General features: G+C 43.1%; 10 protein-coding genes, 1 long non-coding RNA gene and 1 other non-coding gene across 17 annotated transcripts; 8 read left to right on the top strand and 4 right to left on the bottom strand.

Annotated features, from left to right (window-relative positions):
* On the top strand, nucleotides 11,723–14,112 carry LOC8068221 (catalase isozyme 3). Its single transcript, XM_021460018.1, has 3 exons — nucleotides 11,723–11,855; nucleotides 12,076–13,482; nucleotides 13,598–14,112. The coding sequence occupies exons 1-3, from the start codon at nucleotides 11,841–11,843 to the stop codon at nucleotides 13,655–13,657; spliced, it is 1,482 nt and encodes a 493-aa protein (XP_021315693.1). The 5' UTR covers nucleotides 11,723–11,840; the 3' UTR covers nucleotides 13,658–14,112.
* Nucleotides 16,750–17,495, top strand: LOC8085198. The gene has a single exon (XM_021459377.1). It carries the CDS (start codon nucleotides 16,837–16,839, stop codon nucleotides 17,128–17,130), a length of 294 nt encoding a protein of 97 aa, XP_021315052.1. The 5' UTR covers nucleotides 16,750–16,836; the 3' UTR covers nucleotides 17,131–17,495.
* LOC8068220 lies at nucleotides 18,483–24,640 on the bottom strand. Its single transcript, XM_002451336.2, has 15 exons — nucleotides 24,265–24,640; nucleotides 22,740–23,484; nucleotides 22,589–22,657; nucleotides 22,390–22,513; nucleotides 21,753–21,864; nucleotides 21,505–21,603; nucleotides 21,115–21,414; nucleotides 20,931–21,038; nucleotides 20,560–20,631; nucleotides 20,405–20,491; nucleotides 20,078–20,149; nucleotides 19,892–19,981; nucleotides 19,300–19,407; nucleotides 19,157–19,225; nucleotides 18,483–18,988 (listed from the first exon to the last, which is right to left on the bottom strand). Exons 1-15 carry the CDS (start codon nucleotides 24,517–24,519, stop codon nucleotides 18,914–18,916), a joined length of 2,385 nt encoding a protein of 794 aa, XP_002451381.2. The 5' UTR covers nucleotides 24,520–24,640; the 3' UTR covers nucleotides 18,483–18,913.
* On the top strand, nucleotides 30,884–33,357 carry LOC8068219 (WD repeat-containing protein RUP2). The gene has a single exon (XM_021458325.1). It carries the CDS (start codon nucleotides 31,532–31,534, stop codon nucleotides 32,906–32,908), a length of 1,377 nt encoding a protein of 458 aa, XP_021314000.1. The 5' UTR covers nucleotides 30,884–31,531; the 3' UTR covers nucleotides 32,909–33,357.
* Nucleotides 37,126–38,897, top strand: LOC8085197 (transcription factor MYB8). Its single transcript, XM_002453129.2, has 3 exons — nucleotides 37,126–37,414; nucleotides 37,680–37,809; nucleotides 37,997–38,897. The coding sequence occupies exons 1-3, from the start codon at nucleotides 37,279–37,281 to the stop codon at nucleotides 38,628–38,630; spliced, it is 900 nt and encodes a 299-aa protein (XP_002453174.1). The 5' UTR covers nucleotides 37,126–37,278; the 3' UTR covers nucleotides 38,631–38,897.
* LOC8068218 (RNA-binding protein NOB1) lies at nucleotides 39,033–42,325 on the bottom strand. Its single transcript, XM_021458440.1, has 5 exons — nucleotides 41,876–42,325; nucleotides 40,555–41,482; nucleotides 40,280–40,448; nucleotides 39,687–39,800; nucleotides 39,033–39,426 (listed from the first exon to the last, which is right to left on the bottom strand). Exons 1-5 carry the CDS (start codon nucleotides 42,264–42,266, stop codon nucleotides 39,280–39,282), a joined length of 1,749 nt encoding a protein of 582 aa, XP_021314115.1. The 5' UTR covers nucleotides 42,267–42,325; the 3' UTR covers nucleotides 39,033–39,279.
* On the top strand, nucleotides 42,506–47,276 carry LOC8068217 (F-box/kelch-repeat protein SKIP4). 4 transcript variants are annotated; one of them, XM_021458443.1, is made up of 4 exons: nucleotides 42,526–42,659; nucleotides 43,779–43,886; nucleotides 45,701–46,196; nucleotides 46,402–47,276. In XM_021458443.1, the coding sequence occupies exons 3-4, from the start codon at nucleotides 45,754–45,756 to the stop codon at nucleotides 46,997–46,999; spliced, it is 1,041 nt and encodes a 346-aa protein (XP_021314118.1). In that variant the 5' UTR covers nucleotides 42,526–42,659; nucleotides 43,779–43,886; nucleotides 45,701–45,753; the 3' UTR covers nucleotides 47,000–47,276. The 4 variants fall into 4 exon arrangements, with proteins under 4 accessions (XP_002453173.1, XP_021314118.1, XP_021314117.1 ...); XM_002453128.2 differs by lacking the exon at nucleotides 43,779–43,886 and having other exon boundaries at nucleotides 42,506–42,659; XM_021458442.1 differs by lacking the exon at nucleotides 43,779–43,886 and having other exon boundaries at nucleotides 42,528–42,754.
* On the top strand, nucleotides 47,281–52,853 carry LOC8067920 (serine/arginine repetitive matrix protein 1). The gene is made up of 11 exons (XM_021458815.1): nucleotides 47,281–47,292; nucleotides 47,446–47,491; nucleotides 47,947–48,240; nucleotides 48,275–48,989; nucleotides 49,338–49,382; nucleotides 50,310–50,370; nucleotides 50,509–50,601; nucleotides 51,176–51,288; nucleotides 51,465–51,543; nucleotides 51,667–51,888; nucleotides 52,179–52,853. Exons 1-7 carry the CDS (start codon nucleotides 47,281–47,283, stop codon nucleotides 50,584–50,586), a joined length of 1,251 nt encoding a protein of 416 aa, XP_021314490.1. The 3' UTR covers nucleotides 50,587–50,601; nucleotides 51,176–51,288; nucleotides 51,465–51,543; nucleotides 51,667–51,888; nucleotides 52,179–52,853.
* TRNAM-CAU lies at nucleotides 47,739–47,810 on the bottom strand. The gene has a single exon. It is a non-coding gene; the product is annotated as a tRNA-Met (tRNA).
* On the bottom strand, nucleotides 54,349–57,880 carry LOC8066521. Its single transcript, XM_002451334.2, has 3 exons — nucleotides 57,570–57,880; nucleotides 56,284–57,126; nucleotides 54,349–54,803 (listed from the first exon to the last, which is right to left on the bottom strand). The coding sequence occupies exon 2, from the start codon at nucleotides 57,111–57,113 to the stop codon at nucleotides 56,316–56,318; it is 798 nt and encodes a 265-aa protein (XP_002451379.1). The 5' UTR covers nucleotides 57,114–57,126; nucleotides 57,570–57,880; the 3' UTR covers nucleotides 54,349–54,803; nucleotides 56,284–56,315.
* LOC8066520 lies at nucleotides 61,489–63,314 on the top strand. The gene is made up of 3 exons (XR_002451915.1): nucleotides 61,489–62,104; nucleotides 63,081–63,126; nucleotides 63,212–63,314. It is a non-coding gene; the product is annotated as an uncharacterized LOC8066520 (long non-coding RNA).
* LOC8066519 (glutaminyl-peptide cyclotransferase) lies at nucleotides 63,369–65,116 on the top strand. Of its 3 annotated transcripts, none has more exons than XR_002451913.1 (5): nucleotides 63,369–63,406; nucleotides 63,534–63,642; nucleotides 63,854–63,971; nucleotides 64,039–64,308; nucleotides 64,492–65,116. XR_002451913.1 is itself a non-coding variant. In XM_002453123.2 (5 exons), exons 3-5 carry the CDS (start codon nucleotides 63,875–63,877, stop codon nucleotides 64,696–64,698), a joined length of 402 nt encoding a protein of 133 aa, XP_002453168.2. In that variant the 5' UTR covers nucleotides 63,369–63,406; nucleotides 63,534–63,642; nucleotides 63,854–63,874; the 3' UTR covers nucleotides 64,699–65,116. The 3 variants fall into 3 exon arrangements, 1 of the variants encoding a protein (XP_002453168.2); XM_002453123.2 differs by having other exon boundaries at nucleotides 64,039–64,136; XR_002451914.1 differs by lacking the exon at nucleotides 64,492–65,116 and having other exon boundaries at nucleotides 63,925–63,971; nucleotides 64,039–64,385.

The following is a 68,539-nucleotide window of genomic DNA, read 5'->3' as shown; positions in this document are numbered from 1 at the left end:
GCGAACCGCCTTTATAGTACCTCTGTGTATTAATGATTGTAAATCTTTGGTACTCTTTTATGCTTGTATTTCAATTATCAGTATATGACTTTTAAACTATTTATACTGTATAATTTAGTGGATGGTTTCAACTTATAATCCATAAAATTAAGACTGATCATATTACTTAGTACTACATATAAACTGAATCACGTTGTCAATTTTATAATTAGTATCGAATTGCTAAAATGGCTTTACCAAATTGGATATAATTTTTTTTGACGGTATACTCTAAGCAAAAATCTTAGATTCACCACGGGTAGATCGACTGTAGTACGACTGAGACCATGTGTATGATACGTATAGATCAACGACGACAACGCGCGCACTGCTCGATCGTGACTTTGGTGACTTGTATAGGTACCTAATAAGCTGGTCTCCTAGTAGCTAGTAAGACGGACGAGGACAAAAGGGTGTGTGGTGTGCGATGGAGACCGGAGAGAGAGAGAGAGACACACACACAGAGAGATTTGTCTGGTGCACTCGTCGTCGTTCTTCCAAACAAACCGTAACCAGATCTCGATCGTCCTCGATCGGACGGATCGGACGGCGTCATATATGCCATGCATGGACATCCCATGATCCGATCCATGGATGCCATCCAGGACGTATAATTCATCAGGATGCATGCAATGTGTGGGGTAACTAGCTAGCTTGGAACTTTCTTGCTGCTGAAAACCTTGAGGACGAAAACCTTGGAAGCTTATTGGTCTAGATTGTTGCCCATTTCCTTGCTGTTGAAAACCATGAAAGCTTGGAGGAGAATTGCCATATACTTGATAGTTGGCTGGAAGCCCAAATGGGTGAAAGTTGTTGAAATTAGGTGACTGGCACTACGGGAACTGCTGATTTGCCGGGTGTAAAATAATTTGCCGGAACCTTTTTATCGGGCATCCGGCAAAGGCATTCTTTGCCGGGTGCCGGACAGAGAGGCTCCCGGCAAAGAGAAACACCCGACAAAGCAGCCTTTGCCGGGTGCCAGGCACCCGGCAAAGTTCAGCCGTCGGCAAAATTAATTCTTTGCCGGAAGCCGGCACCTGGCAAAATATGACCGTCGGCAAAGCCGACTGGCGGGAAGGCGGCCACCTGCCGTCAGCCTTTGCCGGGTGCCACGCCGTTAGGCACCCGACAAAGATTTTCTATTTTTTTTTTAAAAAAAGTCTTTGTCGGGTGCTATTTTTGGCACTCGGCAAATTAATTTGGTTTTTTAGTTTTTTGGCCCTATTTTTTTGGGGGGCCTTGATACAGTAATTGAATCCAAATTCTAAAATTTGGGATAATTTTGAATTTTTTAACTATATTTCCTTAATTATATTCCTTTGGTTGAATTTTTCCTATTACTCCCGGCAAAGCGCCTAAATCCTGTAGTATGGATTGGGAGAAATGTGTAGGATGTGCTTGGGGAAATGTTGACGGAATTTGAGGAGGGGAGTCTTGTCTACTACTCCCACCAAAATACTGGCTTGAGGAGCGAGGAGCCTTGGTTCAAAAAATGTTCATAAAACCTCTATTGGTTGAATCCATCTCGATCGTGTAGAAAAGTTTGGTGCTATGTCCTGAGTTTGCCTCTGGTTTGTAGATGGAGGAGCACCAACAACGGTAGGAAACCGTACAAGAAAAAAGAGGACAAAGAAGTGCCTCTACAGGAAGGAGCAACGGCTAGAATACAATGGTCGGAAACGACCAACCGCTCCTCAATTTTCTAATGCAAGCACTGTATAAAATATTGTTCTTTAATATTGCCTTCCCACCGGAAGTGGTATACTATCCAGCATTTGATACTACTTGTATTCGTATCCATCCGGTATGAAGACTGTATTAAATGCTTCTTACCCCTTTAGAGTGCGTTTGGTTGGCTGGCCAACTCTAGTTATAGCTTCTCCTGGGACTAAATTTGATCTATTTGGTTGCCTGTAATGCCTCCATAGCCTAGCCAAGGCTGGCTAGCTGTACGCTCCTGGCCTGGCCCAACTTGAACGAATCAGTCGTGGGCCAGCTCTTGGCTCAGTTTCTATTTCTCCGTTCGATGCTTCTCCTTCTCCTTTCCATTCTTCGCTCGGTGTTTCTCCTTTTTTTTGATGAATCTGGAAGGGCTTGAGCCCTTGCAGTAAATTTTATTAAATTTTAAAAGTTAAGAGGTACAAAGAAAGAAAAAAACCAAGATCAAGAAGATTAAGAAACAAAAAAGGAAACAAAAAAGATAAAAAGAAAAATACAGCTGAGGTTCAAAATAATTGCAGATTCTGAAGCCATTGATCGTAGGTTGGCTTTAGACTTTGTTTGACCCTTAGGGATACTAGCTGTATTTCCTTGGAGAGAAACGCCTTGCAATCTTGCATAGATAACTGAGTATTGTTGAAGATTGCATCATTTCTGGCTTTCCAAATTGTCCAACTTATGAGAATTACAGCTACCATGAAGAATTGAGAGTTTAACTGATCTTTGAGTGCTTGGGTGTTTCTGAAAGCTCCTTCATGCTGTACTGTGTTAAGATTCAGAAGACCCCAACATTGTTGAGCAAAGGGACAATGCCAGAACAAATGATTCACTGTTTCTTCTGTGCTATTTAGACAGAATTCACAATTGAAGGTTTGTAGATCCATCTGTTTCCTTCTAAGAATGTTTCTTGTGCTTAGTCTGTCGTTGAGAAGTAGCCAGAAGAACACTTTGTGCTTCGTTCGGTTGGCATACTGATCTCCATAACCATTTGAAGGATGGATCAACAAATTGATGCCCCAATAGTTTCCTGTAGGCTTTCGCTCCTGAATATGACCAGACATCTTTATTTCTCCTTCGATTCTCTGCTCGGTGCCTCTCCTGCTTCCTCGTCGGAGCTTGCGGCCGCTTAGGGGACGGGGCTTTATCTACCCCCGCCACCCGCAGCTGCACCAGGTGGGACGAGTAGGCAAGGAAGAAAGCAGAGGTTTGCGCGCTTGCGGCGGCGCGAGGGCACCGCCAGGGGCCGGTCGCGAGCGGGGCGAGGCTGCGGGTAAGGTTTCGCTCGCGGGATCGCGCTTGCGGCGGCGCGGGCGAGCTCTATGCGGCAGTTGGGGAGGAAATAGATAGGGAGCAGGTTAGCGACGGCGCACAAGCTCGTGGTAAGCATGCATGGTGCTGCACATGCATGCCTCGTGCTCGTTGTGCAAGTAGGCATGCTCGTGTGCTGGCACCGATCGATTGTTTTCTGTGAGTTGCTTGGTTCATGGGTGTTGTGTGTCAATTATTCGATAAAATGCTTCAATAGAGGTAACCATACCAACTGAGAGAAGAGGAGACTGTATCGAAATAAACCAGTCAACCAAACACATTCTGCGACTAGCTAGGCTATTGTAGTACATGTAACCAAATAACTCTATCTTGGCTTGTTAGAAACTAGGCTTAAGGTAGCGTGACTTAGTTTTACTAGTCAGAACCAAACACACCTTTACTACCCTTTGCGGGTGCCCTTATGTATGCAGAAGCAGCTAGCTCTATATAAAGTTTGCATGCATCGACACATGTACATACATGATGACACGCTTGTCTCTGGGTGGGAGCTAGAATGCATGCGTAATGCTACACCAGCCGCCACAGGCCACAGCAGTTTGCCGCTGGGATGGGCCAGCCGGAGTGGTCTGCCTTGGCCGTATACGCCCACGCAACTTGCACATAGATCCATATCATATATAGTGCTAGCTACAGGTTCGGGCCAGGCCGCGATAACGATATCTAATAAAAAGATATATAGAGAGAATTCTTTTGTGTGTCAGTCTTTGAAAAATATAGTCGATCCTTATATATTATTCAAAAGTTTATTGTAACTTTTATAATATTATATATCTAAGAGTTTATTGCAACTTTTATACTAAGTTCAAACCCTATTTAGAGACCGCTCATGTATCTTCTGTGTCGAACATGCATCTATCTGTTATCTTTTTTACTGTTGTATTGCTATTAACACTTGGAAAGTAGTCTCTGAGCTCCTGGATATTGATGCAGGGTCGGATTTTGAATCAGTGGCTCGTTTTTGGCTTGCTCATAAGAGACATGTACTGACGAATGTCATTTCTTTAGCTATACTATGGGTCTATGGCTGATTTGTGGAATTAAATTTACTTTCAGGGGGTAAGATGGACAGGTTTGTCAATGCTGTTCAGATTGTCAGAATGATGTGGCGATGGATCTCACTGTTCAAGCAGGAGATGGGGGCGCAAGTGGAGGACTTTGCAAGACATGTTTGGAGATTCATGCAAGCTCTCCGCCTCAACTACAATGGCGATATCATCATGTGGCGCCATCAGTTGCTCGGTGTTTTGATACAAATTAAATGCTCATTTAGTGCAGAATGAAGTTGATTTTTCTGGGAGATGTAATGTTGCAAGTAGTTCTTTCACGTCTCTGGATGGCCATACAGCCTGAATTTGCTGGCGCTAAGCCAAAACTTTGTTGTGAACCGTATATGCTTTTTGAGATATAATGTGTTAACTCCGTGGTTAATGACATCATTAGTTACCAAAAAGGAGGGGTGACCCGATTGCTTTTAGTATGATTCGTTTTAGGTCTGCCTTAATCCTAGGTGAATAAAAACCTCAACTCCCATGACTGCAATAGTCCAAGGATCGAGGAATGGCAAGATACAAGCTACCAAGTTGTGGGTGTGTGAGAATATTAAGGATTGGCTTGTGCAAACGCCAACGCTCAAACCTAAGAAAATTTAAAAGAGGGTGGAGGTTGAAATCATGGATGGAAACATCTTTCCCTAGTGGTTTGAGAGTTTCAATAACTTGTATAAGTTCTTGGGCAAGAAAGCGGCCTTCCATTTTCCTCATCTGTGTGCCTCTGTGCTCAATTAATCAGAGAGGTCAAATTTAAGATGAGAAGAAAGGCAATCGAGTTGCTCATCATTAGTTAGCTCAATTGGCACCGAGAACAAATCATACACGGTGGAGTATGGAGAGGGAGTGTGCTTTACGTAATTTAGCTAATTAATCTCATCTAAACGTAAACATCTTGATCCATTAATATATATGTAAGCAATCTCTTTTTCTGATGAAAAAGAAAAGTAGCAGTTCATTTTTTATATACTCCCTTCATCCCAAATTGTAAGTCATTCTAAAAATCTTGGAAAGTCAAACTTTTCTAAATTTGACCAAATTTATATTATAAAATAATAACTATTATGGTACTAACTAAGTATCATTAGATTCTTTCTTAATTATATTTTTATAGTACTCACTTTATGTTACAAATCTTAATATTTTTCTCTATAATTTTGGTCAAACGTGAAAATGCTTTGACTCTCCAAGATTTTTAGAATGACTTACAATTTGGAACGGAGGAAGTATAAAATAAATCCTAATCGATCTTACCTGTGCAATGCATGTCCGGTCCAGAAAGAGATCAGATGTATCATGCATGTGGACCATGCATAAAGATTCTTTTTTTTTATCCCATGCATAAAGATTCTTGCTGCAGTGTATTTTGGGAGCAGTTACCAGCTAGTCACGATTAAAGATGTCAATGGGGTCCACGACCCGCGACCCGATGGATATTTACTCTATTAAGGTACTAATATGGAATGAAACCAGTATCCATGGTACACAAACGGAGCAAACCCTTCACCCATTGGGTACGCGGGTATGGAGACGTTCTAGTAGTCCCCATACCCATTTACCCATGGGTGAAAAATACCCAGCCCAAAACTAAAGAAGCCCACCAGCCACCAGTCCACCGGCAGCCCATACATTGAAACCCTATGTAGTGCTAGCAAAGTACTACTCTCTACTACGTGATTTGTATGGACAATGAACTATTATGGTGTTGTGACTAGTGGTTGCAGCAGAAATTATTATGTTGCTATTTGCTAGGTATATGGTGAAGTGGCTATGTGACGATGCTTGTGAATGGCTATGTGACGATGCTTGTGAATTGCTACTACGTGACTGGTGCTTGTGAATTGTTGATGTTTGGCGGGTATGGGTGACCCGCTGGGTCTAATTTACCCACCCGGGTATGGGTCTGGGAAATTCCCCCACCCATCACTGTATATGGGGATACCCGTGGTGTCATATTGTTGTCACGGGAATGGGTCTGGGGAGTTCATATCCGATGAAGATTTACCCATTGCCAACACTAATCACGATGTGGGCCGGGCCTTCCGATCCTTTCCTTTTCTAGGAGCATGAAGCAGCCACTTTGTGATGGGCTGATGGCATCAGGCGGCGGCTGCGTGCTCTTCGGATAGTCGGGTCTTATTTACTTCCACACCAAACCTCAATTTTTTCAAGATTTCTCATTACATCAAATCTTTAAACGCATGCATAAAGTATTAAATATAGACAAAAATAAAAATTAATTGTACAGTTTGGTCAAAATTTACGAGACGAATTTTTTGAGCCTAGATAGTTCATGGTTAAACAATAATTACCACAAACAAACAAAAGTATTAGGGCACTCACAATACAGACTCTATCATAGAGTCTAAAGTTATTTATTACCTCGAACAATGTGGACTTAGAGTCTAAATAAGACTTAGAGTCTTATTTTTTCTATCTCTTTCTTCAATAAATATGCTGCCACATCAGCAAAATACCATAAATAATATGTAATTAATTGTCTTGGACTCTGTGATAAAGTCTTGCATTGTGAGTGTCCTTATAGTGCCGTGAAATTTTTCTCTTCAGAAACTAAACACGGCCTAGATGGAAAATAGAAGCGATGATCATATATGTGGACAATTAGTGTGCATAGAAAATGCAAAAATATTTAGTACTTGTTCACTGATATGTTGCGAGGGAGGCACACGGTTTCAAAGCGTGTTGATTGCCCAGGGGTTGTCTATCTCGGCAGGATATCGTCCAGTCGATTGCACGATAATCTTATATTAGCTTTTTAGTTATATAGATAGAGATAGACATACGTAGGCAATGCAACAAATAATCATGCATCTCTCATATTGTTACACCCTCTCTAGCATAAGAATCTAATGGATTTATTTTGGTAGCAAATTAAGGAAAGTATGTATATATATAATTAGTTGATGTGAGAGGACGATAAATCAAACAAATTGAAAACAAACAAGCCTAGCACTGTTGAAGATAGGAACAAATCAATAACAGGTCTGAAATTAAATCTGGATGGATAGGATGAAAGGCAGATGCGGCTGGCTGCAGAGGTAGCTAGCTAGATATTTTCATGTATCAGCAGGACCAGCTAGCTAGTTCATCATCCCCGGCCCTCCCTTGCATTGTCATGTAGCGAACACACACGAATCTGCCACCCACACGCCACGCCCACACGTACCTCTCTCCCTTCTTGGAAAACAACTACACGTACCTTAGCAGCCCATAGTCAACAAGTTCTCGTGCGTGCAGCTGCGGCTGCTCCCCGCCGGCCCCCTCAATTCTTGGGTGACAATAATTCCTCTCTTGTTCTTTCCACACCAAAAAATATATAGTAATGTATGTTTCTACTGTGGATTGATGGATGGAAACATTAGCAGTAGTGGGAGTCCATGATTGCCCTAGCTCTTTTCTGATATATATAAATAATACTTCAGTAGGAAGATAACAATATATGATCTGATCCGAAACTTTACTTGTACATAGTGCTAGCTGGTATCCAATATTATGTGTCTGCATCAAAAGATATATAGATAGATATAATATATTAGCAGTACATTAGTACATAAATAATTTTTGAAGCCAATCGACGACTCTCATTTTTAACAGAGGCGAACAACATAAAGAAACCACATGTAAATACCATGATGAGCACCGTAGCTTACAAACCGTTGCTGGAAATACATTTTCATGGTGGTTCTATTAGACCGACACTAAAAATATACTACCTATTTTCAGGAACGCTCAGCCTAAAAGAACAACCCTTGAAAATAAGATTTTCGAGGACAGTTTACATAACCATATCTAAAAATAGGTCACCCGGATGCGGTTTTGTTAAGTTCACCATCTCTAAAAAAGAAATGGATTTTCAAGAGTATAAATAAATTCATATTCTACATACAGTGGATAGATATTTGTTGCCTGGCCATTCGACTCATGCTGATGAGACTTGGACAAGCAAGATACTCCTATATGAGATGAGAGTCTCTGCAGCTAAAGCCCTAATAAAGCTAGAATCCAATTAAACGACTAATTTGCAAGTGTCGCGCGCACCGATCGGTCCCGCCTAGCTAGCTAATTAGGTCATGAATGACAAATAAATTTCTCTAAATTCCCATTCCATCGAGATCAACACAACTGTTAGCTAGCTCCTCCAAAATTCAGATCTTGGCACAGCAGCATGCAATGCAAGTGATGTGTGTGCGTACGGGGGTTGGGGGTTGTGTGCAGTGTGTGTACATGCATATATGTGTGTAGCACATATATGACGAGATGCCATCAAATATTACGGCCATGTCCTTGTATATGATGGAGCTCTGAATTGGCAACCTGTTCGCTTGAGCTTGTCAGCCATTTAAAAGTGTTTTTCTCTCACAACAAATTAGCCAACAATACTTTTTGACGTGACTTATCAGCCAAACGAACAAGATGTTAGCCTTGGTTTGGCCTAATATAATCATGTACACTAATTAGCACACATACTACTTGCTAGTGAGCTTTTGCTCATTGCTAGCTAGGCGCCTAGGCCAGTAAGCATGCATCCCAGTAATATTCATGATATATATAAAAAAGAAACGAGCACATCGAACAATAAAGAAAAAGATTTAGATTAACAGTTAAACTAACTCCCTTCACACATGGAAACAGTATAAGCATGCATCAACAGTGTAGTAATGTTGGTTCACTTGGTTGCTTGCTGGTGATAGAGTATCGAGTGTGATCTCCTAGGAAAGGACATTAAAAATGGAGAGCAAACATGGCCACGTGGTGTCGTGTACCTAGCTTGGTCAGTACAGTACATCTTATGATTTGCAGCCACACATGTATGATTATGACGATGCCCTAGCTCATCGACGCTCTCACAAAAAAAAAAAAACGACGGCTTGTACTAGCTAGTAGCGCGCAGCTAGTGGTCCATTGCTGGTGTGACAAGCACGATGCAAGTGACAGCACACCACAAACTTTGGAAAGCTAGCTAGCTCGCAAGCTAGTACAACGTCCTTATTTATGATCGATTTTGTGAGCGACCGATCGAGCCCTTAATTGGGTCGTACGTTCTATACTGTGATTTCTTTATCGGGGGCAGCACTGATGTGTTTGTCTCCATGGATTATATATTGATGATGAGCTGGAACAAACCAAAATGCGACCACATCACTTTTGATGTGTCGCTGAGCATTCTGATAACAACGTAATTAACGTCTTCTCCGATGCACCACGGATATGGGTCTAATTGGTTATCTGTATTAGTTTATATTTAGATTAATTTCGTTGTGCGGTTTGCTTATATATGTTCGGTTGTCCACTCAGGCTCTTATGCAAGCTCTCTCATAATGCTCGAAGCAATGCAAGTCCATTGATGTTTTTTTGGGTAATACGTCAGATGGTCGTATTAGACAATGTGGATTTGCACAAGCAGCCTGCCGTTGGGCACACAATGTGGATTTACTCCACATACCTCTACTAGAAACATGAGGTCTCAAGTAGAACATGGAGATGACTACATTCAACAAAATATAAACAATCAAACATGATTTTATATATCAAACACGCATTGCCTACTAAGTATATATCAAATAACAAGATACTTGTACGTTTAGGTTGGCTTGGGTTGTGCTGCGCAAGGTTTAATGTAGACTGAGACTAATGCAAATAATTAATGAGACCCTATATATCTTGATGTTGGCGCTTTTAAAGCCTCTTTAATTTGAAAAATATCACTATGCCACAAAAGGTGATGACGACGGGTTAATAAACCTCGAAAGTACACATTTTGCTTACCACTATGGATGTTAAGTTATTAATGAAGACACGCCGCAGTTGGTGCATGCCTGTCACTTTTATTTTAATCAAAATTGACTCTGACAATAATGCACGCCATTTGCCAATTTTCTCTTAGGCCAGTCTCAATGCATAGTTTCATGGCACAGTTATCAAGACTATAAACTAGGTAACCGAGCCATAAGAGTTTCATGGAGATGAAACTCCTCTCTCATCTGATGAAACTCCTTCATTTAATGACCCTGCCAAGTCAGCAATTTTGCTTATGTGGCACCCTATTTAATGTGCATGACACTCTCATGAAACATGCATTGAGACTGGCCTTAGGCCAGTCTCAGTGGGGGTTTCACCAGGTTGTCATACACATTTATTAGAGCGCCATGTCAGCAAAATTACACTTTTTGCATGAAACGAAGAAGAGAGAGAAGGAAGTAGTTTCACCATGGTGAAACTCCGCGGGCGTTGTTTCCCACGCGGTGAAACGAGATGAAATCCCCACTGAGGGCTAAATCATTTCACCATCTTGCATATGATCCAATCATTTTGCAGTAATTAAATGCTTTGCCCAGCCTAGGAAACGTCAAGGTGAAACTCATGCATTGTGGAGGTTGTTTCATTATTCGTTTCATTGATGCCTTGTCAGCAGATTTGTTTTGGAAACAATGCATTGGAATGGGCCACTGAGATTGGCCTTATCCATATAGTGATGTGTCTCTCACAAATATTGCCTATCACCAGTTGCTAAGACCGCCTAAATAGTTAAAGCCTCTGCTTCTTCACCATAAACTAGAAATTTATCACCTCTAGGAAAGCTAGACTAATGTCCCATGAACATGATCCCCCTAGACTTGCTTGATTACCCAAATTTATATCTAGCCTATGTTGCACACAAGATATGTAACGAGTTCTCGCAAACTTATATAAATGTCGGCATGTGTAGGATATGCTTACATTGAATAAAGTAAAAACTTATTCAGTTTTACATTTGATTTGAGGAGACTATTAATTAATCTTGATGGATATCATAGGACTTTACATTTAGACAAAGGGAATCATGATTCCAAGCTAAACAACATTGTAAGAGACAAATCAGAGGATAGAAGCGGCATTCATATAGGACGTAATTGGTAGCTTTGCTGCCTTGGGCCTGGTTGAACTTCTTCTGGCCAGCCAGCAGTATGACAGGGATGTGTGCGCCTTCACATGCATGTTTGATATTATCATCTCCTTTGAAGCAAGCATGACAAAGGATCTTGTCTGGTTGCAGGAAATTCGGACGATTTTGGGTCACATTTACTCGTGTCAATAATGTTGTGCGTTGCTTTTTCATGTATAGAGTCAAGCTCAAATTACATAAATATGTTTCTTTCTTCGTAAGAGGCAATCAACCACACTATACATTAATGGTGACTCACTAACGCACTAACAAGCTTTTGAGAGACTAATCATGTACGCTAAATACCCCATCCCCACACACTGACACGCTAGTCAACAAGATTAGCCATATTGTTGGGAGTGGATTATCATCACGTACTACCAGTCAATGCAAAACGACGACAGGGATGCATGCCGATCCTCTTATCTCCTTGAGATTTCCCCGGGCCATGCACCTCTCAGATCAAGAAACTGGCAGCTGCAAACGCAAATGCATTGTACCTGTCGTATACAGTAGCTAGCTAGGCGTCAGCAATCTAGATGGCCGGCCTAAAGTTTCCACACGAGGTGGGTCCCTGCCACCTCATCCCCTGTCTTATCGACAGGGCCCACATGGCAGCCGGTGGTCACCGGAGCCGGCGAGCTCACCGGGAGGTGACGCCACTCCTCACCTCGCCGCTATTTAAGCAGCAAAAGATTTGGAGAGCAAGTATGTAAGCCACACTCATCTACAACACTGCACACTTCACTAGCCGAATCACAATAATGGATCCCACCAAGGTGAGCTCAAGCTTCTTAATTATTCCTATAGCTGCTCCATGGATACCTATCTAATGAAGCTACTTTAATTTGTTGATTTTTATAAACTTATATATATACATATATAGAAATCATATCATATATACTACTGTATGATGGATGCATGCATGATGCCCTGTTCATGCACTCGCGAATGAATAATGGACATATATATATATATATATATATATGCATCATGCAGTTCCGTCCGTCGAGCAGCCACGACACGACGGTGACGACGACGAACGCCGGAGCGCCGGTGTGGAACGACAACGAGGCGCTGACGGTGGGCCCGCGCGGGCCGATCCTGCTGGAGGACTACCACCTGATCGAGAAGGTGGCGCACTTCGCCCGGGAGCGCATCCCGGAGCGCGTCGTCCACGCGCGCGGCGCCTCCGCCAAGGGCTTCTTCGAGTGCACCCACGACGTGGCGTCGCTGACCTGCGCCGACTTCCTCCGCTCCCCGGGCGTCCGGACCCCCGTCATCGTCCGCTTCTCCACGGTGATCCACGAGCGCGGCTCGCCGGAGACGATCCGCGACCCGCGCGGGTTCGCCGTCAAGTTCTACACCAGGGAGGGCAACTGGGACCTCCTGGGCAACAACTTCCCCGTCTTCTTCATCCGCGACGGGATCAAGTTCCCCGACGTGATCCACGCGTTCAAGCCCAACCCGAGATCGCATGTGCAGGAGTACTGGCGCGTGTTCGATTTTTTGTCGCATCTCCCCGAGAGCCTCCACACCTTCTTCTTCCTCTTCGACGACGTCGGCGTGCCGACGGACTACCGCCACATGGAAGGCTTCGGCGTCAACACCTACACCTTCGTCAACGCCGCCGGCAAGTCCCACTACGTCAAGTTCCACTGGAAGCCGACGTGCGGCGTCCGGAGCATCCTCACCGACGAGGAAGCGGCGTTGGTCGGCGGGAGGAACCACAGCCACGCCACGCAGGACCTCTACGACTCCATCGCCGCCGGCAGCTTCCCGGAGTGGAAGCTGTTCGTGCAGGTGATGGACCCGGACACGGAGGACCAGTACGATTTCGACCCGCTCGACGACACCAAGACATGGCCGGAGGATCTGCTGCCACTCCAGCCCGTGGGGAGGCTGGTGCTGGACAAGAACGTGGACAATTTCTTCAACGAGAACGAGCAGCTGGCGTTCGGACCGGGGCTGGTGGTGCCGGGGATCTACTACTCCGACGACAAGATGCTGCAGTGCCGGGTGTTCGCGTACGCCGACACGCAGCGCTACAGGCTGGGGCCCAACTACCTGATGCTCCCGGTGAACGCGCCGCGATGCGCGCACCATAACAACCACTACGACGGCGCCATGAACTTCATGCACCGGGACGAGGAGGTGGACTACTACCCGTCCAGGCACGCGCCGCTCCGGCAGGCGCCGCCGGTGCCGATCCCGGCGAGGCCGGTGGTGGGGAAGAGGCAGAAGGAGACCATACGGAAGCCGAATGATTTCAAGCAGCCTGGGGAGAGGTACCGGAGCTGGGACGCCGATCGGCAGGAGAGGTTTGTGCGGCGGTTTGCTGACTCGCTGGGGCATCCAAAGGTTAGCCAGGAGCTCAGGTCCATCTGGATCGACCTCCTCTCAAAGGTAAATAACATATCTATATACTGAAAAATCAAATCTTTTTTTTCTTTTTTTACGGCATGCACGGTTTATGAAGCTAGCTTAGTAATCTCTGGATGGCATATGTATGTGCATGCAGTGCGACGCATCGCTGGGGATGAAGATTGCCACACGGCTCAACATGAAGCCAAACATGTGAGTGATATGATGGCGAGGATGGAGCTGCAGCTGGCTGCTACTGCTACTGCTAGTAGTGAACGAAGTGAATATGAATAAGAGTGTGGTTGAGTGAGGCGTGTCCGAGTTGTTCTTCAGTACTAATCGTCCACCGCCGTTCGTCTTTCGTCCTTTCCTTACCTTGTCATTGTCGTCAAGTCAAGAATCAAGAAATAAGAAGAGCAGCATGAGCATGAGACATACGTATACATGTCAAGAGCTAGTAGACTACGACAAAACTGCACATGCGCATCAGATGGATGCATATCCTCAGCCCAAACTATAGTCCGTGTACGCGTGTCCGGATTTGTCTGTAACAATGCAAGCCAAGCGAAATGGCTCTCTGTTTTCGTTATCATTACATGCATGTACCTTGCTACCTGAACCTGAATATGTATCGAGTTATCAAATAAAAGCAGCAAAAGTTATATTGCATCATTACGCCCTCCCTCGAGACAGTAAAAAAAACGGTGCGACAATATTAGTGATATAGTCCATGTGTACGGCAGCAAAATCACTAGACAGATCAAATGAAAGTGATGAGCATTAAATAAACTGATAAAGAGATATGATAAAGTTTTATAGGAATAAAACTTGTCTATACTGTTTTCCACATATAAGGTTCTTAAAAATAGTGAAATAAAACCTCAAAAAATACTGGCCCACTAAACCTATAAATAAATCTACCCACGACATGGCTCGATATTAACTGATATTTACCTCTATATATGTAATAGCAATCATCATGTTTTACATCGATGTGACCTATTTTACAACTCATGCACTTTCTAGTTTAGAGATTATTTGGCAGCGCACCTTTCGCTTGGCTACACGTGGGAAGCCAAAGAATGTTGCCAAAAAATGATTTTTGGCCTTCTCCACAAATGAATCGAGTGGAAGGGGGAGGAGGAGGGCCCACTCCCCATTAATGTGTTGTGTTCCCTACACCTCTCACCTCCTACGCCATCTCTCTGCCTATTTCGTATCACCTACGTTAATGAAGGAGGTGAGGTTGTCACTGTGCCTAGACCTCATAGACAACCTTTGTTTCATCCTCCATGCGACGAAGTGATGAGCGGAGCTTAACAGTGGTACCATGAAGCCCCTCCTTCACCGTACCTAGGTTTTGTTTGTGGATCCAAAGTTCATGCAGGCCCCCATCCCACCCCGCCCTAGCCCTTTGTGTGTCGTACCTCTCCACTCGTGCCCATTAGTGTCATTAACCTAGAGCTCGAGCCGTTAAGAGCATGGGAACATACCTACCAAACTGCCCTTAATGCGTTAATTTCTTATGTTTTGAGCAATTTAAATATGAATGTGATTATGCAAGTCATGTTTTGTTTGTTTGTAGAAATAATATTTGCTAAAGATATATATGTAAATACTAAATCGTGGTTGGCCACGTGTTTGGACTCCCACCAATACAGTGAGGCCTATGTGTTGATGTATTAACCTCGTCCATGCCTTAATTTCATATATGAGAACTCTCTCTATCTCTCTCTCTCTCTCTCTCTCTCTCTCTCTCTCTCTCTCTCTCTCTCGTGTTGGGGGATAGCCCGCTTTCTCGAGGCCTCCTCATCCTTAACAAGATCCTACCGTCCCGCTCTAATGGCATGATTGGATGATGACCTATTTGCTTTGCTTTCGCATTTCGCCATGATTTATCATATATATTTGCGCTTTCAGGTGGTATCATTGATTCGTTTCGTTGCTCGATAGGAAGTTATCACTGGTGTGGAGGCGTAGTGGTCCCGTGACAGCTGGCGCCGTGGAGAGCCGCCAATCAAGGATGGTTGGAGGCAGGTTGGATGGTTTTGCCTTGGTGCATTGGAATATACCTCGAATTTAGGGCAGTTAGATGGGCATTATGGTCCCCTTGTATGTTTCCGAACACGTATAAATAGATCCTCCAGTAGGTTGTAAAGGACACAGTGGAATGAAACCCTAACGTTTCTCACAGTTTCCATTATCTCAGCTTAGAGTCTACGCTCCTTTTTGTTTCACTAGCTTCCTAGCAGCAACCCCATGTTCGAAGGCTGGGGCCTAGAACAACATGAGGCAAATAGGCTCTAATATTGGTGCCATGCACCTGTAATGGTCAAGGTCGACATTGCATCCCTAGGCGAGTTTCCCTGCTAGGCATAGTGGTTTAGGATTGATGAAGAGGCCTTAGGCCTAATTAGTGTTGGAGGGTTGGGAGTTCAAGCTTTGTATGATTGGCACAGGCTCATAATGGTGGTGATGGAAACTAAGTACGTAGTGAAGGAGTCGACAATTGAGAGGTGAAGGAGTGCAACCAATGAGCTAGAAGAATCGTTTGTGTGGGCGAGCAATTGCCTTGGTTAATGAACGATGGGGTAAAAGAGCGGTGGGCGTGGAGCAGCTCGACGCGAAGATCCACATCAGCCATGAGCGATGGTTGTGAGGGTGGTGACTTAGAGTAGGCCATGAATAATAATGCAAGTTTCCATTTTTCTTCCTTTTTGAGTTATCTATGTGGTGAGGCTTTAGTTGCGTTAAAACATCAAATTCCGATAGTACTCTACTCCCCTTGTCCTCAGAAAATGACATTCTTGCTTTTTGATGAGTCGACTCATCTTAAACTTGACCAACTGACTAATATTTTATGATATGTGATAAGATAAATCTTGATACTACTTTTTTGTAAACTTAATTAATTAAGACCTTGTTTGGATCCCTATAGGTAATAGATATATGCTAATAGTTATCTCTTTTGAATCCAAACAACTACCAACTAATAAAAATAGCTAATGGTTAGCTAAATCTCTAGATAATAACTATCTCACTAGTTGGACCAAATGTGATAATATCAGCTAATATCTATCTTAGTAGCATTTTTTAATTAGTTGTGCATCCAAAACACCCTCTAGTTAATAGCTAGCTAATATAAGATATGAGCTATTGTGCATCCAAAAACACCCTCTAGTTAATATCTAGCTAATATAAGATATGAGCTATTAGCCAGCTAACTATTAGCATATAATGAATCAAAACATAGCTTAAATTTATGCTAGTTCGACTTAGTTAAGACATTCTTTTTTAAAAAAAAGGTGAAGGGAGTATAAAAAATCTCGCCACGGAGTCGGCTCATCTCGGGCCTAAACTCGTGGCAGAGTGCTACAGGCCCATCTGTGTCCATATATGCATATGCATATGGAGCAGCAAAGCCCAGCTCGCTTGTCCCCCACCACACCAGTCGAGATGCCGCCGCCGGCGGCGGCGCTCATGGACGAGCTCGTCGAGGAGTTCCTCCTCCGCCTCCCGCCCGACGACCCCGCGAGCCTCGTCAACGCCGCCCTCGTCTGCAAGAGGTGGGGCCGCCTCATCGCCGGCCCCGCCTTCCGCCGCAAGTTCCGCAAGATCCACCGCACCAAGCTGCTGCACATGGCCCGGGGCCAGGCCTTTAGGCGGCGGCGGCGGCGCCGGCGGCAGTGATGGCGCTGCACGTCCGTCCGACCGGAATACCGGATGGATCTCTGCGACGACGGCTTTGCGTTGCGGAGCAGGACGGTAGGAGCAGAGCCCTGGACTGCAATCAGCGTCTGCTGGAATCAGGAAGCTGAACTGAACCCCCGCTACTGCCATCGCCATTGTTCATAAATCATAATCATGATAATGTTGTGCAATAGCGCAAATTGCCAAACCCATACATGCCTTATGGCCTCCATGTACTTCATCCATTTCTTAGTTTCAAAGTAGTCGATGACTCTTGATCGAGTTTCCTAGTTACATAAATTGTATATGAAAATAGTCTATATCTAGACGCATAAAAAAGGTGTAGGCTTTGCCTTATACATCTAGAGAGCGTGCGCGCCGGTATTAAATGCTCGGTCTACACGCACGCCGTCACACCCCTTAGAAATGTTTGTCCATCTAGCGGCGACCTCCTCCACGTTTTTGCACTTGCACCCACAACTCCTCCCCACTGTTAGGGTTTCAGGGCAACGATAGGTTCAACTCCAGCGAGGTATGTCCTCCTCCCCCTCTTCAACCCGCGCCACCCCCTTCTTCCCCAACTTCGACGAGCTTAGAAAAGATGGGGTTAGTGGGAGAAAGGCTGACTAGACGATAGGATGACTAAAGGGCGGTTAGGGCCCTGGCAGCAGTAGAGACGACTGGGCTAGATCAGGGCGGGGGAGCTCCATGGCCATGGCAGAGCTCCGATGAGAGGGGTGAGAAGGCGGTTGCCGTGAGCGAGCTAGGGCAGTCACAAAGCTTCGGCGAAACTCTAGCTCATCACGGCAGGGCTAGGGGCAGGGAGCAAGGGGGCGAGAGTCATTGTCGGAGAGGGAGAACGTGTCGAAACAAGGAGAAAGGAGGGGAATGGGGCAGCGCGAGGAAGGAGACATCGTGTGGCGCGCCTAACGCATGCAGGCCATGCTTTAGCCACGTCCAAAACAAATATTTTTATACATAAAAAGGTCATAATAACTTAAAATCTATAATGTAGAAAGTATTATTGCGGGGAAATTTGTAAAGATTGAAGTGTGCACGTAGAAAAATGGAACATATATTACTCCTTTCATAGAAGAACTTGTTACTAGTCTACTGTGTGATCTCGTCTGTGAGCTTGGAGGTCCTTTTCTTTTTCGCCAAAGGAAAGTCTGTCTGGATCTTGCTGTATACACTCCTATTCCAAGTACAAACATTTTTGGTCGGTTTTAAACATACGAAACTTCAAATGGAGACACGCTGAAAACGTGGTGGTTGCAACAAAATGAATTACAAATTATGTCACTGTTCCGAGAGAGAGAGAGAGAGAGAGAGAGAGAGAAAATCCGCAGCCATGCAACAAAATTAAGTCTCTTTCTCTGCTTTATCAGTAACTTTTAACCAGATATAATCCGTATGCTGTTCCAATCCAGCTAGCTTGCCAATCTCTTCGTCAGAAACTTTAACCAGATATACTCATATGTGACTGGGACAAGACAGAGCTGGAGAGCCCATCTCGTTGATGGATGCATGAGCGTGCTCTGTTCTAGCGCAGGAGCACAAGAGCCCATGGCCCACACTATCAGGTCTCACTGGATTTTCTGTACATACCTATGCATAATATGCTTCGACACCTCCCTGGAAAAGGAGGAAGAGAAAACAAAATACATCCAAATGTTCTACGCATCAAATTCATGGGCATCATGGAAATCCCATGATATATGCTATGGAGAGGTAACCCGAGAAATCGGTCCCATCAAATGTGCATCATGGAGATCCTAACTATTCAGCTAACCCTATTAGTGCACATCAAAATTGCCTCTTTCAACTCTTCTTTCCCAAGTGTTGTCTCCACCATCACCTGCACAACAGCACATAGTATATATGTTATGTCACTATGTGGCCAGCTATAGTACGTTTTCAATCTTCTTCCACACAAAACTATTAAAAGCATACTGTCTCTAATCTACTTGGAGTTGGACATCCTGTTTAATTCGAACCACTCACTGTCTGAGGTTCAAATCCTTACCTCTTGAACATTGTTTCCATACCGTGCCAGGAGCTTGTATTTCGGACCAACCACAGGTGCCATGTAAACCTGCCAAGAAATCAACTTTGTTCAGAAAAACAAAAACTTTCAGGGAATTTCAGGAACCAAGGTGCACATCTTACCTGAAACGTCGGAGCTAACCCTGGGCTTTGGAAGAATCGTCCTTTATAGACATCTCTTACACCCTCTATTTTCCGCAGCTCTTCCATAAGGGCATCTACCTCAGGCCACTACAAATTATTCAATCATGCATCCAAGGGTTACAAGAACGTTACGCCATAAATGGAATCATCAAAAGAGACAAGAAGACAAAAGAGATGAGAGTAAAACGGCACAAGACCATAAGCTTCATAAACCATTTCAGGGCATTGGTTATCCAGGTCAGGCATTCTTAAACTCAAGACATGGCCATTAATAAAAAAAAGTAGCTTAGATTGAAGGCAACCAAAGAAAAGGAGCTGGATCATGTGGGAAGTTCCCAAGCTTAAAAAACTATTGGTAGTTCAGATTGAGCAGTCCATGTTTTCCATGGACTATATGACACAGGCATGTCTGCACCGCGAGTCCGTGACACAAATTCATCTGTACACAAAAGAAACTACAGACCACAAGCTGATGCAAGTGGCAGAGTAACACGTGCCCATACAGGAAAGGAGGAACGCTTGGTCCTCATTGTACAGGCTACACTATTGTAGGTCATAATTTAATGCAAACCTCAAAATCTGATTGCACAGGTTCAAGAGCTTCACCAAGCGATAAATCCTCACCAATTACTGCTTCCAAAGCACCTAAGGATGGATTAGGCTGCATATCGGAGTCAGTGCAAGAATTAACAAAGGAATAATTGAAACCACCAATTAACATGCTCACAAATGTGGATCAAAGGAAATGCTCCATTACCTTTACATCTTTAAGTGACAAAAATATGCGGCTATTATTATAATCCAGTTGAATAACTTTAGCATCCACAACCTGAAAATGAAAAAACAACTCAGAAACTATAGCACTGTGAGCATTTTAGCAGTATTAAACAAAACAAAGACAAATGTGTGTGATATTCAAAGGCAAAAGATAAAATCAGATCAAGGTGACAACCTATGAGTTTTTATCTCACATTTCATCGACATACTCATAAAAAAAATATAAGATATTGTTCTGAAAGGCCAACAACTAAAAAGGAAGATGGTAAATAAAGGGAGGATCACAACAGCAAACTGCCAGAATTACCTGACCAATTTTGTAAGAAACTGCTGGATCTAAAGTGTCATCCCACGAAACTTCCCATTGCTGAATCAATGCAGGAACACCTTCAACCTTTGAAAGAAATAGTCAGATGCTATATTTGATGAAGATCATACAGCACTAGCAAGAACTGGATCTACCTCAACAAATATCCCAAAGTAAACAAATCTCTTGATAGCGCACTGAACAATATCTCCAACGTTGAGCCTAGCCTGCAGAATAAGTAGTGAATATCATGCAAACCAATTAGGGTAAGAGAGAAAGTGTCTTTCCATTTCAGCTGTTAGTGGGACTACAAAAATGTTATGGTTTTCAGTCATGAACTCGTGATGCAGAAAGAAAGAGTCAAATATTCAGTTCAAGACATCTTGATTCCCTCCTACTTGCTCTAGTATATCAGTGCTGTGCAACTAGATAGATAATTCAACGTTTTGTTGATTTTTCAAGTTTGATGGCATAAGTAGACACATCCATATTAGTCAGGAGCATATAATATAAACAAGGAAAGTACCATCAGGTTTCTCTTTTTCTGGATAAATTCTTCGCTCTCTTTTGGCTTCATAGAGAAAAATATCCGCTTGGAATTTCTGTCAGCCAGGACAACTGATACTCGGAGTCTCTGTGAAACAACAGCATGCTAACTATGATAATATCAACACACAAAAAATAATAGGACACTAAATTCAGATGCATACTTGACCAATAAATGAAGATAAAAACTTGGATTTTTCTTGGTTGTATGCTCGAATAAGATCTTCAAACTTCGGCTTAGATGACTGAGATTCTTGATCCTCACCAGCTATTTTGGAAACTGAGCTAGATTCTGGTTCTATGTTTCTCTCATTAACCTCAAAACTATCCTCTAATCCCAAACTCTGCTTGTACAAGGAAGGATCACCACCCTTCCTTCTTAACCAAGTCTCAAAGGCTAAGAATTTCCACTTTGTAGCAAGATTACGGTATGGTAAGAAACCTATCAGTGAGTCAAGTGACACCTGGCAAGGAAAACATAACAGGGCTCAGAAAAGAACAATGGTATAGTTTGACAAAATAAGAAAATATATGAAAGCTAACTAAAAACTTACAACAAATCCCTTTGCACTGCAATTTATCAGCTCCACCTCAACCTTTTCTCCGGTACTTGCGTAATGCTCTAACCTTGTCCAGTCACTCTCTGTGATGTCCTGCATTAGTGACTCCGTAACTTAAGTTCAATACAAAGGTCAAGTACAGCACTATAAGGAGAACACCTAATGCCATTGAAGCTATATCCACCCTAAGAAGTGTTGTTGTGCAAAACATTTAGAGGCTAGCTCAAATATTAGGAAATTACCTCCAGTTTTGATGGTAAGACATTTCCCCCATCATCAACATAATTTTTATTATCAGTAGAATTCATCTTCTCATCTACTTCAGATGGCCATATTTCAGTCGATTCGTTTTCTCTACAAAGTAATAAACGCCATGTTAATTGTAAGATAATAGCATGCATGAAACCTTAATGACACAATTATTTTGAAAAGCACAAAAGCAGGGAATAAATGAATGCTCAATTATTCAAGCCACATGATGTTCCTAATATGTTATCAAAATGGTAGATGTGTACATGTCATAATCACCTACATGCAATCACAAGCACATAAGTGTGGAGTAAGTAATTAAATGTGCACGAAACATGGTAAGGAACATTTCATGTTCCTAAAAGAGTAAAAGTTATTTAAACAAGGTTTCAGGGCATTAGCACAGCAATAGTAAGACGCATATGTACTAGATAACTCTACAACGTTATGAAAAATAAGTGAATATCATGATGAGAAAATACACGCGTGAAATCAAACTTTCATAGCCACTGTACAAATCCTTGCTTTTCAACAATTTCAGCAATATGTGATCTTCAAATAAGGATCCAGATATCTAGTGATAAAAGTTATGTGCTAAAAATATAACTGCATAGTTCCTGAAGTAAGAACCTTTTAGGTTTTCCTTGCAAGAAAGCCTGCATAGAGAAATTGTTGCCGGTAGCTGATTGGTTATCCACTGGTCCAGCAGAAGTACTTGTTTCTTCAATGAAAGTTTGACCTGATGGCTGTAGTCCTTGAAAACACCAACATAATATTAGCATAATAGTTGAAATGAAAACAAATTATAGCTACTTCATGCCTTCCTTACCTGCAGTAGAATCATCATCAAGCCCAGATGATTCATAAACATTTTCAGTTACTAATTTTTCATCAAGACCTGAAATATGGAACATATGCATCATCAGCTTCAAAAAAACTGTTTAACTTTTGGCTCACTGTTTGGGGGAATTGTACCTCACCATTTGATTCTGGCTCAAGTTCACTGTTATCCTCTGTAGCAGAAACTGTGGCAGGGCTAGCAGAGGCATTGTCCTGCTCTGGATTAGAAGTATCTTTTGCAACATCTGGCTTTTGAAGGAGAGAAATATTCGTTAAGTCCTCGTTCATATCTTTCCTCATTTTCAGGTTAATATTTGGCTTGATTTTAAGCTTCGACTTCAAATCATCATCCTCACTCTGATACACGGTGGGTTTCCGCAAGGTGGCATCCACCTCGCTTGTTCTTGAGATGCTCCCCACCTCACTGAACTCTGTTGCAGCAGCTAAACTCTCTTTACTGGGCCAACTATCTTGTATCGGAATGCCCCGTACATTTGGTTTGCTCCCAATTGGCCGTGACAAGATCAATGAAGGTGTATCTTCATTTGCTTTGCTTCCAACTGGTCGTGGCTGAACCAGAGAAGGCTCATCTTGCTTCGGTTTGCTTCCTGCTGGTCGAAGTAAAGTCAACGGAGGCCCACCTTGGATAGGTTTGCCCATAACAGGCCTGGAAATATTCAAAGAACTTTTGCCTTCGGTCAGCTTGCTTGTTGTCGGACGTGTCGTATTCAAAGTGGATCCACTTTCTGATGTGTTGAAACCCTGGTCCTTCTTATTAGCTTCCATGCACTCCCTCAGAATATCATCTAGCTTGTCTCTTTTTGTGGCAATTAGTTTCTCTACGTCGAGGGATGAGGCATCCGGATCTGACTTCTTAAGAAGAATCTGAAAGAGTCATCCCATAAAAGATGCAAGTCAAATGAAGTGATAGTAACCATGTTTTCAGTACTCACTAGCAAAGCAGATAGCATCATGTAAACAGAAGCTAATTAGGAACAACTCCTGTGTTTCTGATGGAATTCAAATTTCATCGCGCACCTATAATTTACATTTTTTTTATTATTTGGACTTGTTATTCTTTTTAAAAGCATACTACTAGGGCCTGTTTGGTTCCCTTGCTAAATTTTAGCCAGCTAAACTTTAGTTACTTTAGTAGCTAAACTTTCAAACACACTGACTCAAAAGAAGCTAAAATAGTTTAGTCCCATTAGTCACCCAAGAGTAGCTAAAATAGTTTTAGCTGGCTAAAATTTAACAAGGGGAACCAAACAGTCCCTAAGAAACAAAAAAAGAATGGTCAGCAGGAGTAAGATATATTGGTCAGGTATACAGATAATTACCACGCATGTTGCAGTATTCTTTATTGGGTTGCCTACAACCGAGACAGTTAAAGTGAACACAACCGCTGCTATGATAGTACTAGCACCGATCATATAATTGGTAATGGAGCAATGTGAAATAAAATCCAACCCCAAAGCACGCCTAAACTTCTATTCAAATAGTGAGCAAGACGGCATTTTTATGCTGGTCATATTCTCTAGCCACAAGATAATCCTCCCATTCAAATAGTGAGCAAGACGGCATTTTTATCCTGGTCATCATATTCTCTAGCCACGACCACAAGATAATCTGAAGCAAGCAAGAATACATAGAAACGGGGCGGACCTTCGCGAGGGTAAGCTTGGGGTCCTCCCCAAGGAACCTGCCGAAATCTAGCTCCATAATGTCCCACTTGTCAAGCGGGGGCAGGTCCCCCGAGTCCCCGGCGGCGCGTGGCGGCGGCGCCCGGACGAGGCGCACCCGCCCGGCGCTGGAACGCGGAGACCCGCGGCGGCGGCGGAGGGTGAAGGAGCGCGTGGCTGCGGTGCCGTAGCCCGCGAATACGCCGGCCGCGGGCGCAGCACCCGCGTAGGCCTCCATGGCCGGCCGGCCGGCCGGAGCAAGTCGAGGAGTGGCGAAGAGGAGGTCACAGGACGCAGATGTCACGGCGGCAGTGCCGACTGCCGAGGCAAGATAACGTACGGAGTAGTATCGAGAAGGCGGGGACCTGCGAGTTCGTGTTCACAAGTAGCAAGCGTAGCACCGTGGCTTGGCTTGTGGTGGGCTAAAGGCCAGATTGTACGCGGGCTTAGGGCCTCTTTGTTTGAGTTTCTCCACCTAGGATAGGAATGTCAAATATGTTTGGCCATTTTTAATGGAGCTGCATTGTTTTGAAAAACAATGACGAATGACATGAAACATGCATGAAATTATCATTTTTAGTGGATAGTTTGATTCTTTTATGTCATATAAATTTAATTCTATAATTCATATTGAGTTGGTAGTGGAGCCAAGAGAGTTTCATTCCTATGAAAATCACGCCTTCTCTCTCTATTCTTAAAAACGTTGTTACACCATCAAAACACTTATGTGTCGGTCTATTAAATGTAAATAAAACTATAAAAAAAACTCTTATTGGGACTGGCCTAATTTTTTATTGTGTTATCTGAGGTTTTACCAGCCCTACAACATCTATATGAACAAGGTGATTTTGGGATTAAGTCAATTCTTTCAACACCAAAACTCATCTAAACCTATTAGATGATGCAAGAAGGTTGCAAGCACGTATCCATGTTTAGAAGAGTTTTGCTACACAGTGAGCTCTAAAATCCTAATAATCCAGTGAAGATTAAGCAACTACATCTCCTATATCAACCACAACGACTATTGCAACTCTTATAAATTAAAGTTGACAAATGGCATATACTCCATCCGTTCCAAATTGTATATTGTTTTGACTTTTCTAGGTATATATATAATTTTTGCTACACACATAGATATATAATAAAAACTATGTATCTACAAAAGCTAGAATGACTTACAATTTGTAATAGACATAACTTTGGCTAAACCCCGAGCACCTGAGTTCCGTATCAGGTTAAGATAGTGATGATTACACTAAGATTAAGATCTTCTAAGTATATGTTACTCCTCCAAATTCATACAAGTCACTTTGATTTTTTTTACTTAGATTTTGCTATGTATCTAGATATATAATAAAATTAATATACTAAAAAATCAAAATAACTTATAATTTAATAAAAGAGAGCGAGAAAGTCATATGTTTATGCTAAGATGAACAATAGGGTACATGAGTAATAACATACGTATATATCGAGAGATCAACACGTCGATATCACAATAAGCAGGTTCGACTTTGACCTCAAGTCCTGAACCTAACGTACGACCACAGCTAACGTCGGCCACTCGTCGATCCATCCATCCATAGACGTGTTCAACAAGGCGAATTCTCCTTGATGGCTAGCGCTCCATAAATAGTTTTTTTTTTGCGACGATCCATAAATCTTTTTGTATGATTAATTATATATTATGTAGTGTCAAAATAGCCCAAGGAGAATTGTAAGTATATCGCTTGCTTATTGCTATCATTTATACTTTAATATTAGTTTTTCAAAAGAACAAGAAGAGAAAGAATGAGGCATATATACATATGCAACGGCTTTATCATTTAGCTGATAAACCATGATAGAAAATACTTTTGTCCGATTTGTTGTGAGAGAAAAAACACTACTAAATAGCTCACAGATTTGGCTAATAAACTCAAACGAACAAGCTTAGACTTTTTGGCTGAATTAGTATTGTCGTCAAACTATTCAATTAATACCTCGATTCATACTTACTTCAGCATGCTCACCTCCCTCGCTGCCCACAGCACACGATCGTGGCCTTACGGCCATAAAAAAAATTGCGTCTACAGGGACTCAAACCGTCGACCTCTAGCCTTGAGCCGCGGAGGACTAGCTACTCAAGCTATACAAAATTATTGTAAAGGTGACATCCGCAACAGTATTTAATAAGGGCAAAGAAAAAATATCACTAATTAATTACTCTTTAAGTATAATCATCTTCTAAACGACAACTAATTCAGGTATGGATCGAGAAAGTGTTGCAGTGGCAGTGTGGCACGATGTTTTATGCTACTGATCCATGTGTGTGTTTAATATATATTATAATAAATGGAATGGAATCAACCACCATCAAAATACTTAAATGTTAATTCCTACTCCCTTCGACTCAAAAGACTTCATTTGTATTCTCATATAGTTCAGTCCAATTTTATTGGAATGAAGATCGACCGCGCTATCAGTTCGTGTGGTCCATTTTGTGGCGCGTGTCCAAATCAGCACGAGTTTTGGAATGAAATGAAAATAAATAAAAGAGAGAAATATCATATTCCTTAAATATATACTAATACAGTAATTAATAAAGGAAAAGCAGAAGGGGGACCGTACGTCGTCGGGTGCTTTATTTATTCCGACGAGATAGCGCGGCCGCGGCGCCATCATATATTGATGGACGGACCTTCCATTCCATTGTATTGTTATTCGGTGGAGGACGGAGGACAATGACATGCATGCATGGAGCTAAGCTAAGCTAGGCCACAGAGTCTGTGTGCGGAGGGGATCCCATCCACATCCACATCGAGATCCGGTATGCCAATGCCATGCATGAGAGGCGTACGTGAGCACACGTAACCGAGCCACCACCACCAGCTCTCTCTCCCTCTCTGTCTGTCTGTCTGTCTGTCTCTGATGATGATTCATCAGTGTCGCTTCATCCATCCATCCACTATACTGATATATATAAATATAATAAATATACGAGTTTGGTTTCATTTGCAGTCTTATCAGAGTATAAATCTTGCTCGCTCTCGACCTTCTCGAGCTACGATACTAGCAGGAGTATTGTCTGTCTCTATTAACACAATCAATCTCTCTTTATTTCAAGCTAAGTACCCACAAGTACGGCCGATGGCGGTCCTGAGATTGACGCGTGTACTCAACTATATATATTCACTGTACTGTACGGCACCCGTGACTCACCGTCTTCACGCACTACGTACACTAGCTAGCTTGCCGGAACATGAAACGTATTACTTATACCAGTTAATTAACATGAAATATATAATAATCGACGTCGTCGACAGTGGCGGAGCCAGAATTTTAAACTTGGGTATTCCTACTTTCACAAAGTTAATTTATAGGTTGAAAATATAGTCAATTATACTGCAAGTTAGCAACTTTAAACTAATATTTGCTTTCTAGAATATAGACTTCTAATTGAAATGCTAGTTTTTTTACATGTTTTGAGCTCAAATGTGCAAAATACTATATATTATAGCATTATACATTTATATATATAAGTGTATACACATATTTACATAGAAGTGTACCAAAATAGTTGGCTATTCCCGGGAATAGCGGGGAATACCCCTAGATCCGCCACTGGTCGTCGAGATCTCTGATCCATGCAACTGAAAATAATAGCTTCTTTCAGCTCCCACTCGCTCAATCTATGTAGGATTCATGGAGAACATGTTTTAAGGAGCTCCCACGTATAGAGATGGTTTAATTTGCCAAACTATTCGCCAAAACAACTTCAGCTGTACCGATAGAGTTGTTCATGGAGCTAAAAAAACAGTCACTAGTAAACTGGAGTTGTGCCAAACGATATCTTAGCTTTGACTTTTCTAACTTTAGACCAGGTTTATAGAAAATGCATCAGCATAGTATCACATTAGGTTCATTATTGACTGTCTTGATACTAGTTTATTTGTTTCAAATAAATATAAATATTTAATATATTTTTTGTAAAAACTTGGTCAAAATCAGAGAATTTAACTTCGAACAGATTAAAGGCTAAAGTGAACTACGATTTGGAGAGAAATAGTAAGCCTTCTAGCTTACTGATGCTAGATATAGATGAAAAATTCAGGAGCAATCCCGAAACTTATACGATGATATTATCTGAGTCCCCAGTAATTCTCAATTTTGATATCTGAGACCCCAACTTTACAACTTACAATGATTTCTTCTATTTTTCTTATCCAAAAAAAACTTCAGTTTGGTAGAGAGTCTCCTGTCTCTAGAGAGAAACAATTTGAAAAAAAACTATAAAATGAGACCTAATATTCATTAAACAATTTATTAAGCAAGCATCAAATAAAGTCCACGGTCGATGAGCTCTCCAAATTCTCAAATTGACTGCTGTCGCTCACAAAAGCAAAAGGAGGGGGTACGTATGCTACGTAGCTAGCAAGCTGAAAGTAAAGGTTGGTACGAATCGGAAAAGGATTAGTCGTCCATACGTCCACTTGGCCGTACGTACCTGTCAATAGTGTGTGTGCCACCGCCAAAACACTTGGACGGATTCGGATCTCATATCCAAAAGTAATCTAACCATATATATATATATATATATACTATACTACGTGTGGATATCTTGAACATAGAAATAGATACTATTAATTTACTCGAGATTTGTAATTAATAAGCTAAATTTTGAGCTATATAACATAGGCCTTGTTTAGTTCCAAAAAATTTTGCAAAATTTTTCAGATTCTCCGTCACATCGAATCTTTAGACGTATGCATGAAATATTAAATATAGACGAAAATAAAAACTAATTACACAGTTTGGTCGAAATTGACAAGACGAATCTTTTGAGCCTAGTTAGTCCATGATTGGATAATATTTGTCAAATACAAACGAAATTGGTACTATTCACATTTTGCAAAATATTTTGGAACTAAACAAGGCCATACTTTATTCTTGATCTTCGTGCACATTAAAGAAAAGGGGAGTATATTAATAGTCCCTCCAAAAAATGTCCATGATATATAGTTGCCAATTATATAGCATCTCTTCTTTTCTGGCTCGAAAAAAAAAATGAAACAAATTAAACTAGTTTTTATATTCCGCTAGAAGTTACAGGCACATGCATGCAAGAATTAGATCATGAGGTTTTGAGACCAGACAAATTCTTGAGACCAGACAAATTAATAATTTGAATAAAAGCACTGTGCAACCGGCTTAAAAAACACTGTGCAACCGCACGTTCCTTTTATTTTGAAAAGTTTGCTTCCTCCTTTTCATATTAAACAAAAACCATATACCTAGCCAATGATAGATAGATCTTTTGTAGACCACTCCATTGTCATGAAATAAAAAATATATGCAGCTACATATATGTTGACATTTATTTTTTGCAACAAAAATTAATTGTGGGATTTTATTTGAACCATTTGGTCTTGCTTTGTGATGTGCACATTGCCTGTTTTCTCCCTCACAGTTTCTTATTGTTTCAAATTAGTGATGAAACTCTATTCTCTAGCATTTTAAAATTTTGTATGGTTTTTTCTTTGTTTTTATTACTTCGTGTTTCTTGCTAATTATACAAAAATTTGTCTTGTATCCATATACAATATTACTGGAGTTGTAGCATTTCTATTTTTGTCCTGCACTAGCGTGAAAATTCTTTGTAAACATATAGCAATTAAAGGTGGACTATCTATTCTTTGTAGTGTTTTAAATACTAGGATACAGCGCGGCTCACACATTAGCTATCGCAACAACATCGTTGTACTAAATAGCAGTACTGTAGTGGCTGAGCAGAGCTCTTCACTAAACAGTATAGCTGACGATTGAAAGCATTGATTCTATATAAGTAACTATATATCGGATGCATTGTTAAACATTTATTAAGAATAAGGGTGTGTTTGGGTATCAATTCAATTCGGTTTCTCGTATAAACGTTTCTACGAGAATCTAATTAAGAGCTTTTTCACCTGAGCTTATCTGTTGAATCTCTGCTAACTATTTAGTAGTGTTTTTCTCTCACAATAAATCAACGTACAGTACTTTTAGTCATAATTTTTCAGCCAAATGAACATATGCTCTAATAAATCTTTGCCGAACAAACTCTTGCTAGATCCAATATAACCTTTAGACGAGACAAGTACTTCTTCGTACTAACCGATAAAAGAGTATATAGGAAATATATTAAGAATTGTGCTAAATTTGAACATACACTTCAAAATTAAGTGTAAAGTTAGTAGAAAAAATTTTGGAGGCAAAAAATCAAAAAAAACTTTACCAAGAGCCAAATTTGGCACTCGGCAAAGACCATCTGTGCCGAGTGTCAAACTTCTGGCACTCAGTAAAGACTAACGGTGTGTACCACCGTCACCCTTTGCCGAGTGCCTTGCTTTGTCGAGTGTCCGACCGAGCTTTGCCGAGTGTTTGGCACTCGACAATGAGGCTCTTTGCCGAGAGTCTGGCTTTGTTGAGTGCGGCACTCGGCAAAGAGGCTCTTTGCCAAGTGCCCGACTTTTAGCACTCGGCAAAGCTCCACTTTTCTATAGTCTAACCTTTAGACGAGACAAGTACTTCTTCGTACTAACCAATATATAAAAGAGTATATCAATGACCCTGGTTAATCGGAACACACTTATATATTCTTAATAACTCTTGTGCCTGCTGGCTAACCTAATTAACTAACTAATAACTAAACAGCTACGTACGGTAGGCTAGCTGTAGCTCTTCATTCCTCCCCCACTTGGTTTTGTTGCCACTATTTGCATTTGCAGCCACGACATGACCCACAGCTCCAACCACAGAAACCATCCAACCTCTCAAAACCTCTGGGATCCTCCTCCTCCCTTGTGTTGTGGCTACCCACACCACCACATCTCTCTCTCTCTCTCTCTCTCTCTCTCTCTCTCTCTCTCTCTCTCTAAGCTTGGCCCGGCCGTTAGGGTAGGGATCGAGCAAGCCTAGCTAGTACACTGCACTAATTAAAGCAATAAGGATTAGCATCAGGCACGGTTGTCTAGTCCCAAAACAAACAAGAGGCACCAAACCAAAACCAAGAAAAATCCAAACTTTCTCATGCAGGATCCAGCTAGTAGACACTAGACAGTATAGCAGATTAATTTAGCACAAGCACAGATGAGCCATGACGAAGAGGAAGCAGCAGAGCAGAGCTAAGCTAAGCTAGCTAGCTAGTAGATAAACACGTACACATGCACTAGTGCAGCTCCAGCAGCCTCTGCAATGCCCGCAACGCGGCTATGATGAGCTCTAGCTAGTCCATGAGCAACCCCTCTTCTCCGGCCTCTTCTTCCAGGTCCAGCAGCGCCGCCGCACAAGAGCACCGCCTGCCGGAAGAGGAATCCCAAACTCTGCACCACCACAACGACCAAGAGGTAGCCTCCGCCATTGCTGCTCCGTTTCCTCCCAGTAGCTGTGAAGCTGATCATCAAGCCCACGACGACAAGGACGCCGAGCTGTCGCCGCCGCGCTGCGAATGGGAGTTCCGGCTGGCGGCCACCGTGCCGACCACCGCCCTTCCCGGTGCGTCCGACGCCATCGGCAGCGTCGACTTCGACCCCACCGGCCGCCTCCTTGCCACCGGCGGCATCGCCCGGAAGATCCGGATGTACGACGTGGCCTCCATGCTGCTGCCGCTGGATGATAGCGCCGGCGCCCGAGCCGGCCCCGCGGCTTGCATCTGCGTGCCGGCGAAGCTGAGCAGCGTGCGGTGGCGCCCGGGCGGCGGCGGGGACGCGTCGTCGTCCGTGGTGGGGTGCGGCGACTACGACGGCGTGGTGACGGAGTACGACGTGGAGCGCGGCGTGGCGTCGTGGGAGCGCGACGAGCACGCGGGCCGCCGCGTGTGGTCGCTGGACTACGCCCCGGGGTCGGCCATGGCGGCGTCCGGGTCGGACGACCGCACGGCGCACGTGTGGGACCCTCGCGCGCCCTCAGGCGGCTGGGCCACGGCGCGCGCCGGCGGCGCCGTGCTGTGCGTGGAGTTCGACCCCTCCGGTGCGCCCCACCTGGCCGTCGGCTCCGCGGACCGCCGCGCCGTCGTGTACGACGTCCGCGCGCTGGGCCGCGGCGCCGTGGCGAGGATGGACGGCCACGCCCGCGCGGTGACGTACGTGCGGTGGGCGGGTCCGGGTCCGGCGCGGCGGGTGGTGACGTCGGCGGCCGACGGGACCCACCGTCTGTGGGAGTGGTCGGGCGGCGCGTCGGCGGCGGCGGAGGTGGTGGTGGAGGCCGGAGCAGCGGCAGCGGCAGCGCGGGAGGTGCGGTCGTACAGCGGCCACGCGAGCGCGCGGAGCTTCGTGGGGATGGGCGTGTGGCGCGGGGCGGGGCTGGTGGCCAGCGGCTCCGAGTCCAACCACGTCTTCGTCTACGACCTCAGGTGGGCCAAGCCCATCTGGGTGCACCCCTTCTTCGCGTCGCACGGACACGGAGGGGCCCACGGCCCAGTCACCACTGACGCTGCTGCTGCTGCTGCTGCTGGTGGGTTCGTCAGCGCGGTGGCGTGGCGGCAGGGCAGCCACAACGACGGCGACCTCGACGGAGGGGCGCTCGTCGCCGGCGGATCCGACGGCGTGCTCAAGGTGTTCACGTGCCGACGGCGGAGGGAGACGGCGGGGGACGACGTCGTCCGTGCATGATGGCCATGCATATGGCCTCCTCCTTTGACTGTGATAAGGCATTGAGGCGGAGGAAGAAGCATCTTCCCATTTCCTTCGTTCCTCCCTTCCTTGTCGTGCTTTTTATTACTTGTTCCCATTTTATTGTTTGTTTTTATTTCCTTTTCTTTCTTTCTTTCTTTCAGATAAAGAAAACAAGAGTTCAACAACAACAGCAACAAAAAGGGCAATTAAAGTACATGTTTAGACTGAAATTAAGTGAGGGGAGGGGAGAAATTAAAAAGGGTGGACAGAAGATGAGAGACTGTGACTGATGATGTTGAGGATGATTCTTTTTTTTTTCTTTCTTGGTGATGATGATGCATCCCTGACAATGTACTGATATATTTTTTTAAGCAATGTAATAATAAGAAATCCACGATGACTGGCACCATCATTTCTTTATTTACACAACGAGTTCACAACTCAAATGCCTCTGCACAAACTGGATGTACTATTCTGTCCTCTGTTTTTTTTATTGCACAGGCAAACACTGCATTTCTGCTGCAACAATGCAGTACAAACTTTCTCCTTCAGAGTTCAGAGAACCTGCTAGCCAGGCCTTTTGCTGCAACTCTTCTGTTATTATTATTATTATTATTATTATTTAAGATACGATTGTGTTGTGCTTCATTTCATGGGCCTCATTAGAGCTTCGTTGTTTGTGTCGGCCTGCTACTGCTACCTCACAAATCCATTTCCTCCTCTTCCTCCCCAAATACTGCATTACATCAGGTATCTGGGTTTTGTATGTAGGAGTGCTAAGCATTGTTAGCCCTGGGCCTGGGCCTGTCTCCCAACACAAAAGTGGAGAATGTATTAGGTGTGTACGCGTACAGCACAAGCATTAGTCTGCGAGGTCAACGTATAACTGCATCAAAAGTTCAGAACTTGCAGTAGGTGACTGTTGAACTGACTCTCCTGTCTTGCTTTGTACTCACTAGGTGACTGTTGTGTTTCTGGTCTGCCATGGCTAGCTCCTTTGATGTACATGTACTCAAGCTCGTCAGGCTTGGAGAACTACGTCTGTTATCTCCTACTGATCCCAAAAGATGCAATATATAGTCGTTCGTCATGGCTGACGCAGAACCTGAGAACTCGTGTGGTTAATAGTTATTATGCCATTATTTCCTTTGTTCTCGCATTACATAGACTCAAAAGGCTGGCATATACACATATAGCATATATAACAACTAGGTTTCTATGACCAGCATTGCACACTGCTGTCTTCAGAACTTACAAGTCTGCTCATACATGGATGGCCTCATCTCTTCCACTTTGGCCTCTGGGCACTGGTCGGCATCCAAGGATAATGCATTTGCACACATCTGGATAAGCTTTTCTTTGCTTGCACACACTAGCTTGAAAATTTTTTCCTCTTCTCCTCTTCTCCCTTAAGGGGTGTTCTTCTCCTTGCATCCAAGGATAAGCTTGCACACACTTAAAAATAATAATTTTAAGAGCACAAGATCACAACCAAGAAATGTCACACCTTGTTCTTCATTCATCATGCAAGCACAAAACCACCATGATTCGTATTTGAGCACAGATGTCCACTCAAAAGCCACAACTCAGACTGATTAGATTATTTTAGTGTACATGCTTAGCAAGATGACATACTTTTCTCAGCATCCCCTATACTTAATCCTGCAAAGACATACTGACAATTTGCAGTGAGGGCATCCTTGATGATTCGGCGTGTATGTCCTCGTATGAGCTGGACCTGCTTATCAAAGCCCCCAATCTCGCCTGCCCCGGCTTCTATGTGGATTATAATTCTCAAGCAAGCAAGCATTGACTTGCATCCCCATCATTGCAAGTACAGACAGATGAGCCCCAGTGCATGTTCCCAGCCACATTGTTTAGTCAGCAGCATATTTCGCATATCGCCATCGTTTCCGCGTTCTTTTAATCCGTCGGCGAGGATTCTAAGCACATCCTTTCGCATATTTACATTACGCTCTAAGATGGACGGATCATGGATATGACAAGGACAAAAAGTCTTTCTGCCGGTGAAGTTGTTAAACTGGGGTGTGGAGAGTTCAGTTCAGACTTAAGGGTGTGCTCTCATTCAGAGTTTCAGACAAAAGATTCCTTTCCATCGCCGCCTCCATTCAGAGCAATGCAAATAGTTTAACCAGTGGGTCCTAGTTTTTTTAGTGGAAGATGCGAATTCGTATGGCGAGTAGGTGTTTGTCCACATGCAGCTGCGCCAAGTCAATTTGCCAACAAGTATAGTTTTGCATAGCCCCTACTATTTTATAGCTGTCGGCTAATGCTGAGAAATACTAGTTGTTTTGAATTTGATTTTTCTCGTAAGCGAATCGCCGTGTTTGATGCTGAGGCAGGCGGAGAAGAAAGAGGGGATTAAGACGCCCCTTGAGATCACATGGAATTGTCCTCTCTTGTAGGACATGGTTGCGTATTAAAATAGGACAGAGATATCAAGCATGATAGGAGCCCCCCTCCTCCTTCATGTCATATCATTAGCTACCTCTAGTTTCTGTCTTTCTAAGGGGATAGCGAATTCTGCTCATATATATGTCACTCTCCTAGATATGGGGTAAACTATAGCTAAGCATTAGGTCATGCCTCTTTGTTTTTGGTTCTCGTGCCTCGCGAGCAAACTCGAGTGCATGTTGTTACCTTCATTTTGTTTTCAGTCTTTCAGAGAAGTTGCAATTGTTTGGTAGATAGATACACTTGTTAAGCGCACTGTGTCAGTACTTGTTTACTGGCGCCAGTGTGATCTGCTTCACTATATATATTTTTTTATTGAATGAGCAGTAAGAAAGCTTCCAGTTGGAGTTATCTGTTCTTATTTAACTTTGCTAACATTCATAAGATGTTCACAATTTCTGGCATCCTGCAACAGAACAGGCTATGGGAAACCTTCATTTGTAAATATTGATGTAAACCCCACACAGCATATAACTAGCGCATAACTGGGATCTATCAGGCTTCATCATGACGCAGTTTTAGCTTTGGTTCATCTGTCGTTGTAGAGAAGGTCTTTTCTTTTTCCTAAGTGCGGAACGCAAGAACAAGGGAAGATAAAAGTAGTACCTGAACTAAGATTCTGAAAACAACTAGTGCCAGGAAAGGACAAAGTTATGAGGGATTCATTATGTCTAATAATGCCTTAGCTGTCAGACTCGAACCATTAGTTATCCTGCAACTGAGCATCGTATTATCAGTGTAGTAACCGAGTTCATGTCCCGCTAAGAGGATCAGAAAAAGAATGGTTTATGATGTTTACTATATGAAGCTACATGGAACGGCCTGATTAGGAGCTCTAACAAGCCATTCTGCCAACTCAATTGATCTGACGGTGGGTGAAAGCAGCACTGTGATTGCATCCATCCAAGCTCCTCTCATCATTGTGGGGTTTGTGCTATGACTAATGAGCCTGTCAGCTTCAGAGGTCATTGTTTATGCATATACCAAAGGTGCATTACTTTCACCGTCTTGATCCTTGCAACAACTAACACAAATCCTTCTGGATCCCAGCTAGGCTGTCTTTTCTTGTGCCCATGCATGTCTCTCCGATTCATCCTTTGCCTTCTCTAGCTCATATGCCTCCTCCCAATGATTGCCGTCAGAAGAGGGATGGATTAGTCAGTCAGGCCCTGTCATTGCCAATCCAAGTGCCCGTCCGTTCATTGCAAGAACAGCTCATGTCAATGCCCCTCGCCCATCATTGGTCGAGACAGTCTGACCTTCATAGCCCTGATTATTGGATAACAATGTTCTTTAGTAAAAAAAAGGCTGGACTGAACATTATGCTATTACCTGATCAATCACTCATCTGAAACAACAGCGTTAAATCTTGTAGTTACATTCTTTAGAACTTGTGTACAATAGTTGAATTCAGATTACTTCAATAGGAGTAACCATTATATATATATATATATATATATATATATATATATATATATATATATATATATATATATATATATCACCACCAATTACAGCGGCATTGTGGCTGCTTAAACGAAATTAAAACAGTATATGATCCTCAGTGCCAGTAAGCAATCATATCATGATTAGAAGGAAACCGAAGTTTACTCTGAAACTCTCTGAGAATCTTCCTTGTGTAAGTAATGGCGAGATAGAGGTGACATCCTCTGACCAAGCTCCCCCCTCATAATCTCAAGCATGTGCACGCAGCCACCTACTCAATTCCTCTCAATTAAACTAAACCAAGAAGCAAAATGTGACAGCCCTTTAAATCAGAAGGGGCACATGGTGCCGAGGGACTGCTACTACTGCAACAGCTCATCATCTTCAGACGAAGAGGAGGCACAGGCCTGAAGAAGAAGAAGAAGAAAGACAAGACGGCGGCGACAATGGGGTGCCGGTCCTGCGAGAAGCCCAAGATGAACTACCGGAAGGGGCTGTGGTCTCCTGAGGAGGACCAGAGGCTCAGGGACTACATCCTCAAGCATGGCCTCGGCTGCTGGAGTGCTGTTCCTGCAAAGGCTGGTGAGCTGCTGTTCTCCTTTCTCCTCTCCTCTTCTCTCCTATCCCTCCATGCACATTGCTGCTGCATGACAAGCTCATGCATGCAGAAAAAACCTGCTGGTGATGTTCAATCCTAGCCTCATCTGCAATCAAATTAGCCTCTGAAGTTTGACCATCAAATTAGATTGCCGGAATTTGGCTTCCACCATGTTTTCAGCTCCAAATTCTACCATTGTTGTTTCTGACTAATTTTCTTCTTCTATTGAATGGACTTGCTTTCTCAAAGGTCTCCAGAGAAATGGCAAGAGCTGTCGTCTGCGTTGGATCAACTACTTGCGGCCCGGGTTGAAGCGCGGAATGTTCTCTCAGGAGGAGGAAGACGTCGTCATCAACCTCCAAGCCAAGCTGGGCAACAAGTAAAATTCTCTCCCAGCCCAATGAATGTTTTTCCAAATTCATATGCTTCTGGCCTTGACAATCTCAGAGGAAAATGTGTTTAAATTTTTGGGAAAAACAAAAGTCTTCAGCTGTTAGAACAGCTATAATATCTGGCACCGTGTTGTTTTGCTGATGAATTGGTACATACATACATACATACATCAGGTGGTCTCAGATTGCGATGCATCTGCCGGGAAGGACAGACAACGAGGTGAAGAACTACTGGAACTCGTACCTGAAGAAGAGGGTGATGCAGGCCCAGGGCGCGTCGTCCAACTCCAGCCCCAAGAGCCCACCAGAGCTCACCTCCATGAGCACCACCGAGCTGTCGTCCATGTCCATGCACCAGCACCACCACGTCAAGAACAGCAGCGGCGGTGGCGGCGGCGGCGGCAGCACCACAACGTCGCACGACCACGACGGCAACATCAGCGGAAGCCACGCGCTGTCGGCCCCGGCGGCGGCGCCTCTCGCCCAGCAGCCGTTCGACCACCAGGCCAGGAGCTTCGTGTTCTCAGACTGGGCGCCGGCGGCGCCGGAGAGCTACTCGGTGTCCACGCACTGGCCCACCTCCACGGCGAGCTCCGGCAACGTGACGCCGTCGCACGGGCACGGCGGGGGCGCCTTCGGGGACCAGATGAGCGGCACCTACGGCGCCGGCGCGCTGCCAACGCACCAGGATCACCACCAGAGCGCTGCCGCCACCGCCGGCATTGCAGGGAGCGGCTACTTTGACCTGCTCAATATGGGAGACATCTACGGTGGATTCAGCTCGACGAACGATGATCTGCTCTTCTAAAAGAGCTCTAAACTGATGATGATGGTGGTGATGATGTCGGAGGTGTAATGAATGTGATCAGTGTTGGTGTCGTGCATGAGTGTAAGCATGAAATGCAGCGGTATACTTGTTGGATTTGTTGCTTCTTCTTCTTCTTCTTTTGTATTTTGTAAGAAAATTATTAATTGTGATGTAGAGAACACACCCTAGGTTAGACATAATTCTTTGGTTTGTTTCTACAATATTTAATAATAAAAATGCGTATCAATCCGTTTGTGAAGGTGTAAATGTGGATTTATCTATGAATGCTTCTGACTTACAGAAATTCCCAGTGTAATCACCTCGTGCTCTTCAGCTATTGTCAGCGTTAATTACACAGATGTACACGCTAAATGGAAATCACTACTGTTCATTGCTGCTTGATTGCACACCAAACACATATGGATATTCAAACTTGAAATTCAAATCCATTGGAGAAACAGTAGCACGGAAACCATACATAGATGCTGCAAAACTGCATAGCTTACATGCTTATATCTTCGTATATGAAAATGATGACTCTCCGCCACTAACAACGAATAAGTTACTCTGCTTCAACCATTACATGCTGAGATTACAAACTAAAGTACCATAGGTGCGCCACGTGCATAAAAAGAAGACAGATGAGAGCTTAGTGCTTCTTGCGAGAAAAGTGGTTGTCGTTTGGATTTCTTTTCCCACTAAACATTGCGAGTGCCTTCCTCACTGGAGGTTTCAATGGTGCCTTCTTATCACCACTGTGCGAAAATATGTCGTCGACGCCCAAGAAATCATCCTCCTATAGTGAAACTCATAGTCAGATTTGATCCTAAACGAAGTCCTCACAAGTCATAACGGGTATTGAACAACTTGTAACAACGACAAACATGGGAATGCATACTTGACAATAGACCACATATAATATAATGCCACAGGATAACATAAACTTTTTTTGTTGTGTTCATGAAGTAGTCCACAGTTTGTTGTGCATGTATCCTCATTACCTTATTCTGATAACACTTTTCAATATGCAGAAAAAAGAAATGCTAGAGCACTAACCTTGCTGGACTTCTTCGATTTAGGATGAAGAACCTTCTGAGGAAGTTGGTCCTCACGAAGAATGGGGTTCTTAGTTATGGCATCTCTTCCACCTTGGGGCATTGGGAGGGAAAACTGCAAGAAAACAGGTAAACCATTACAAACAACATCTCCAGCATTCTCAGGAGTCAGGAATCAAGTAATCGACTCAGTAAAAAGGTTCAGGTGGACCGATACAAAATAATTGCAATGAAGGAATTAAAGCTGTCTCCAAACAAACATGAATGTCCTTACTAAAGACACCACACTACAAGAAATGCACAGTCTAGGAAGAGACCATATTGCCAGGTATGTGACTGCCAATATCAGATCAAATATCCAAATATTCTTCGCCATTTTTTCTTGGAAACTGTTCCTCACTACTGTGCTCCTGAACGTCATTAACATCACAAGCATGAAAATAGACCACACAGTCTAGGAAGACATGTAAAAGGGTGTGAGCAATACAGAAAACAACCAATCAAGTAAACCTCCACTACAACCACGCAAGATCAGAGAAGTTGCAGAACACATGTCTAGACTGTTAGAAAGACAAGCAGTATAAACACACTCACTTTTGTGCCTCGAAGTGTAACACGTGGGCGCCGTGAAGCCATAGTGATCCCATTTTCACCAACAGTTACTGAAACCTTCCGTAAGGTCCCACCATTGCCACACTTCGGACAAAATATTTTGCCAACCTCTTGGGTCACCTTATAGCAAGCATGGCACCTCAAAACCCACCTGTCACAGAAGCATAATAATACATGTGTTAGTGGGCCAAAAATACAACATTGGCATGGAGAGCACTATTGTACCCAAACAGGTCTGAAGATGTTAATTCACATACCTATGCATCTGTCGTATCTGCATGCCACCTGGTGCTATGAGACGGAGGCCAATCTGCAGGATGACATTTTGCATGGCATAATCACTAGTGACACATGCTACAGTTGATTCAGATAAGGACCTCAGGGTCCAACTCTGCTCACTGCTCTCATCATCTATGGAATGTGCATCATCACCTCCCTCATCCTCACACTTTATATCTAGGTTATCCAATTCTTTGGTGCACACATCAGTATCATCACCGTAAGCTTGCTGGTCAGAATGCAAATGTCCTCCAGCAATTTCAGTATCATCCTCTACTTGATGTTCAAGACCATCAGAACTTGCACTGATTTTCTCAGGGATAGAATCTGTTGAAGTCAGACCATGCTCCAATCCACTATTTTCAGAGAGATCTTTATCATCATCGACTGATGGAGCAACAGAACTTGTCTCAAAACTTTCTCCAGATTCCTTGAGTGCATCACGCCTTGCCTTCCTCCGCAAATATCTTCTGTGTGTGCTGCGGCTAACAGCAGGCATCCAACCTACATTGTTCTCATCCTCCTCCCATGCAACAGGTGCATCCTTCTCTGAAGGCTGGTGCTCTGTATCCTCTTGTGCTTCACAGACACTGTTGGTCTCACTCATTGGGATATCTTGATTCTCAATATCCTTCAGAGGAAGTATTCGAGAATTGATCTCTCCACCAGCTTCAGACATCTGATCCAACTCTTCCCACTCTTTCAGGTTAGGCACATTTGAGCCCCAACCAGGCAGTGGAGCTTCGGATAGCTTTCTGACATTCACCTCACGCAGAGGAGGAGGGTGCTCCCGCAAATGGCTAGTCCCATGGATCTCAGCTTCTAACATGTAAGCCAAAGCAATAATCTTGATATCAACATCTGAAAGTGTTTGGATGTCTCCTGTCTCCCTGGCAAACCTGGTAACTGCAAGCAACAAGGATACAAAAGTAAGTCTCACATATATACACAGTGCTCAGACCAAGAATATTTGTCGTAAAAGACTAATGTTTAAATGCAATGTCTTGTTGACACTTTCTTACTATGATCATCATAGTAAGTAAGAAAGCAAACAGCAATAACATTAGCAGCTATTAATGTAGGATGATAAATTAGTAATACAATCAAGAAGTCTTAGCACTAATTCACTAAACTTGACAGATTTCTCCTAGAAACCAAAAGACAACCCATAACACGGAACGACATAAAAATGCATACTACTTTCTCAAACAAAAAAACTACAGATTAACGACCACGAGCACTAGTGCGAGAAAGATTTAACTCAGATTCATGATGCATTCGAGCGACTAGAGCAGCGACCTTTCTTAACGAACTCCGGCGCAGGCTCAACGGTCTCGACGGGGACGGGGAGGAGCCCGAGCCGCCGCCGCGCAGCCGCGTCCCTGACCTCCTCGAGCACCTCCGGCACGGTGACAAGCCGCTCCGCGGAGGTGGAGAGAGCGGAGCCGCCGGAGATGACGGCGTTGGCATCCACCACGGCGACCGCCACTCCGCTGGAGTTGGCGCAGCTCGCCACGATGCGGCTCACCGCCTGCGCCGCCGACTCCTTCACCACAGCCTTACGCTGCGCCGTTGCCACTGCTCCCCACGCCCCAGCAACGGCGGGAGCGGCCGCCGCTTCGCCGGAGGCAGCCGCGGTCGGGGTGGCGGCGGCGGCCGCCGCGGGGGCGAGAGGCGGCCACGCTTCCATGGGGGGTCTAGGGTTTGGGGCTCTCACTTTTCTGTTTGCCCCCTTCGCTTTTGCGGTTTAGTGTTCCCGCGGGATGGGCGCGATAAATATGTTGACGGTTTTGCGTTTGGGTACCTCTAGTTACCGATTAATTCGATAATCTCTGCAATGCAAGGCAGGGGAAGAACAATAATTGGACCGGGATTAGAATAATATAACTTTTGAAAGGCGATTAGTGAATAATCACCATCCTCCTCAGCAAGCATAAAGAAGAGCGGCCCTCGCAAAGCACTCCGGGCTCCGCATCTGGCCCGGCTCTCTGTTGCGCCAACGGCCGGAACCCTAATCCTCTCCCAGGCGGCGGCGGCGCTGCCCCCCATCCGCGGCCCCGCGGCAACCAGAATCCAGATCGAGGTATTGCTCGTGCCGCGGCCCTGGCGACCCGCCCAGACCTGTCTCATCTACCCCCGCCCCTGCTTCTCTGCTTCGCTTCAGATTGGGCGCAGCGGGTGATTCCTCATTCCTGTTTTATGGTACTGTGTCGTGTCCTTGTCGTTGGATGGTGTATATTCTCTTTGGTTCATTGCCTCGATCTCGATTGTCTGGTCACGTTAGGCTTATTCGTTTAGGAACTTATTTCGTGTATGGAGTGGTGACCGTACTGCACTGGAAGCCTTGATTTTAGGAGGTAGTTAAGTGTAGATTTACTGTGCGTTTTGTTCTTGCGCTGGAAATTGCTGTGATGACTTACAAAGGACGGTATCTGAGCGAGGCAACTATTATCCTCGCATGATTATACCTGATTCGGAGACAAATTGTCTGAGCAAGTATCTTCAATCAATCCTAGTAGTTTATCCTGTTTGCCTGCCTGATGTTTGGTTGAAAGTGCTGTCATAGAGTTTCATGCTTTCCTCGTTCACTTGTTTGCTATGATGACATCTACAAGGACGGTATCTGAGTAAGGAGGCTCTTAAAATGGTGCCCCTTCTTTGATTACATCTAATCTGAATGAGATTCTGAGCAAAAAGGTGATGTCCTCTATTGAACAGGAAGCACTGTACCAGTTGAGCTCTACATCAAATGTTATCCTATACTTTCTTTTATGTCAACCATAAGTATCTTTTGGTACCTGCCTGGTCCCTTGTTCGAGTCCCTACCGTAACAAGCTTTCAGATTTTATTATTTAGGTGTCAGTTTTATGCAATCTCTAGCTTATGGTGATGGCTTGTATAAGGAGGTATCTGAGCAAGGTGGCTCTCCAATGGCTGGTCCTTGCATGATTACATCCAAAATTGAGGCTGGACATCTGAGCAAACTTAAATATTCCAGCCCTTAGGATCATAGTTATTGTTCAGTGCAGTTGTGAAAGCTTTTCCTTCCCTTTTGTTTGTGCTCCTTGGGTTAAATGTTTTGCAACTGATTACATCTTTTTTAGTTTTTGTGAAGGTGTGAACATAAGCTATTTTTCGCAACAATTGTTTGCCTTGATAACTATGCTTATCTATGGATGTTTGCTATGATGACTCCTATTAGGACGGTATCTGAAGGGGGTGAGTTTTCATTGCATCTCATCTGATTATACCAAAACTGAATATGGTTTCTGAGCACATCCAGCCGTACTGTCGAAGAACCCAACCAATGGTTTGCCTCTTTCATCAGCCTGATCGATATAATTACATTCACCGCTTTCCCAGTGGCATCATTGTTATAGAATTGGCATTGCCTTATCTATTTCCTAGCACAATTTTGTCTTCTCTTTTGGGTCATGCGTATTCTCTTTTTGCCATGATGACTCCTATTAGGACGGTATCTTAAGGGATGACTTTTAAGTGCACCCCTTCTGATTATACCAAAACTGAATATGGTTTCTGAGCAAATCCAGCCATACCACTGTAGAACTCAGTTACCTTTTTTATCAACCTTGATTGATGTTGCTACATTCTTCATTTTCCCAATGCCAACACTATTATGGCATGGGGTTGCCCTATTCAATTTCCTAGGACAGTTTTCTTCTGTGTCCTTTCTTGGATCATGCTTGTTCTGTATATTTGCCATGATGAGTACTATTAGGACGGTATCTGAAGGGGGTAGCTTTTAAGTGTACTCTTCTGATTATACCAAGACTGGATATGGTTTCTGAGCAAATCCATACATTTCGCTCTTTTTGTTCAACCTGATTAATGTAAATGTGTACCAATTTTTTTTCCTTATTTTATGCTCTATTTTAGGTCATGCTTGTTCTCGTTTTGCCATGATGACTCCAATTAGGACGGTATCTTAAGGGGATGACTTTTAAGTGCACCCCTTCTGATTATACCAAAACTGAATATGGTTTCTGAGCAAATCCAGCCATACCACTTTAGAACTCAGTTACTCAGCTAATGATTTGCCCTCTTTGAACAACCTGATTGATGTAGCTACACTCTTCACTTCCCTAATAACAACATTATTGTGGCATGAGGATTGCCCTATTCGATTTCCTAGAATAGCTGTCTTCTGTGTCCTTTTTTGGATCATGCTTGCGCTGTATATTTGCCATGATGACTACTATTAGGACGGTATCTGAAGTGGGTAGCTTTGAATTCTACCTCTTCTGATTATACCAAGACTGAATATGGTTTCTGAGCAAATCCAGCCATATCACCAAAGAACCAAACTGATGATTTACCCTGTAAATGCATGCTTAACTTTCCCAATGTCATAAGATCGGGATTGCTGTTTTCTATTTACAATCACAGTTGTCATTTTCTATGTTTAGTTTGCTATGATGATTTCTCGTGGATGGTACCTGTGTGAGTTTCCTTATGATTACATCCAATCTGACAAATAATTCTTAATGTAATTTTTGAAAGTAATAAAGAAGGCAGTCACCGTTTGCTTTCTGCAAAATGCTGTGTTGCCACATTTTCTTCTATGTTTGTTTCATTTATCCATTTGTAGCATTCTTATGTTCCTTTACGTTCGATCCAGTTATTTATCTTTAAAAAAAATTGGCTTCCATGTGAGTTTGGCTACCATTGCCTCCTTATTTCAGATATTAATCCTTAAGAAGATTCTTGTTTATTTCATATACCTAGGCACCTAGCAGTCCTGATATATAATATAAGTTGAATCTTTATTTGGGTTCGCTTGCACACTTTTTACTCATGTTTTCTGATCTTATGACTTCTCTGAAATTGTCCATTGTAGTTGGTTATTGCACTTTGCATTTTTGTACAATATATATCCATGAGCTGTACTACTTAAACTGAACTTTTTTATTGATGAGAAATTGCTCCCAGCTCTATGTTCTTGTGCTGTCAACTATATTAGGAAGTGGTTTTCTCTCAGTTGTGTTTTACTGCAATGATGTGATGGTGGCTTTTCATACTGAAGTCATCTTATTGGAATATCATTTCAAATTACCCTTTTATGCTAGCACTGCATATTTCTTAACACACTTAATCTTCTGTCAGGATGATCAATCACCACAAAAATAGTGCATTTTGGAAAGCTGTTCAATAGAGGCATGGAATTAGATCCTGGTCATACCCCTCTTATACATGGTCTTCCTGATGAGATTGCTCTCATTTGCTTGGCAAGAGTTCCTAGGCGGTATCATAATATTCTTAGGCATGTCTCAAAGAGGTGGAGAGCACTGTTATGCAGTGAAGAATGGCACTTGTGCCGCAAGAGGAATAACTTGGACGAGTCATGGATCTACGTAATCTGTAGGGAGGCAGGCATCAAATGCTATGTATTGGCTCCAGACCCTTCAAGTCGGTGCTTTAGAATCATGCATATCATTGAACCCCCATGCTCAGGGAGGAAAGGTGTTACCATTGAAGCCATAGATAAAAGGCTATTTCTTCTGGGTGGTTGCAATTGTGTACATGATGCTACAGATGAAGTATATTGTTATGATGCCTCCTCAAATCGCTGGAGCGCAGCAGCTCCAATGCCCACAGCAAGGTACATGATGCTCATCTTTTATTCACCCTCAGGCCATACATATATAATTATAAATACTGTGCCATGTGTATTCCCTTAATCTGTGCCTTTTTATAGCTTCTCATGTTTTCCCTAGAACCATCTTGTTTTTCCTTAAGCAACACCATATGTACCATCTTTTGCAAATTGGAGACCAGTTCCTTATGTTTTGTTGCTTCACTTCCAGGTGCTATTTTGTATCCGCGTCTCTTAATGAGAAACTGTACGTAACTGGTGGATATGGTTTGACAGACAAGTCACCAAATTCATGGGACATCTATGACCCGGCCACAGACTCATGGTGTGCCCACAAGAACCCAATGCTCACCCCTGACATAGTAAAATTTGTCGCACTGGACGAGGAGCTGGTGACCATTCACCGGGCAGCGTGGAACAGAATGTACTTTGCTGGCATATACGACCCGCTGGACCGCACCTGGAGAGGCACGGAAAACGAAATCGCTCTCTGCTGCTCCAGCCCGACAGTTGTCGTGGATGGAACACTGTACATGCTGGAGCAATCTATGGGCACGAAGCTGATGAGGTGGCAGAAGGACACCAAGGAATGGGCCATGCTTGGTAGGCTCTCCGACAAGGTCACAAGACCCCCTTGCGCACTCGTGGCCATAGGCAGGAAGATTCATGTGATTGGAAGAGGGCTGAGTATAGTCACAGTCGACGTGGACACAGCAGCAAGAGTAGATGGGTTCCTGGTTACCACTTCTATAGGCCCATTGGTGGAGGAAGACTTGACGCCGGAGAGGTGCATGGTGATCACCATCTGAAGGTGGCATCGGAGCTTGATGCTGATGCCGAGTGTATGTTGTAACTGACAATCCACATTGGCCGAACATTTGGCTAGTGGGGATGACTCATGCACATATATACTGTGATGTGAATTCAATAAGGGTTCATACAGCCAATAATTAGTTAGGCCATGTTTTGGTTCCTCATTTGTGCTCTTTCTCGACTGCTGGCTGTAAGAAAAATATTTACCTTTTTTTTGTTACCTGATGGATATCTGAACTGAACATAGCTGATGGGATTGGAACCCCCTGCGAATGCGATGCTTGTTCTGGTATATTTGTCTGTATGATTGTTCGATCTTGGTTCAGTGTTCAATCTCTGCAGAGATGAATGGCGATGTGCATTGACAATCATATGCGCTGTATCTTTCTTGGCACATGCGGGTTTCGTTTTACTATCGGTGTAGTGTTGAAATTGTGACTAGGTTTGGATGCTCGTCTCTCAGAGTAACTTACGATTTGTATACGCAGGTGACATCGTTCGTTAAGGCTACGATTATGAGGGGGTGTGATGATGTCACTGCAACAGCATACTACGGAGTATATATATATAGAATGAGATGTGTGAGTATATATACGATATAGATTGAGATGTGTGGTGTGTGCCCAAAAGCCAAATCGTAGAGGGGAAAAAACAAAAAGAAACAAAGCCAGGAAAAAACACAAAAAGAAAAAAAAAGAAACAAAGCCAAATCGGAGAAAAAAAATCACAAAAACGTATCAGAGCCAGGTTTCGATCCTGGGACCTGTGGGTTATGGGCCCACCACGCTTCCGCTGCGCCACTCTGATCTTTGTATCATAGTGGTAGCTACAATTTAGATGTAGGTTTACTATGCACCTGTTTGAGATCTATTGTCCACGTGTGTAACCATAGTTACAGGAACTGGAGTGTATGTATGCATATGTTTCTCGTGCATACACACAGGAACCACATCCTCACGAGCAACCGCCGCGGCTCCCCCACGCACGTTCCCTTCCACGGTTCCCTTCCACCCCCGCGACGCACGCCAGGTGCTCGGGCTAGCCCGGTCTCTGCGCGCGCTACTGCTGGGGGATCGGCCAAGCTGTCGCCGCCGTGCCGAGCCCTGCGTCCGCGCCCGTGCCCGCGACTCTGCCCGCTCGCCGCCGGCACGCGCCCGCGACAATCCCTTTGGTTCCGTCGGTCCGCCCGTGCGACGGCCGATCGCGAGTCCCACACGACCGCAGCTCCCCTGCGACTCCACACCGCACAAGGAAAGTCCATGTCTGCGACTTCCCCTGCGATCCCCAACGCTCGTCCGCAATCTCCGTGGCATTCTTTCCCAGTCTGCGACCGCCGACGGCGACGGCGGACGGGTGCGGGTCACCGTGCGCAAGTCCACCAACTCGCGCTCTGAGGCCGCGTGCTCGCACTCCCACTCCCACTCGCAGTACATGCAGCCACGGGTGTCCAACCTCTCCGGAGTGGAGATCTACTCGCTGCAGTCGTCGCGCAACCCCACCCCGCGCGGCTCCAGCTTCAACCACGCCGACTTCTTCAACATCGTCGGCGCCGGTGCCAAGGGAGGAGCGGCGGCTGTGGTGGCGGGGGACGAGGAGAAGGGCGGCGCCGACGGACACTCGCCGTAGCCGCAGGCCGTCGCCGCCGTGGCGGCCAAGAGGAAGGACCTGCACATGCTCTCCAACGAACCGACTTCTTCAACATCGTCTGGCGGCCGTGCTGCCTCCACCTCGCCCACGCCACTGCTCGCCTGCCGGACACCACCAGGCCTCCACGCCCTCCAACGAACCGCGAGATGCGACATCAACTCCACGACCTGCCCCGCTGCGCGCCATTGAACCATGGGATGCGCCGCCACCTCGACGCCGACGGATGCGCTGTCGTTGGATCTTGGAGGAGCCCACTAGGGCGCCGCCGCCATCCATGATGAGCTCTGCGAGAACAGCGACCTTCCCCGCTGCGATGGTTGTGAGGCTCTACGAGGACAGGTGCACAATTTGTATTTCCTTTGCCCTTTATGTGATGTGCCTTTCAGGTGCTCGATAGAATGCCCAAAGAAAATAAAAGGGCTGTCGTGACAATTTTTTCGTTACAATTTCTTTTGTCTGTGCAGATTGAACTAGACGAATATGATTAGCACTCATCGGTTTAATTTTAATAATTTTGTTCCAATTTCAACTGTTAATCTAATCTATCTGCTCTATTAAGAAAATTCTATCTCTGAATCGATACATCAGATTTTATTGTGTCAACAAAGTATAACTTTCAAGCCTTATCTTTTAGGCCTTTGCAGTTGGGCAAGAAGGCAAACGTTAATCCAGTGTTTCTTTTGCCAGTTCAAATCCTGACGCAAGGGGAAAAGGATGCAACAAGAGCTCGAGGTAAATGGAGAGCACCATAAGGAGCAGGCGCATGCTTATTAAATAGAATATTTTTGTATGAAAAGAAGCAATACCCTTGATTTAAACTATTTATTTATTGGACCCTTACTCTTTGTTGCAGCAAGTATACCTTTTGTTTTTGGCTACATTTATTCACTCATGTATTATCTTACAGCTACATTTATTCACTCATGAATTGCCTAACTCCTTGCCTTCTTTGGATTTGACCACCTTATTTTTTATTGACCAAGATGATTGTAGTTTATCACTGAATTGCTTTGCCACATAATGGTTCTGTCAAATTGTCAAATAACAACACAAATTGTCAAAGCTAGTCAGAACATTGTTTTATTCATAGTGATTTTCATTTAGTTCTATATTGCTTCTACTCTTTTATTCAGAATTTTTTTGCTAATAATATTCAAAAAATGCTTGTGATATTCTTGAGCTGCCTATACTTGAGTATGTTATAATCATACATTGTGGTATCATCAGGTTGTCATCCATTTGTGGTCATCGAAAGCTAAAGAGTTAGCTCTTAGCTATGATAAACAATGTTGTTCAGGATCAATAGACAATGATTTATTCTCTTAATTATGTTTAATAGAATTTAGCATATACCTATCCAGTTTGCCAGCCTAAAACTTGAAGGGATCATCCTCAAAACAACAATATATAGTGCACTATTTATTCTTCACTTATTTGGTTGGGATACAAGCATTTTCTCTGTCATTATTAATACTATATGATGCCTTGTCACTAGGTGAATTGGACTTATCTCTATTGTTTAATCCTGAATTAGCAAAGATGCATTCTTAGGGACTACTCTTTAGTGGCGGCTTTGACATGCATGGATGTCTGCATGAGCTATCTTTTTTTGGCTACCTATTGCTAGAATATGAATGCAAAACATTATTCTTTCTGCAGGTCATGCTCTAATTCAGTTCAACGAAGTACATGGGTCTATCATTACCCCATTTTAACTACAGTTATGATAGCTTCAAAGAGAGACAGATTGCATAATGCATTTTTTCAATTTATAACCATCTTGAGAAAAATAAACTTACTATACTTCATCTCTGTGGATTAAATTCTAAGTGTCTTGTCAACTTGGTTGAATCCTCAGTACTACCAAACGAGGAAGATGTTGGGTCGCATTGAAAGTGGAGTCCACCTTCAAGGCATTCTAGCAGAAGAGCGATGAAAGTTAGCAGTTCAGGTACAAGTACGGTTAAACATGCCTTCCAACAAAATTGAGTATGATGGTATGTAGGGCACAATCAACGGAATCTGCACCTAGACCATGATAGCATTCCAATTTTAGAGACTTCGAAGAAACTTCCTTTGCCATCAGCAATCATTCCAGCTCTCAGAAAATTAATAGCTCCTTGCTAAAGACTTCCTTTTCATGCTAGAAGAAATTGGAAATTTCAAGTTCTCTTATTCCAAAAGACACCAATCTTTCTATCTCAACTCTTCTTGGATATTCTGGTGTGCTGGTCAGTGAGAAACCTTTTATGACTCCAGACTTCGTCATGTTCTTTCTTTTACTAAGGCAAATTGTCATGTCTATGTTTGGAAGACCCAGTAGTGCTAGGTTGACAATCTAATCTTTATGAATCATGATCATTTTGTAAAACAAAAAGGCCTGGATAGCAATATAACACCATTGTTGCATCTATTTCTGCATTGGCTATTGTTTTTCTTGGCATAGTACTTTTAACAAATTTGTTTATCATCATTATATATGACTGATTTTGCAAATTATCATATATCCATATCATGCTGAACAGGCTTGATGGGAGCACTCCATCTTCTGAACGACAGAATCTTGTGGAGATGTTTAATGACCGTGAAAACACATGAGAGAAATGCACGTTGATATCAACTCGTGCTGGATCCCTAGGTATCAACCTTCATGCTGCAAATCGTGTGGTTCTTTTGGATGGATCATAGAATCCAACACATGATCTGCAAGCCATTTATCAAGTTTGGAGGCAAGAACTTGTCATTTATTTATTTATTTATTTATTTATTTATTTATTTATTTATTTATTTATTGTGTGGGGATGTTCTTTCCAGGTATAGCCAGACCAAACTTGTGTATGCCTATCGCCTAATGGCACATCGAACAATGGAAGAGAAAATATATAAGCGCCGGGTAATTTTGCTTTTTTTTCTTCTGGTTTTGAGCTCTCAGTTTTAGTTATCCAAGTCATTCTCTTGTATCTGGTAGATATTGCTCCATCCTTGTTTGAAATCAATTCATGTCGAGTATTAATAGGTGACAAAAGAAGGCCTTGCAGCAAGGGTGGTGGATAGACAGCAAGTTTCAAGAACCATCTCCAAAGAAGAGACGTTACATCCTTTTGAATTTGGCGAAGAGGAATTAATGGAATAGAATTAGAATGGTTCTGCCATAATTGAGAAGCCATCCACTTCTGATACTATTTAAACCTTTACCTGTCGATAGTCTTATGCTGAGCCTACTCACTGAGCAAACTTGGTAATTCTCATCCTATTACTTAAGAATACCTAGACCATGTTTGGATGCTCAGTACTTAAAAATATGGTACTTGAAACTATAGTTTTAGAACTTATAACTTATAGATGTGCAAAACCATGGTTTAGAAAAAAAAAAGAGGTCTAGAGTGCAGTTTTTGAAACTCGCAGTATTGTGTATGGTCTGTAGACGTGTCACACCTATTTACTTCCTTACTTTATTGCCTGGCAAACTATATGTCATAATTGTACTAAGTAGCTGCCTGTTGGTTAACATCTGTTTGGAATTTACAGGTGGATTTTAGGTTACCATGAACATGAAGCTCTCCTCCAAGAAAATGAGGAAGAAAAGCTTACAAAGGAGGAGCAGGATATGGCTGTTAGAATGGGAGTCATTGAGGAAAGCTGCAGCTGATCCTGAGAGAAAATCAAACATGAGTGCAGTTCCAACATATCCTAATCCTGTTCGGACACTTAAGCCTGTTTGAAGAAGTTGGCAACTGCAGGAATCTAAGGTTTAACTCAAATAATCAAAAGAAGTGCAACAACTTAACCCACTTGCCTTGTGAAATGTTGATGAGCTCTTGATTCTTTGGATTATGAATTTTTTCTATCAACTGACAGTAGTATTAAGTTTGATGAGAAAACTTGTGACATTCTGGTGTGCAACCAGTCAGGCATGATAACAAGCAAAGGAGGATTAGTCTATTGGAGCTTCCTGCACTAAATATTGGAATCGTTTTCACAAAGCAGCATGTATTTTCCTCGATTGTTCACTTTTCCTTTAACTTTGTGTAAGATGGAAATGTTTTTGGTAGAATATAATAGCTATCACGAAAAGGTCTATACAGTAGGGTTTATGAGCCTGCAACCCTCTCCGTGAATGTTAGTTTCATAAATTTTGTATTTTAGATTAAATGACACTTTAACATTGATATTTAATTTTTATAATATTGTTATTTATTGTGCGATCTATGTGTTTTTAGTATAAAATGTCAGCTATTCCGTAGCAACGCACGGGCATGCTACCTATTTATTCACATGTATCATCCCGATTTTTAAACTTGGTTTTGAAGCATGTGTATGCATATGTACCTAAACTTGGTTTTGAAGGACCCTAAATGATTTTAATTTTAAAAAAATTAACTACAAAGTTATAAATCACATTGCTGGCTATAATTTTAATATAAAGTTTATCTTTATTTGAGTTTATATAAAAAATTTATGGGTTATTTTTTGATATAGCGCTTTAGATTCGTCCTATTTTGATCAGTGTAGAGATTGGTATGACAAAACACAACTGAACAAGTTTGAGGATTTATATGGGAGATTTTTAAATTTAGAGACCAAGATGATACAACTGAACAAGTTTATAGATACCTAAATTGTCTTTTTATGAGTTTTTAGTGATCGGGTACCGGTCATGGACTTTACTCGGTTTGTTAAGCTACAGTATGTTTACACGGACGGTAGGCAGTCAGGTTGATTCAGGGTCCCACAGTGATGTGATGCTTCATTTCATCATTTTTCATCCATAAGCTAGCACTAGAGGAGATAGGATATCTAGGTCTTGTTTAGTTCACCCCGAAAACCAAAAACTTTTCAAGATTCCACGTCACATCAAATTTTGGAGCACATGCATGAAGTATTAGATATAGACGAAAATAAAAACTAATTACACAGTTTACCTGTAAATCACGAGATGAATCTTTTAAGCCTAATTAGTCTATGATTGGATAATATTTGTCAAATAAAAGACGAAAATGCTACAGTGTCGAAATTCGAAATTTTTTCGGAACTAAACAAGGCCCTAGTAGAGTTGTTCAGCTATTTGTGTGTGTCTCAATATATACAAGATAGAGCTCCTATCTTTTGTGGTAATAATAAGAAAGATAATATATGAATATATTTTCTCAATATCCCTTTTTCCTTTATTATTCCTCATCCAACTCTGCACATGTAACATTTCGTATTGTTCTTTTGCTCCCTACTAAATGAAAAAGCAGAGCAGCTGCCCAATTTGCTCAAGAAATAAATAATCCTTTATTCTCTTATTCTTGAGGCATTTGTTTTGTGCAACGATGAACTACTATTTTCGACTGAGGTAATTGGATTGTACAACGATGAACTACTATTTTCAATTTGCAGTTGACAACTAGTATTCCTGAGCTCAAATCCATTGCCCATGAAATCTTATGAATTTGAATTGTTATATTTGAACTCTAAGTTGGATTAACTATTTGACTGAAGAGAGCAAAAACAGATGAACAAACAGAAGGTGTGGGCCTAATTTGGATTCTAATGTTGAGTTGAGCATAGAAAAAAGCACTCGGAAGTAAGCAGTTGCCCTAAATCAAAAGTAAGAGCCTCTGATTTGGGATGTGAAGTTGCTCTTAGCAAATGTACAAACAGTTCAGCAGGTGATTATTTCGAAGATGATGGATGATGGCGTGTAAACTTGAGGTACAGAATACGTCATTCACTAAGGAAAGATGCAGTGCAGTTTAAAAGTGAAGGCACAAACGCACAAATGCTACATCATAAACCCCAGGTGTTTCAGCAATCTAGCAGCCAAGGCGACGTCTAAATGATAATTAGTGCGTGAAATACTAAGGGTAAGGGGCATTTGTGAGAAGTCAAGAGATTCTTCGGTTTCACGGTCTCACTGTTAACCCTTTATTACAGAAGTCTGTCAACAACAAACATCCTAAACCAGCAAAAAAAAAAGGGTGAAATGACAGTCTAGTGACAACTTCAAAGAAACGCCAATCCTGTAGAGTTCTGCATAAAAATTGGCAAAATAGATTTCACTAGATCATGACTGCTCTGCAAATTGGGATATCTGACTAGATCACCAAATTTGGCAAGTGTAGTTTGTGCCAAAGCTGTTCTTGTACATTAGGTTCAATATCCATTCCCCTACAAAGTAAAATAGAACAGAGTTAGATAACAAGGAGAATTGCATAGTGGGATTTAGTTGAAGAAAAAGTACAGAAATGAATTACCAGAAACTGGACCATTACAAAGTTGGGGATAGCAGATGTGAAGGTACTATTATGTTAGACATATAAGTGCAGGAGATTTACTGATGCAAGAGAGAGTCTAATAGAAAATGAAACACACTTTCCCTAATGAATATGTCAGATATCTTGTTCAATTTTTTTCTCTCTCAAACAATATCATGTTCGATCTTACTAGGATCATTTGTGTGTCTCCAGCACTTATAATGTACTTTCCCTAATGAATATGTCAGATATCTTGTTCAATTTTTTTCTCTCTCAAACAATATCATGTTCGATCTTACTAGGATCATTTGTGTGTCTCCAGCACTTATAATGTACTCCCTACATTCCAAAACTTAGGCTGGTTTAGTTTTGTGCTAAATCAAATCTCTCTAACTTTGATCAAATTTATAGAAAAAATATATTAACACCTATAATATAAAGACACTATTAGTAATTAGTATCAAAAGATATTGATGGTGGATTTAATGAAACTAATTTGGCATTGCTGATGTTGTTGCATTTTCTTGTATAAGCTTGATCAAAATTAGAGAAGTTTCACTTAGGACAACAAAAACGACTTACATTTTGGAACAGATGCAGTATTATTCCCTAGCTCAGCTGTCTAAAAAAAAGTACCAACTCATACTCTTTTTTTCACAAAGGCACTGTCCAAAACTCTCAACCTATATTCTGAATTCTTAATACTTCTAAAACATACACTTAGTGACCAGTAACATGGAACTGAATTACTTGAGTGAAGGTCATGCTTGATTTGTCTTCCCTTCCACGACGCATCAGTAGCAGTAAGAGTGAGGCTAGAATTTGGATGCAAAACACTTAGGGCCTGTTTGGTTACGAGCGGTAAAGTTTACCGCCCGTCACATCGAATGTTTTGACACATACATGAAGTACTAAATATAGACTATTTACGAAACTAAAAACATGGCTAGAGAGTAATTTGCGAGACGAATCTTTTGAGCCTAACTAGTCCATGATTGGACACTAATTTTCAAATAAAATGAAAATGTCATAGTACCTGTTAAACTTTAACAACCCTAACAAAACACCCCCTTAATGCGTTAAATTCCTTCAAAAGCTACGTAAACAATTGCAAGCATGACTTAGGTGGGAAAAGCCTGAACAAGGCATTTCCCAGATTATCATGCTACAATACCATCACCACTGAGGATCACAGGGAGTCAACAGATTTTTCTGCTCTTAGTAACAGAAACATGTTCAGTAAAAAAAATCTGTATGCCATGTAAAGCATTTGACACAACAGTGTGATAATTTATTGCAAAACATCTGATCGTCAAGGGTTCCTTTTTACAAATGAAAACTTTAACATAAATAGAATGGAAATCAATGAACAAATTTGACTAAACTGTCCTCACCTTATGTGGAGACAGTTTCCTCCCTTGAATTCTCAGCGAAGTTTCTCCTTCACAGAGTGCTTCTTGGCCGCTTCCCGCACTTTTTCGATATATCCTTCAATTGGTGGTGTGAGTGTTGCCATGTACCGGTTTGCAGGGAACGGTGTCATGTCAGGTACCATAGCCGCTGCTCGCAGCTTCTCAGGGAGAGCAGCAATGGCCTCCTTTTTGAGGGTCAGAAGCGTTGACTCTGCCGTTTGCCTTGCACGGTGTCGCCGCATTAGCACACGACTGTACTCTTTGGCAAGTCGCTGACCATCCTCAACTGTGAGCTCATACTTGGGGATTGCCTCCTCATCAACTAGCCCAAGACTGATATAGTCAAGGCCCGGTGGCCCCATAAGCACACGGTCTCCTTCACCTCCACCAGTACTTTTGGATTTGGCTTTAGCTTTGGCCTTGGCTACATCAAGCTCGCGTTGCCTCTCCTTGGAGACAAGTCCCAGTTCCTCACGTTTAGCTTCGCGAAGACGCTCCTTGGGGGACAAGTGCCGCAGCGGAGTAGAGGCATTGAGACAAGACTCTGAAATATTAGTAATGCGCTCAATGGCTTCACGACGACCACGGCCACCGCCGCCTCCACCAGTGGAAGGTGCCCCTTTCTTCGCTCCTATGGTAGAACGCTTCAACGGCTGACCTGCTTTGAGCTTAGCCTTTCCTTTGGCTGTGCCACTCACTGGTGCACGCTGTTGAAGCTGGTGATTCTGACTGGTCACACCAGATGCCAGTGCTGGGCTTATAGTTAGTGTTTTGAGACGCCGAAACATGATGCCCCGTGCACTTGAAGCCATTCAACTACCTTTGCTGCACCAATGAGAAATATGCTATTAACTTGACTTTTCGTTCTTTTCTTTTGTGGACATAAAAAGACAGAGTTTTTTTTTATATGAAGGCAATTTATCAAGATGAGCAGACACAACAGTTAAACAGCATAAGTGAGTGCCATACAAAATCGGAAGTGTTTGAACCACGTCGATAGAACATGTAATAAAAAGAACAGAACTGGTTATGTCTAAGGGAGAACAAAATGTGAGTAAACTCATAGGAAATATCAAGCGGCATCTCTGACGGACATGATAGTTGAGGAAGCGCACAAGAAATCAGCTGACACTACATTGTCACCAGCAGTGGCGGATCGAGAAACGGACGCGGGGGGTGGCGCTAGATAATAGAGGGCTAAATTACAAACTATATATTGACATTCCTCATTCGCACAAAAATAAGGCATGGGAGCTGGGGGTTCTCACCGCCTGCTGGAGAGTGGCCGAGCTGCAGCGCCTGCAGCTGCTGTGCGGCGCGGGCCGGGGTCGCCGGGGGCCGGCCAGGCAGACAGCGCCGGCCGGGACGGGCGGGGGGAGCGGGTGCGGCCGTGCGGGTCCTGCTGGCTGCCGCGACCGCCTGCTCGGCTGGAGAGTGGAGAAGCTGCGCCTGCGGGACAGCGGCGGAGATGCGGACCTGCGCCTGCCTGCGCGAGGAGAGACGGCAGCGGAGTTGCGAGAGGGGGAGCACCGAGCGGTGACGGCGGGAGGTGAGCAGGCCGCCAGGGCTAGGGTTGAGAGTTCGTGGGCTCAGGGGGGGGGGGGGGGGGGCTAATGGGCTGATTTCGCATTTTTCTGAGGCCTTGTTTAGTTTCAAAAAATTTTGCAAAATTTTTCAGATTCCCCGTCACATCGAATCTTTACACGCATGCATGAAGTATTAAATATAGACGAAAATAAAAACTAATTGTACAGTTTGGTCGAAATTGACGAGACGAATCTTTTGACCTTAGTTAGTCTATGATTGGATAATATTTGTCAAATACAAACAAAAGTGTCACTATTCATATTTTGCAAAAGATTTTGGAAGTAAACAGGGCCTGAAGAGATGCTCCTAGCAAAGGAATATCCGTCCCTTTTTCTCAAAAAAAAGGAAAGAAATATCCGACCATTCTCAAACTCTAGTAAGGCCCTGTTTAGTTCCCCACCTAAAAATTTTTCATCCATCCCATCGAATCTTTGGACACATGCATGGAACATTAAATGTAGATAAAAAAACAAATTAATTACACAGTTTAGTTAAGAATCGCGAGACGAATCTTTTAAGCCTAGTTACTCCATGATTAGCTTTAAGTGCTACAGTAACCCACATATGCTAATGACAGATTAATTATGCTTAATAAATTTGTCTTGCAGTTTCCTGACGAGCTATGTAATTTGTTTTTTTATTAGTTTCTAAAAACCTCTTCCGACATCCTTCCGACACATCCGATGTGACACTCAAAAAATTTTCATCCCCAATCTAAACAGGCCCTAACAGCTGTGCATTGCAAATTTCCATGCTATAGACTGTATGTAGTTCTTTTTTTGTTCCCCCGCAGCAAAGGAACCTTTGCCGCCACTTAAGTCCAGGCAGCAACGACATTGACAGGGTTTTCGATTTCGGTACCGCAAAAATTTCTTGCACCCCTGGAATTTCCGAAACTTCGCAGGAATTTTTTTAGAGAACTTGCACATAAAGTGGTATGTTTTTTTCTTAAAAAAAATAGATTTACACAAATATTAGCATTGTTTTATGATTACAAATCTATCGAGTAGAAGAATATGCAACATGAGCAATAGAAATGAGTCTAGAATTATATAGCATGTGCATTAGTGGATTAAAAGTTTTAGATTTTTCTTTTGCTCACCACCAAAATTACCAGATTTCACGAAGTTTCGCTAAACCCTGGACATTGATCACTGAAAAAACGGAAGCTCATAGTTCGGCACCACCTCAAAACAAGATATCATATCACATCGTGTGTGATTGCTAGGTGAACTAACCTTATAGGAATGACTAGGTAGCGTGCCCGTGCGTTGCTACGGGATAGCTAATATTTTTTATTTAAAATACACGGATCGCACAATAAGATAATAATATTATAATAAAACTTAAATACCAACTATAAAGTTAGGCTCACAAATTATACTTTATAGACCTTTCCGTGATACGACCAAGATAATGTTTAATATTGGCAGGAAGAAATCTTCGATATCCATTTCTTTCGTGCGCTAGTAAATCCACAAATAAGTTCCGCCGCATCTCCGTACCATCCTGTCACACATTTGAGTATATATATATGTAAATTTTATTGTGTGTCGCATGGGTAATACTACGTTTTTGTGAAAAAACTTCCACAAAAACTTAGACAAGTGTTATACTCACGGTATAAATGTGTGTGGCTTGTGGTTTATTCCACGTAGACATATACTGTAGGATGAGAAATCTACTTAAGTACCTGTATCAAGATTCACGATCAACAATATATAGAAATAGTTAAATCATAGGTAGTTGTTATTGTAAGCGACGGTGATTTTGAGTTAGTTACCCATCTATGCCCTCTGCAATGTTTTCTGCCCGTTTAAATTTCCATTTGAAAACATCCTCATCCCATCCAAGAATATGTTTATTTACTGCGGCCGTGTAGTTGTAGCTAAATCCAAGAGTGTATTTGCATACATAAGCGTTGGTGTGTCTTTACACCACTCTTCAACAGGTCTAAATTCAATCATGATAAGCATTTTTCCTGCCTATCGAAAACATAAAGCATATATTTTCGAAAGGATAGCCATGACAAAAAAAACTACAAACATACTTATTTCTATATCGGTTTCAGTATGAACATAATCTAAAAAAGACAACATACTTATATAGGATTAAAGTATACAACGATAGATGGTCTCTCTAAGTTAAACCATCAAAGAGAAAATAACAATACTTTCTGGGCCAATCGGCGAGGACATAGACTTTTTGGGTTTATTTTGTAATATTTTGTTTTCCAAAAGTTTATTTTCTCCCATTGTATCTACAAGAGAAGTTGATAGGGTTTGTTCTTTATGGGCCACATCAATGCTTAAACTCTGGTCATCTGGTAGAACTTCGTGCAAAAGTTCTATACCCATGCTTTGTTGTAACCATTCAGAATCATCTGTAGACTTACTGGATTTTTCTGATTGTACAATATCTTCTGAAACCTTCGGATCTGGACTATCCATAGTGACCTAAAAGATAATATTTTTTACCAGCTAAGATAATATTTTATATCAGCAAGAAAAAATTTCTTATATCCATTTTTTGTGCATTAATGAATTTATGAATAAATTCCGCCGTATCTTCATACCATCCTGTACACAAGTTCAAGAATATATATGCAAATATTAGTGCCTGTGACATAGATAATACAACGTGTCTGAAAAATAATCTCAATATTGAATCTTTCTATGAGACACATATGACTATTATATTAATGAACTCAACAAGTTATAAATCTTATAAAGTGAGTATTATATTGAACTTAATTCATGTCCATCATTTCTCCAAAGTGCATATCACAAGCGTGTAAATAATTTCAATATTGTTTAATTCTATAAGTCTATGAGACGCAACATGGTGTCCTAGGAAAATTCTTGAACTTTTCTATATTAATTTAGTCAAAGTCTAAATAGTTTGATTTTATGAAAATTGAAATTGTATTTTTTTTTACGGATGGAGTATATTTTTATAATAAATTTATTTGGAAACATAAATATTAATATTATTTACAATAAATTTGAATAATCTTGAGTTTGTTTGACTGACATGTATTTTATAATAATATTCTTTTTTTATATATGAACTTAGTATACTGTATACTGTTTTATGGATGGAGTTAGTATATATAGGCCTTGTTTAGTTCCAAAATATTTTGGGCCGAATGCAAAATTAAATATGGACATTAAGGCCGTTTAGTTCCAGTTTTTTTTTTTTTTTTTTTTTTTTTTTTTTGCAAAATGGACACTGTGGCACTTTTGTTTGTATTTGACAAATATTGTCCAATAATGGAATAGTTAGGCTAAAAAGAGTCGTCTCACAAATTACATATAAACTGTGCAATTACTTATTTTTTTATCTATATTTAATGCTCTATACATGTGCCGCAAGACTCGATGTGACAGGAAATCTGAAAAATTTTGCAAAAAATTTTGGAAAGTAAACACAAACATCAAAAAAATTTGGTGTTAGAATTTTAGTGGACTACTCAAGGTTTTGGGTTTTTAGATTTTTTGCAAAATACTTAAGGAACTACACAAGGCCATATTTTATACTTTTCAGTTATTAAATAAATAAATAAAATCAAATTACTAAGATATACTAATCCACGACGGTCTGTATTCCTCGTCTCCACTCTCCTCTCTCTGTCTCCGAAACGCACGGACACTCTCAATCCGCTGCCGTCCCCCTGCCGCCGCTAGAGTCTGCTGCGAAGCTTGCCGCGGCCGCTCCCTCTCCTCCGACCCGGCCATGGCCCTTCCAGCGCATCTCGAGCTTGCACTCGGCTCGCATCACCCATCAGCATAGATCGAGGTCGCCCCTTGCTGTGTCCCCTCCGCTTCTGCCGCTTGAGCTCGCGAGTCGGAGCTCCATTTGCTTGTGCAGGAGGAGATCCACCGCTGCTCCAAGGCCTCCTGCTTTCCATCCTCCTCCTCGTTGCTCACACCGGCATCCGCTGTTGCGTTGTATATCGCCAAGCTTGCTCCAACGCTCCGGTAAGCAGGGATGTCGTGGGCCCGTGGAACTGGGATCCTAGAGTCGCCGTGCTCGCGGTGGCTGTCTGCAGGACGAAGGGTGGGGTGGTGCTTAGGATACAAAAGCCGGTGGAGCGCTTTGTGGGCGGCCGCATGATTCTGGAGGTGATGGCGCTGATGGAGGGCCTCGACGCCGCCCTGGGGTTGGGCATCCACAGTGTCACTGCCGTCACTGGTTCCGCCCGCTCTACAACCATGTATGCCATGACGACTCTTTACCCCTCCAATTTCACCTATTTTATTCTAGTTGATTGAGTTGCCTAGGAGATATGGTCAGTCTAGTTGAATTAATAAAAAAATTACTTTTAGTAGGTTTGTTGCTGCTGTTCCCATGTGCTTAGGATGTTTCCCCTTTTCTAGTGCCCTTGTTCAGTTCTGAATCTAAGTGGATATAACCCATCAGACGATTTCATTGATAGTCAGTTCTCAATAGTCTCTGTATTATTGATGATTCCTTCTTTCAGTTACCAGTTTGAACTGAAAACATTGTACATTTGTACTGTCTTTGCTACCCTCCTATTCATCAGAAACATAAGAAAGTCTCTCCTGCTTGGTTCGTTTAGAAAAATAAAAACATAAGAACGTGTTAGAATTTGATATGTCAAACTTCCTTAACCTTTTGTGGTTTGAGCGCATTTCTTTATTCATATTTTGAACAATACATCATGTTGTCAGTCAATGGGCAGTTAACTAAGATGTCAGTCTAAAATTATTCAGTACTCACACACACTTCCCCCTGTTTAGGAAGTTCAAGAAATCTATGATAGGCATGTCATTTATGTCAGCGTACTGCTATCATTAGGGATTGTATTGTTGCTAACTACTTTTTCAGAGGTGGTACCTGGGCCTCAAATGTCTGTTTATCAGATTGAATTACAAAAATGATTATACCTTTGTTGCACATAAAACTTGGTCACTGAAATGGTTAGAGAATTAGTAGCCCCTGTACATATATGTTGTACATTTCATAAGAATATATTTGATTTTTACTGGTGGGAATACAATCTAATAAGTCAGATATGGAATCTCTCTTTTTTTAGTCATCAACATGTTAGGGATATTGTTTCTTTGTTGTGTGTGAGCGCTCTCTCTCTCTCTCTGTGTGTGTGTGTGTGTGTTATTTGTTATGTCCTGAGAAAATTTAGTCAACCATCTGAATCTTAGCTTTTGCAGGTGGACATAAGGGTTACCCCTGGATCACATGCAACTGAAGCTGCTGGTATATGTTCTACAGCTTCTGCAGTAGTTACCATATCTATCGCTTGGCTAAATATCTCAGCATATAAATTAATTCTTTATTGCAGTAAATAAGGAACTGAACGACAAAGAACGTGTTGCGGCTGCATTGGAAAACTCAAACCTACTGGACATGGTTGAAGAGTGCTTATCAACAACATTTGAATGTTGAGGCCTGAATACTATATCTGGGTGTCACAACGATGATGTTCAGAAGCCACATAAGCTTATTTCCAGTGGAGTTCACTTTTGTCTTTCTTGGAGTAGGTTCTATGCCCTCTCTCTTGTCTTTTTTCTATCTTAATGAAATGACACGCTGCTCTCTTGTGTCATTTGAGGAAAAAAGTTGTTAGATTTTGATGGTGCTGATCTTTTGTCAATAATTTGCAGTACTACTCTCCAGACCCTCTAATTGCATATGCTGCTTTCTACGCCCCCAAGCCCGCTCCAACACAACCAATTCATAGTCTAGGCATAGAAATTAGTAGCTGACCTGCAGGTACTAAGAAGTTATGTTTCTAATTATTCAATTCAGTACCTTTTGTATTTGTGGCACAACATGAAAATAGGAATTGCAATACCCTGTGATTTGCTTCTTTGTAATTCGCTATTCCTGTTACTTGCTTCTAAAAGCATAGTGTCATGTGATGTGTCTGACTGTCTTGAGTAGCTGAGTCTGATTGTATTGTTATTATGTTAACTTAATGCAGCGCACGAGTTTTACCCATAAAATGTGCGATGGTTGGGGTTTGGTGACTGATGGAAAAGTTCTTTTTGGCAGTGATGGCACTTCAACCCTGTATAAGCTGGATCCAAAGTCACTTGAAGGTTACTATTCTTTCTCCTTGATATTCTATTAGCATTTAGATTTTTTTTAACAATTATTTTCATGCAGTCATGAAAGTGGTGACTGTCAAGTATCACGGTGATGAAGTCCCCTACCTTAATGAGCTGGAGTATATAGATGGTGAAGTCTGGGCAAATGTCGGGCAGGTTAGATGTAGTTCCTCCTAGCTAACATATCTTATCATGAAGTATCTTAGTGAAACTATGTACTGCATTTCGCAAGGACCACTATATCTTCCATTAGTATCTTAGTGGCGACTCCAGGATGTTAGACCAAGTACGAATGAGGTTTAAAGGCTTCTCCGATTATTATTTCTAGGTCTGTACCTCAACTTTCCTCAAAGTGACCAAGTTTCACTGAGTGATGCTCTTCATTTGGCCTATTGATGCCAAATAGGTTGCTGGGTCCTTACTACAATGCACTCATTCTCTTGTTATAGATTTGAAAGTATGTGTAACTCCAATCAACATGATTTCAGTCGTCTATCTCACCTCGTTTCAGGGTTGTGGACGCCCGTGTATGGCTGCTAGGCGGCCAGGGATGCCGCCGCTGCTGGCCGAGGACTGGCCAGGGCTAGAGCCGCCTACTCTTTGGAAACGAAGGCAGGAAACGCAAGATCGCAGAGCTGACGCGGTGGTCCTCGACGGCTTCAAGGACGGGCGAGCAACGAGGGCGACGAGCAATGTCCTGGCAACGCAGGATCACTGAGGGGGTTTGATGTGCAAGTACCTGGCAACGTAGGATCGCGCAGGGCTGATGGGCGAGGTCGTGTGAGGTGCGAGGTGCGAGTACCTGGCAACGCAGGATCGCGCAGGGCTGATGTCGTGGTCCTCGACGGCTTCAAGGACAGGCGAGCGAGGGCGAGGAAGGATGGTCGACGGTGAGGTCGGGTGAGGGCGACGGTGAGGTCGGTCGAGGGCGTGTTCAGGGAACTGGCAACGCAGGATCGGAAAGGATGTTTTGTTTCCTTTACGAGGGACCGAAATTTTTCATATCAGGAATCCTGTATTTTTCCATATTTTATTTCGCACCCTTCCACGTCCCTGTTTATATATTATTCTCTATTGTAAATTTACATTAGGAATCCTTTCTTGTTTTTTTATTCAATTTTCACCCTTCCACCTCCTACTATACGGTTCGCACCCCAAAGAAAGTCGCACCATATGTTGTCTTACTTTTGTTCTTTTTATTTGTATAATAGGAGATAGGAGATTAGGCCTTAGGTGAAAGAATTGCATGAGGATCCAATAGTCTATATTCACGATTGAAGATGGCTAAGTTCCTTCGATATGCTTCCTACGACAAGCTAAACTTGATTACGGGGGAGAGATTGAGGTTTAAATGGAATTGTGAAAAAAAAAGTTTCAACGAGCCTGTTCGTTTAGTTGAAAAGTCATGGTTGAAAGTACTGTTCGCTCATTTATTATAAAAGAAAAACACTGCTGAATGACTAATAGATTTGATAGATAAGTTTAAACGATCGAGGGTTTTTTTTTTGGGCCGTTACATCTCCTCAGAACTTCTCGGCACCTTTGAGAGTTCCAAACATATCTTTGTAACTTATGGACTTTGCCAAACCGTTACCTTAAAATATGAAATAAATTTTAGGCTAGTCAAGTATATTTCCCACTCTCTAGACCTTACTTATCCTTTAGTGGATATAAATGTGGTTATTGAGATTTGGATATAAACGAAAACCCTTCCTCGTACGAAAACAAGATTGTAGCTCCTTATTGCACCCAGTGCGCGGGTTAAAGCAGCTTGACATAGGCCAATTTTGTGATTATAAGAGCATCTCCAGCAGACTACCTAAACCCACTACATATCCTATATTTAGGTAGTGGAGGCCAAAAAACTCACTCCAACAGGCTACCTACTTGACTACCTAATTTTGTTGGCCCAACAAATTTTCCCTCCCACTACCTACATATGTTGGGCCAACAAACATGGCTACCTATTTTTTCCTTTCCTCCCTCTCCTCCCGCACGCACTCGCACTCGACGACGCCGCCTGCACGTCTCGCCTCGACTCTGGACGGCCGCACGCCTCCTCCCCAACGGCGTGGGCACGACGGCCCTTTCCGATGGCTCGCCTGCCTGCCCCCGACCCGATGAGGCTACCGCACGGCGAGCTGCCCTCGCGCGGCGTGGCCTCGCACCGTGCCAGTTCACATACCAACGGATGGCGCGGAGTTCTTCTCGCCGGCGCACTGGCCGCTGTTCGTGCAGTTCGTGCGCGCGCTGGAGTGCCCCGAGGTGGCCCATGAGGACGACCTGCCGGGCAGCGTTGACGGCGGCGGCGCGGCCGGCCGCGGCCGCCCGCGCGGCGAAGCCACGAGGGAGGTGCAGTATAACACTCCAAATTTTTGAATTTCAAATTTAGTTTAAATTTGATTTAATTTTGGCTCAATTTGAATTTTTGGGAATTATTAAATAATTTACAAAATTAAATAAAATTAAATATAAGGTAGAAACATGTTTGAGTTTGCATTCATGCTGCAGCATAATTTTTTGCTTGATTTTATTTATTTGTTTGTTTGTGCCTTTATTTGAATTTTGGAGCAATAATTAAATAGGAGAAATCTGTTTAAAAAAAAAAGAGAAGAAAAAAAAGGGGGCAAGCGCCCTCTCTGGGCCGGCTTCTCTCCCCAGCCCAGCAGCCGCGCCCCCCCCTTCTCCCCGCTTCGGCCCAAGCCGCGGCCTAGCAGCGCCCCTGCCGCCCGCTGCCGCTGACGGGTGGGCCCCACCCGTCAGGGCCACCCTCAACCTCCCGTCCGAAACGGACGGGGCAGCCGCAGCGCCGCCTCTCGGCTTCCGAGCCGCACGCGCGCCCCGAGGTTCACCCGAGCCTATTTAAGGCGTCCCTCGGCCGCCCGCAACCCCCCCCCTAAACCCTAGCCTCGCTCTCGAGCCGCGCGTGTTCGTCTCGCCGAAAACCGCGCCGCCGCCGTCAACCTCGCCGCCGCCGCCGTCGAGCTTCTCTTTGACTTCGTCGTTTCGCGGAGGTGAGCTTGCCATCGCACTCGTCGCGACGCGCCGACCCCGTTCGTGCCCTCGGCACGCTCCCCCGTGCCCTGTAGCGCCGCCGCCGAAGCTCCGGGCGGCGCCAATGGCGCCACCGCCGCCGCCGGCCGCCCCTGCGCTCCGCACCGGCGCGCGGTCCACCGTGGACCGCGGCCCTGCGCCCCCGTGCGGCCGGTCCACTGGACCGGGTCCAGGAGGCCGCCTCCCGCCGCTCCGCAGGCGCGGTCCACCATGGACCGCGGCCTGTCCCCCCCCCGCCCCGGTCCACCGCACAGTGCCGTGGACCGGCCACTCCCGAGCCGCCACGTGGCCGAGCCGGCCAGCACCCACGCGCGCCCCTGCACGTTTTGCAAAAAGGCCCCTGTTTTTATTTAAAATTAACCCGCTATCCTATGCAGTTTAAAATAATTATGTTTATGCCCTTAGTTTTCGCAGTTTAACCCCTGGCTCGGTTAGAATTTATTTATTTTGTCCAAAATGAGTTTTAATTCAGTTTTTAATTAGTTTTATTACGAAAAATAGTTCAGTTTATCTACAGAAATGCCATTCAACTTGTTTTAGCCATAACTTTTGCGTCGTAACTCCGATTTAGGTGATTCTGGTCGCTATGGTTTCGTTTCGTCGAGTAGATTACAGTAGTGCAGTTGCTTTTTGTTTTCGCATGCTTTGGTATACTGTTTCTGATTAAGTTTGTTTGCTTGCATGTATTGTTCCTATGATTGATGATTGTCGCATATAGCCAACGAGACGTTCGTGAAGGAAGAGGTTCAGGATCCTGCTGAGTTCGAGCAACCCGACTTCGATCAAGGCAAGTGCAGACACCGTTTGATCATTTTGAACCTACTCATTAATGTCATTTGCTTTATATGCATGTGCCCAATGAATGCAAACCCTAAGGACATGACTAGCTTTACTTATTATTCCTTGCTCACCTGGGGTCATGTATTTGGGTAGACTAGGCTATACTAGATTTGCTTAGCTGCTCTACTCATCTTATACACATGCCTAAACAAGTATTAGTCTCTACTCAACTTGATGCTTAAATTGTGCTGAATCTTTGGTCACTGTGGTGATGGCGATGGATGCTTATGAGCATCGTGATGATGGTGGTGACAGGGGGAGCGGGTACCGTTGGTGGTCCGGTTTGCCGGGCGTACCCGTCTCTGCTCTCCGTAAGGACTTAGTCAGGGAGCGGCCCCCTGGGACTTACAGTGCAGCTCCAAGCTATATGGCTCTGGCTTGACTAATTAGCAGGACCTCCACTAGTAGGGTGTTACTTTCCGGGTAGGCGTGAGGAAGTAACTTGGGTAATGAATATTAAGTTGTCGGTTGATCGGTACGCCATGGCTATGGGTATCGACTGCCGAGCGCCCCGGCAAAAACTTGCGAGTGGCATCCTATTAGTTGGACCCTGTGAAAGGTCTCGTAGTGAGACCCTGCCTGCTCACCTTGGAAGTGTTTTGGGGAGTCGCGACCCCGGGCAAATGGGAATCACGACTTGGAGTGAACGTGCACACCTCTGCAGA

The sequence above is a fragment of the Sorghum bicolor genome, chromosome 4, assembly GCF_000003195.3.
Source record: "Sorghum bicolor cultivar BTx623 chromosome 4, Sorghum_bicolor_NCBIv3, whole genome shotgun sequence".
NCBI classification, from domain to species: Eukaryota; Viridiplantae; Streptophyta; class Magnoliopsida; order Poales; family Poaceae; genus Sorghum; species Sorghum bicolor.
This window is presented reverse-complemented; position numbering and strand designations above follow the sequence as displayed.

Bases quoted from the DNA above. Each gene is read 5' to 3' on its own strand.
- LOC8068221 (XM_021460018.1), top strand. The intron at 13,483-13,597 runs GTAAATAACATA...ATGTGCATGCAG, and splicing joins GGATCGACCTCCTCTCAAAG to TGCGACGCATCGCTGGGGAT.
- LOC8085198 (XM_021459377.1), top strand. From the start codon at position 16,837: ATGCATATGCATATGGAGCAGCAAAGCCCAGCTCGCTTGTCCCCCACC.
- LOC8068220 (XM_002451336.2), bottom strand. From the start codon at position 24,519: ATGGAGGCCTACGCGGGTGCTGCGCCCGCGGCCGGCGTATTCGCGGGC. The intron at 21,604-21,752 runs GTAATTTCCTAA...TCACTAATGCAG, and splicing joins TCTTACCATCAAAACTGGAG to GACATCACAGAGAGTGACTG. The intron at 21,415-21,504 runs GTAAGTTTTTAG...TTTCCTTGCCAG, and splicing joins GCAGTGCAAAGGGATTTGTT to GTGTCACTTGACTCACTGAT.
- LOC8068219 (XM_021458325.1), top strand. From the start codon at position 31,532: ATGAGCAACCCCTCTTCTCCGGCCTCTTCTTCCAGGTCCAGCAGCGCC.
- LOC8085197 (XM_002453129.2), top strand. From the start codon at position 37,279: ATGGGGTGCCGGTCCTGCGAGAAGCCCAAGATGAACTACCGGAAGGGG. The intron at 37,415-37,679 runs GTGAGCTGCTGT...GCTTTCTCAAAG, and splicing joins TGCTGTTCCTGCAAAGGCTG to GTCTCCAGAGAAATGGCAAG. The intron at 37,810-37,996 runs GTAAAATTCTCT...TACATACATCAG, and splicing joins CAAGCCAAGCTGGGCAACAA to GTGGTCTCAGATTGCGATGC.
- LOC8068218 (XM_021458440.1), bottom strand. From the start codon at position 42,266: ATGGAAGCGTGGCCGCCTCTCGCCCCCGCGGCGGCCGCCGCCGCCACC. The intron at 40,449-40,554 runs GTATGTGAATTA...CTTCTGTGACAG, and splicing joins CAGATACGACAGATGCATAG to GTGGGTTTTGAGGTGCCATG. The intron at 39,801-40,279 runs GTGAGTGTGTTT...GTTTTCTTGCAG, and splicing joins TTACACTTCGAGGCACAAAA to TTTTCCCTCCCAATGCCCCA.
- LOC8068217 (XM_002453128.2), top strand. From the start codon at position 45,754: ATGGAATTAGATCCTGGTCATACCCCTCTTATACATGGTCTTCCTGAT. The intron at 46,197-46,401 runs GTACATGATGCT...CTTCACTTCCAG, and splicing joins GCTCCAATGCCCACAGCAAG to GTGCTATTTTGTATCCGCGT.
- LOC8067920 (XM_021458815.1), top strand. The intron at 48,241-48,274 runs CCACACCGCACA...ATGTCTGCGACT, and splicing joins ACCGCAGCTCCCCTGCGACT to TCCCCTGCGATCCCCAACGC. The intron at 50,371-50,508 runs GTTATGATAGCT...TTGAATCCTCAG, and splicing joins ATTACCCCATTTTAACTACA to TACTACCAAACGAGGAAGAT.
- LOC8066521 (XM_002451334.2), bottom strand. From the start codon at position 57,113: ATGGCTTCAAGTGCACGGGGCATCATGTTTCGGCGTCTCAAAACACTA.
- LOC8066519 (XM_002453123.2), top strand. From the start codon at position 63,875: ATGTGCGATGGTTGGGGTTTGGTGACTGATGGAAAAGTTCTTTTTGGC. The intron at 63,972-64,038 runs GTTACTATTCTT...ATTTTCATGCAG, and splicing joins GGATCCAAAGTCACTTGAAG to TCATGAAAGTGGTGACTGTC. The intron at 64,137-64,491 runs GTTAGATGTAGT...ACCTCGTTTCAG, and splicing joins TCTGGGCAAATGTCGGGCAG to GGTTGTGGACGCCCGTGTAT.